The 72,089-nt window shown below is 42.5% G+C and overlaps 3 protein-coding genes across 4 annotated transcripts in view; 2 read left to right on the plus strand and 1 right to left on the minus strand.

The window, feature by feature from the left end:
- The window catches only part of LOC149459501 (potassium voltage-gated channel subfamily V member 2-like), a 28,089-nt gene extending 26,304 nt beyond the window's left edge, over positions 1-1,785 (plus strand). The window contains exon 2 of the mRNA XM_089681024.1: positions 329-1,785. Coding sequence (XP_089537150.1) covers positions 329-592 — 264 coding nt within the window. The 3' untranslated portion in view covers positions 593-1,785. The remainder of the gene's footprint in view (positions 1-328) is intronic.
- Positions 1,786-9,471: 7,686 nt separating this feature from the next.
- Positions 9,472-42,036, minus strand: NDUFA7 (NADH:ubiquinone oxidoreductase subunit A7). 2 transcript variants are annotated; one of them, XM_089681026.1, is made up of 4 exons: positions 41,878-42,036; positions 35,252-35,301; positions 30,092-30,241; positions 9,472-9,637 (listed from the first exon to the last, which is right to left on the minus strand). In XM_089681026.1, the coding sequence occupies exons 1-4, from the start codon at positions 41,926-41,928 to the stop codon at positions 9,580-9,582; spliced, it is 309 nt and encodes a 102-aa protein (XP_089537152.1). In that variant the 5' UTR covers positions 41,929-42,036; the 3' UTR covers positions 9,472-9,579. The 2 variants fall into 2 exon arrangements, with proteins under 2 accessions (XP_089537152.1, XP_089537151.1); XM_089681025.1 differs by having other exon boundaries at positions 9,472-9,642; positions 41,878-42,033.
- Positions 42,037-42,237: 201 nt separating this feature from the next.
- Positions 42,238-57,513, plus strand: RPS28 (ribosomal protein S28). The gene is made up of 4 exons (XM_089681027.1): positions 42,238-42,347; positions 47,954-48,001; positions 54,656-54,786; positions 57,444-57,513. Exons 1-3 carry the CDS (start codon positions 42,309-42,311, stop codon positions 54,776-54,778), a joined length of 210 nt encoding a protein of 69 aa, XP_089537153.1. The 5' UTR covers positions 42,238-42,308; the 3' UTR covers positions 54,779-54,786; positions 57,444-57,513.
- The last annotated feature ends 14,576 nt before the right edge of the window (positions 57,514-72,089 follow it).

The raw sequence follows: 72,089 nt of genomic DNA on the forward strand, positions 1-72,089 counted from the left end.
CGCACTGCTCCACACCAAAAGTAGTACATGCAACTTTTGTACCATGTGATCTGGTGTGGGCAAATGCATTGCGTTTACAATCCGTGTTTGGGGTGTCTTTAACATTGCAATAATACCTGCTGCAGATTGCAAGGGCAGAGGGTTCTGAGTGCTGTATTTGAAACCCGTACGGAACGTGGGGATCCCAGAATTCTAGTGTGAACAGGCCCTCAGACCGTTGATTGAAGAATGTTTAACTTAGCCTTTTTTATAATATTGTTTTTATATTATTGAGATTTATGTGATAGATTATATAATACTATTGATTTAACATTTTTTCTTTTTTTAGGTAAGCATTTCCACAGTAGGATACGGAGATACAGTTCCTGATACAGCTCTGGGACGTATTGTAGCTTTCCTCTGCATATCTTTTGGGATCATTCTAAATGGCATGCCAATATCCATACTCTACAACAGATTTTCTGACTTCTATGCAAAGCTGAAATCACATGAAACTACGAGTGTTTGGAATCCTGGAACAGAAATCAGGCTGAGAGAGAGAATTCTTAAAAAGATTACAACATGCTTTGCCACACAGCAAAGCAACCATTAGGCCCCTTTCAGACCTTGGCATCCTGGTGCACTGCATTAACACACTTTTTTTAAAGTTACGTGAGTGCCCTGACAATGCACCAAAATGTCCAAAACAAGGACATGCATCAATTTTGGCAATGCAGCACATCATAACACACAGTAGTATGTTACCATGTGTTGTGGAATGATACAATGCAAGTGCATTGGGGCTGCATTACCATAGTGTATTGGGGCAATGAATGGCACTGCAACATGCTAACGCATAAAACTTTCATTAAGGTGATGCACACATTAACATGCACATAACCATGACACATCACACAAGAATATGCGTCAACCATAATTCTGATCTCAAAAACATTTATTTACTGGTATAGGTTAACTTGGACCATGCTATATCCCTATTATGATTAAAAGAAACACCCTTCATGTTCATGAATACATGATGAAATGCTAACATTTGTATTTTTTAAAATACTGGATAACATTTTTGTAGGTGCAATCAAGAGGGATGGATGTTGAAGTACAGTGAGAATCAAAGAAGGCCTGCCCTCTTTCTACATGAAGGATATAACTAAATCTGTTATGTTGTTGGGCAGCACAGTGGCTAAATGGTTAGCACTTCTGCCTGGTAATACTAGGGTTGTTGGTTCAAATTCCAACCACAGCACCACCTGCCTGGAGTTTGCATATTCTCCCTATGCCTGCATTGGTTTCCTCCAGGTACTCTAGTTTCCTCCCACACTCCAACAACATGCTGGTAAGTTAATTGGATCCTTTTTTTAAAAAAGTATAATTTTTTTTTCTCACGAGTGGTTTGCATGATATCAAAAATAAAAAAAACTACATATAGTGCATTACCCTTAATCAGAAAAATATTGAGGTATCCTGGATTTTCCCACAATATTTGGAAGATTGAATAATAATTTTTGTGGACACTTTGGACATTTATAGAAAGATTAATAGGGTATTGCATACAGGTTTTGTAGAAAAGGTTTTTTGATGATAATTGCATCCTGTCTAAATTGGCCCTAGTATGTGTATGTATGAATGTAAGTTAGGGGCCTTAGATTGTACACCCCTTGAGGGTTAGGGACTGATGTAAATGAATAATACATATATATATATATGTATGTATGGCACTGCATAAATTGATGGCACTATATAAGTACCTGTAATGTAAAAACAAATAAAGCTGTTGCATTTCCACTATACTTACTTCACACATGCATAAACAGGCCAATGTATGGGCACATTATGTGACTAGAGGCCCATACAATCACGGGAGACTTAAAAACAGTTATATTGTCACATGGTTGTTTAGGTTGATACCATGTTTCCCCGAAAATAAGACACTGTCATATTTTGTTTGGCTCAAAAAAACACACTAGGTCTTATTTTTTTAATGTACAGGTGTGGACAGGGGGTGCAGAGGTGAGCTGTAGGCAGTTGTGGATGAGGGTTACTATGGAGAGGGCCGGCTGATGACAGATGAGAGTTACAGTCAGGTGTTGCAGAGGTGAATTGACAGGTGAGTTTCAGACAGGGGATGCAGAAGTGAGCTGTGGCTGGGGGGTGCAGAGCTGAGCTGTGGGTTGCAGAGCTGAGCTGAGCTGTGGCTGGGGGGTGCAGAGCTGAGCTGTGGCTGGGGGTTGCAGAGCTGAGCTGAGCTGTGGCTGGGGGTTGCAGAGCTGAGCTGAGCTGTGGCTGGGGGGTGCAGAGCTGAGCTGAGCTGTGGCTGGGGGGTGCAGAGCTGAGCTGAGCTGTGGCTGGGGGGTGCAGAGGTGGGTTGCAACTCAGCTGACCTCTGCACCGCCCAGCCGCAGCTCACCTATGCACCGTCTGCAACTCACCTGTCAATTTACCTCTGCAACAGCTGACTGCAGCTCACCTTTGCACACCCCCCCCTGCCCCTCCATTGCCCTTATATGGTTAGCTACCTTTGCAAAACACAGCTGTAAGCAGCCAGCCCCTCTCTATAGTAATTCCCATTTTGGGTCCTATCTTCCCACACAGTGCACCAAGCACACTTACTCACTGCTCCACCTCTTCCCCACTGACCGGTGATCACCCCTGGGGCATCGGCTTCCATGCATTAGGCTGCAGGATGAGATGCCCCGCCCCTAAACACACTGCACCCTCAGATATCTGTTCCTTCCCTGTCCCACAGTGAGTACAGAGGTAGGGAGGTTCTGTAGAAGCAGATGGTGCTGTTACACTTCTGTGTTTATAGGAGACAGTAGATATTGGTGTACACAGGGCCAGTGCCAGAGGTGGTGGAACAGCTGATCACAACTAGATCTTATTTTCAGGGTAGGTCTTATACTTCAGCAATTCCCAAAAATAGTACTAGATCTTATTTTCGGGGTAGATCTTATTTTTGGGGAAACAGGGTATATAAATACAATTATGTTTATAAGCATAAGTTATACATTTTTTTTAATGTTGTTTTTGGTAAACTCAGCTTACGCATTCAAAAAAGTTAACCAAGTTAGTATGCAATGGAGTTGATTTACTAAAACTGGAGAGTGCACATTCTGGTGCAACTGTGCATGGTAGCCAATCAGCTTCAAATATGACAAAAAAATAGAAGCTGATTGGTTTCTATGCAGACCAGCACCAGATTTTTCACGCTCATGTTTTAGTAAATCAACCCCAATGTCAAGCAACAGATAACAAACTGTATATTGAACAGTGCTCTGTTCAGAGTGGAAACTCAACTTTTGTTGGTGACTAGAGGAATGATGCATGAAAGCGTTCTTATAAAGCGTTGAATCATTCTTCCACAGATACTAATCAGCTTCATGTCTTAGATTCAGAATGGTTTGAAATGAATTTAAATTATCAAATGGTAATCATAAAATTAACCACTTGCCCTCCAGAGGATTTACCCCCTTCCTGACCAGACCATATTCTGCGATACGGCGCTGCGTTACTTTAACTGACAATTGGACGGTTATGCAACGCTGCACCCAAATTAAATTTACATCCTTTTTTCCCCACAAATAGAGCTTTCTTTTGTTGGTAGTTGATTGCCTGTGCGTTTTTTTATTTTTAGCGCTACAAACAAAAAAAGACCGACAATTTTGAGAAAAAAACATTTTTTACTTTTTGCTATTAAACATGTCCAGTACAAAAATTTAAAAAAATCAAATTTCGTCATAAATTTAGGCCAAAAGTTATTCTGCTACATGTCTTTGCAAACAAAAATCCTATTACGGGCAAAGTAATTGGTTTGTGTGAAAGTTATAGCGTTTACATATCGTGGTATATATACACTGGAATTTTTTTTTCACTAGTAATAGCAGCGATCAGCAACTTATAGTGGGATTGCAGTGGGCATTCTGACACTGGGGGGGAACTGACTTGGTGTCACTGACATCCCCAGTGACACCAATACAGTGACTAATGCTAATAAAAACCACTGATACTGTATTCTGTTAAAAAAAAAAAAAAAGCACTGACACTGTACTAATGGCACTGGGCAGGAAGGGGTTAACATGTGGGGCAAGCAAAGGGTTAACTGTGTGCTTTCCACTGTAAGCACACTGCTTTGTATGGTTCTGCTATGTAGAGCCATACAAAGCAGCATGCATGAGCTACAAATAATCAGAAATCCTCCTACGCTATGAAATGGAAGTACTATACCTATTCTGCAGCTGCCAGCACTCAAAACTGATACCAAAACAGTGTCAATAAATCATAAACAAACAGTGTAGCGCTCTAAAAGACTGTGTCTAATACTCAATATTAATTAATATAAATATTGTAATATACAATAGTGACAAAGAAAAATTAGTGCCAAACTAGGATATCAAACAGAAATCTATCACCCATTAAAAAATAAGTGTACTATCATTAAAAAATATGACTACTATAAAGCACAACCATAAGAATAGTGTACACACAACTATTATAATTTCAAAAACTCCAAACTTCGTCCAATAAAGGAATTCTTAGCAGTGCTCACACAGTGCCAAAATGAATAAACATTTATAAATGTGTTTTAAACAATGTCCTTTTGTGAAAATGAATCAAATCATGCAGTGTGCAGCAGTGATAATTAAATAAATCCGTGATTGTGCCAAACTCTTCTCCTGTTAACGGCTAGATTGCCTCCTCACCTCCTCCTAGTGACCCCAAGGGGCCAACAGGCTTGCAGGATCACCCTGGATCCTTGATTTGCAATGGCCAGCAGCTTCCTTCCTTCCCTGGATCTCCTTTGTGGGGCTCCTAATGCCCCTGATCAGTCAGGATGGTTCTGAAGAATAATAGCTCACCAATCCAGTGAGCCAAGAAAACCCCTAAGTGCAGTATTTTAGTCAACTTGGTTTATTCAAAGAGTAAAAAGAGTATCACTCACATTACAAGCAGTCTTCCCTCCTCACTGATGTGTGGGTGTACTGCATGTGAATGGGACCTCCTGGGTGTAGCAAAATGGCGTCTCACGCCGGAAATGCGTCACCACTCACCGGAACTACGGACTCGCGAACCTACGTGTTACGTCACCGTCTGCTCGTGACTTCCTCGGGGTATCGCATTACGAGCGCAGTCCCTCCCTTTATACTGGACCTAATGTTTTGGCTTTACTAGCGGCCCGCCCCACATGCATTCAGCGGTGCCCGCGCCATTTTCTTGGAGACATCTCCCATTCAGAACAGCGGCCATTTTTCTGATGTCCTACTTTCATTTAACCTGCCGCATAGTACAATATGTAATGAATAGGGGGATCTCTTAATCCAAATAGACACCGCACCGTTGGAGTCATTGACTATAAAACGGGGAATCCTAAAGCACTGAATAAATTATTAATAGACCTTTATTAGGGAAACTGGATTATACATGCCAATGAATCACTCAATACTATATATTAAAAAACGAAATACTTTTGTTGGGTTTACTTATAAAATAAATAAATAAATAAACTAACTAAATGAATTGACACCCAATCTAAAGACCTGGGGGATAGACCAAGGGAATGACCATAAACTTTATACCGATAAAAATTATGTAAATATAAATATGTGTTCAAAAATAGATATACTAATTATGTATAAAAAAGAAATATATCAAAAAATCCCTACATCATGTAATCTACCCACACATTTACATGATTCAATTTTAAAAATATTAAAATATATACTGTGTATCCACAGCAAATATACATCCAAAATGATTCCCAATCAATAAAATATAAAAAATAAAAACATAATAAGAAAAAACCGTACAAAACCATCTACCCATCTCCTACAAGTACTGGTTAAATTGTTGTTAAAATCTTATGGCCCAAAACATTTTTCTGATCTTTATTAGTAGACCAATAGTTAACACATAACTACTTCAGTTAAAATTTAATAAAACAGTGATACCTCAAATATTTGCTTCTAATAGGCATTAATGGGCCAAGGATTATTCACAGTGTAAAAGGAATAAATAAAACACGTCTCAATAATCACTGATAAAACAATTTAGGTCGAACTCGACATTTAACCCTTTGGGGACTTGCGTATTCATACAATAGATCCACCTGGACTCAGCCTGGCTAAGGGATTTTATTTTGTTAGTCCCCCTCCAGTGTTTCTTAAACTTCTCAATCCCCCAAAATTTCATTTTACTGGGATCCTTATTATGGTATAATGCAAAATGTCTCGAGACACTGTGTTTTGGGAATCCTTTATTAATATTTTGGACATGTTCCCTTAGCCTCTTCCACAGTGGCCTCTTTGTCCTGCCTATGTATTGGAGCCCACATTCACACTCCAAACAATATACGACTCCCTCCGTTTTACAAGATATGAAGTCCTTAATCTGGTACTCCTGGCCAGTAGTAGTAGCGATAAAGCTTTTTTGTCTCTTGTTCAATCGTTTTGTAGCCAAACATGTAAAACAATTTCTACATGGAAAAAAACCTTTTTCATTCAGGAAAGTAATATGATTTTTTGTGGGAGGATCTAGTACATTTTTGACCACCTTTGCCCTAATCGTAGGGGCTCTTCTATAAATAAATCTAGGGGAGTCAGGTATTGATTTCCCTATAACCGGATCCAACTTAAGGATATCCCAATGTTTTTTATAAATAGTTTCTATCTTTTTAAAATGTACATTAAAATCTAAAATAACCGCAGTTTGTGCATCAAACTGCTTATCCCTAACCCTGTCTTCAAGGAAATTATTTCTATCCATATTGCCCACTTCCTTTATTTTCCGTTCTATTTCCTCTGACGGGTAACCTTTTTCAACAAATCTTGAACAAGCCGATTTATTAGGTTCAAAGATTTGCTACACCCAGGAGGTCCTATTCACATGCAGTACACCCACACATCAGTGAGGAGGGAAGACTGCTTGTAATGTGAGTGATACTCTTTTTACTCTTTGAATAAACCAAGTTGACTAAAATACTGCACTTAGAGGTTTTCTTGGCTCACTGGATTGGTGAGCTATTATTCTTCAGAACCATCCTGACTGATCAGGGGCATTAGGAGCCCCACAAAGGAGATCCAGGGAAGGAAGGAAGCTGCTGGCCATTGCAAATCAAGGATCCAGGGTGATCTTGCAAGCCTGTTGGCCCCTTGGGGTCACTAGGAGGAGGTGAGGAGGCAATCTAGCCGTTAACAGGAGAAGAGTTTGGCACAATCACGGATTTATTTAATTATCACTGCTGCACACTGCATGATTTGATTCATTTTCACAAAAGGACATTGTTTAAAACACATTTATAAATGTTTATTCTTTTTGGCACTGTGTGAGCACTGCTAAGAATTCCTTTATTGGACGAAGTTTGGAGTTTTTGAAATTATAATAGTTGTGTGTACACTATTCTTATGGTTGTGCTTTATAGTAGTCATATTTTTAAATGATAGTACACTTATTTTTTAATGGGTGATAGATTTCTGTTTGATATCCTAGTTTGGCACTAATTTTTCTTTGTCACTATTGTATATTACAATATTTATATTGATTAATTAATATTGAGTATTAGACACAGTCTTTTAGAGGGCTACACTGTTTGTTTATGAGTATGCAGGAGCTGACAGGGGAGAGATCTGTGTTGTTTATACACAGGTCTCTCCCTCGTGTGTAATATTCGGCAGTCACTGGGTGCGAGGAATCACCGGCCGGGACCCGGTGATTGACAGCGTGCGCCCCCTTCCCAAGAACTGAAAAATAACGTATACAGTGGATATAAAAAGTCTACACACCCCTGTTAAAATGTCAGGTTTCTGTGATGTAAAAAAATTAGACAAAGATGAATCATTTCAGAACTTTTTCCACCTTTAATATAACCCATAAACTGTACAAATCAGTTGAACAACAAGCTGAAATCTTTTAGGTGGAGGGAAGTAAAAATAATAAACTAAAATAATATGGTTGCATAAGTGTGCACACCTTTACGTTAATACTTCGTTGAAGCACCTTTTGAGTTTATTACAGCACTCAGTCTTTTTGTGTCTATCAGCATGGCACATCTTGACTTGGCAATATTTCCCCACTCTTCCTTGCAAAAACACTCAAAATCTGTCAGATTCCGAGGGCATCTCCTGTGCACAGCCCTCTTCAGGTCACCCCACATATTTTTGATCGGAATCAGGTCTGAGCTCTGGCTGGGCCTTTCCAAAACTTTAATCTTCTTCTGGTGAAGCCATTCCTTTGTTGATTTGGATGTATGCTTTGGGTCGTTGTCATGCTGAAAGATGAAGTTCCTCTTCATCTTCAGATTTCTAGCAGAAGCCTGAAGGTTTTGTTTGACTGATATTTGGAAGTTTTCACAATTCCCTCTACCTTGACTAAGGCCCCAGTTCCAGCTCCAAAGCATAAATGATGCTGCCACTACCATGCTTCACTGTGGGTATGGTGTTCTTTTGATGATGTGCAGTGTTGTTTTGGTTTCATCAGATCATAACACATTTTCCCACATGCTTTTGGGAGATTTCAGATGTGTTTTTGCAAAATTTAGCTGTGCTTGGATGTTTTTCTTCAAAAGAAAGGGCTTTCATCTTGTCACTCTAACCCATAGCCCAGACCTATAAAGAATACTGGAGATTGTTGTCACATGTACCACACAGCCAATACTTGCTAGATATTCCTGTAGCTCCTTTGATGTTGCTGTAGACCTCTTGGCAGCCTCCCAGACCAGTTTTCTTTTAGTCTTTTCATCAATTTTGGACGGAGGTCCAGTTCTTGATAACGTCACTGTTGCACCATATTTTCTCCATGTCTTCATGACTGTATTCACTGTGTTCCATGGTATATCTAATGCCTTGGAAATTCTTTTGTACCCTTCTCCTGACTGATACCTTTTTACAATGAGATCCCTGTGATGCTTTGGAAGCTCTCTGCAGAACATGACTTTTTCTGTAGGATGTGACTAAGAAAATGTCAGGAAAGACCTACTAGAACAGCTGAACTCTATTTGGGGTTAATCAGAGGCACTTTAAACGATGGCAGGTGTGTACTGACTCCTATTTAACATGATTTTGAATGTGATTGCTTAATTCTGAGCACAGCTACATCCCGTTATAAAAGGGTGTGCACACTTATGCAACCACATTATTTTAGTTTTTTATGTTTACTTCCCCCCTAAAAGAATTCAGTTTATTTTTCAATTGAGTTGTACAGTTTATAGGTCACATTAAGGTGGAAAAAATTCTGAAATTATTTATCTTTGTCTCATTTGTTTATAACACAGAAACCTGGCATTTTAACAGGGGTGTGTAGACTTTTTATATCTACTGTATATAGATGATTTTGCGCTCGCGTGCCACTCTGTAGCAGTGTTTCTGCATTTTTTTAAGCCAGTGTGCATGGAGCCTAAATCTGATATTACCGCTTAACACATGCAATGCTATCCCTTATGACTGTTATGCATTATGAAAAATAAAGACAATAAAAAGGAAACACTTTCAGAGGTTTGTTTTTTTTATTGTACAGTGCAACCAATTGCTGATTAATATGAAAAATCTTCCATTAAGTGTTCACAGGTATGGTTGATCAGATGACAATTCCCATTTAGGAGGGCAGACTCCAGGCATCACTGGCTTCTTTGTAACTTTCGAAACTGCTGAATCTGAGCTACAAGAAAATAATATTTAAAATTAAAAACATTTTAAAATTATGTACAAATATGAACACTAAAGAGGAATGAACTTACATTTAAAGAACATTTTAATAGCTTATGTATCTCAGTTCAGAATTTGAGATTTTCAGTATTCCATTCATGTGAAACCAAACCTGATAGGATTTGCTTGATGAGTGCCAATGTTCTACAAGCAAAGCCTCAGTTGCATAATAATGTATTTTTGTTTTTTTTCTCACAGTAAAGATTGTTCTGATGTGGAGATATGGGCACTAAGCACGTAATTTAAGGGCCAGGCGTAATGGGCCAAACATTTTTCCTTATCAAGCCTGTTCAGTTGTAGCAAGAAATACAAGGCAGTAAAACTCACAACAGTAAAAAGGATACAAGGCTGATGAGAGGGATCCATGTCCCTCAATGAACATCAGAAAAAAAAAAGAATTTTGACTTCTTAAAAAAAAATAAAAAATTGCACACTATTGTCCATTGAGGGACATATCTCTTCTTTACCCTATATTATGGGATTTCCAAAACACAGGCACACCCCAACAATATAAAACAAAACTATTGCATCCAAAACTAGCATCTGTCAATGCAAACACAATCACTTTCTGAAAACTCTTGCGGAATCATATCCAGTATGAATCCCAGGTACTCAAGTTCCAGTGATATCTAATCACTTAAGAAGAGATTGTTCACATATTCTACTGAAATTTCCCTTAGCTGTAGAACATGAATGCAAGCACCTTGGAGAATACTCATGGAGCCAAGATCTTTTTCAAGAGGGGATAGACAAAAAAAAGAAAAAAAAAACAAAAAAAACAAAAAAATCGGTATTGGCTTTCCCCAATGGCAAAGGGAAACCAATGATGGTCACGAGGTTCAAAAGAGGGAACCTGGAGTCAGAAAGGGGTGCTTTAAAGTAGAAATAGAAGCAGAACTTTTACACTGCAGCGTCTTGCCCTTAAAGACTTAGGGAAGAGGAGTCCATTTACCCTGACTTAGGAAAGATGAGTCCACTAACCCCCCAGTGCAATTTTTATAATTTTATCTACCATCAAACCTCCATCACACTCAACTGTGTTCTGTTCCAGCACCGAGTCTTCTTGCTGTTGCCAGCTTCTGGGTTCTGGCTGTGGTTGAATCCTTCCAGGCTTTTAAGCAAGCCTCTCCTTTCTCATCACGCACAAACAAGGTCAGACATCACCAAATCTTTGTGGGAGTCATTGCCTTCCAGTTACCCACGGGGGTGGGCACCCTTGTGCCTTTTTCTTTAAAATATTCTTGTCAGCAGAGAAAATTTTTGTATTGCAGATCTGGAATTGTTTATCATTAAACTAGATCTTGAGGAGTGGCGATACCTCTTTAAATGATCACCTCACTGTATCACCATTCATACAGCTCATAAAAACTTCATGATAGATTTCAGCCCCTGGTCATTCCCTTCATTCCGCATCTTATCTGATTGAAGGAAAAAAAAAAAAATCTATCCATCTATATGTCCTTTTTTACTTTCTTTAAGCAGTGGTTTATTTACTTCCTGTTTGGGTCCTTCTTCGGGGTATCCATGTAAGTGCCTGCATGACGTGGACATTTCCTATTGGATAGGCAACATCAGGGTCCTCTCAGGAACAATAGAACACAAGCAATCTCCATCTCCATTCACCACTGGATTTGCAGTTCCCTGTACCCACAAATGGTGGTGCGAGACCTGGAGTAGGTGTGTATATCTAAAATATACAAAAGATGTGCAGCGCTAAAAATAAATAAAATCAAATTAAAATTGAATAAAAAAAAGGTACATATAAGAAACCATCATGATAAATAGATTATAAAAAAATAAATAAATCAGGATTTATTACACAAACACGCATTTTATTATGTGATCCGGTGAGTGCGCATTTCTTCTATATCGGATTGCACAAGCACCGAATTAAGGAGAACGCAGGATTCCCATGAGCACCTATAGTCACTTTATGAACATTTTTTCATAATCTATCATGATGGTTTCTTATATGAACTTTTTTTATTCAATTTTAATTTGATTTTATTTATTTTTAGCGCTGCACATCTTTTGTATATTTTGGTTATTTGAGGTTTACTTGGTTACCTTAGTGCATAGCAGCTGACCTTCTTTATGTGCGCTAAATAGGTCAATCGGGACCTATTTATAGACTTGACTGTCATGTTCTTTTAACTCTCAAGGTTTCAAAGCTCCAGCTAAGCTAAGAGTTCATCATTTCCCCTCACATTCATCCTGACTCTGACTTTCTCATTCAAGTACACTGGGCCCATGACTCCAAACTTTTCAGACATCCTGGTGTTCAGGCACCATCTGAGCTTCTCCAACCTGAGGATAAAGTCTGGCTTTCCCCTAAGAACATTCATTCCAAAGATACCTCCATTAGGTTTGCTCCACAATATATAGGGCCTACAAACAGTCTGCCTCCACATTTAATGTTACCAAATTAATTTAATATTAATATGTTGCTTCTCAAACCTCTGGTTTGGAATCGAATATCTAGCCCCTCATCACTAGCTATTCCCTCAGCCAACTCATCCCAGGAATACAAGGTTCATCAGATCTCACTCACCTAAAAATTCTAGTGGAAAGCTTTAAAATTACTGATTGCCTAAAAAGAACTTCAGTCAGGAGAAAGATCCTGGGTACATCCACCTGATGTGTTGGCACCTTTTCTGGGAAAATGAAATTCCATCTCTCTTTTTCACTGAAACAAGGACCTGTAGAAAGGTGTGTCACCTGTGCTCCGTTCAACTGCTGTGCCTTCTCAGCACACAGCTGCCGACTTCCATCATCACCACAGCCAATCGGGACCAAGTTATCTCCTTAAAGGTCTAGACCTTGCTTGCAACAGGGCCCCTGTGTCTCAAATGTCTGCCTACAGCTTCTTTAGTACCCCTGCCTTCACTGTCTGTACCATGCACTTCATGAGCATCCTGTGCACTCCATCAAAACTGTTGAGCCTCCTGTGTTTCCTGCACTTTATCAAACTCTGAGCCTCCCTGCACTCAAGTTCATTTCAGCATTTTCTAACTTTTCAGATACTATAGTGCCTCTAGTAACGCCCGCACGCTCATGCTTTCTGAGACTTCAAGACCTTTGTATCTCCAGCACCGCCAGTTGCCATCTAACCTTGTGTCTCCCTAACCCCAGAGTACCGTGTGTTGCAAGTAATTCAGCACCCAGTTTCTCCTGGGAACCCAGAGGGCCCAGTAATTCCAGTGACCCTAGAGCATCCTAGGTCTCCGTGACACCTGGGTACCCACTATCATCCTGTGACTCCACAGCACTGTGGATGCCTCCATCACATCATCTCCAAGTAATTTCAGGTAAGTCCTTCTACTTCCTGGTCTGACCCATTCCCAGTGGATACAGGACCCCTGCCTGGCAGGCAGATGCAGCTCAACCTTTTTGGAGGCTTAATGTGGAATTACACTGAATTTGAGCACCACAAACCAAAAATGCTATTTAATTCATTTTTAATATTCAAAGCAAACGTCCCCATCCATCCATGTCTCCATGCTTTATTTTGCTGAGAAATCATTTTGAAAAACAAACACCACCTGGCATTTCTGGCAATGGCCACCTTGAGTAAGGGCAGATGATTCATGAATAATTTACTTCTTGGAATCCATCTGCCCTTAGCTCAGGCATAGGCTGAGCTGAGAATCCTCCCCTCTTGAAGGCTGCCAGAACATATGACATCATTTTGCCTAGGCATGGAAACCAGGAATTAACTGAAGAAAATGTACAAAAAAAAAAAAAAAAGTTTAAAACAAGTAAATATGATATACTTTCCTATCTATTTACTAATGCTAGCAGCAGAAGGATTAAAAATAGTCCATGTTAATTGAGAGAGTGAAGTTCCGCCTTAATCTGAAGTCTGGCAATTTAGATACAGTGCACTACAGATTAAAACAGATGATAAAACTAATGCATAACATAATTATGCAGTAATGCATAATTAATAAATAATAATAGACTCATATAGAAATTTGAGCGCTTGGACCATCTACCCTGTACACTCAATGAGATGGTGAAGAGCATTTTATAATGTTAAATTCCTTCTCAGCAATTTAGCCCAATCAGAGATAATTTGGAAGATAGAATTTTAGAAAAAAGCATTGTATAGAAAAACCTTGGCTGAGTGCTTAGGTTTGCATGATCCTAAGCCAGTCATCTTGCTTGCAACGGGCAAATAAATCCTTCAACTTTAAAATCTTGTGTACCACCTTTCCTGTTTTTTTTAAATCCTGGTGACTGACTATTCCACATCACTGCGCATAGGAATGCACGACTGGCTCTGCAAAGGCGGGCATCTTCAAACCTGAAAGGGTGAGTCTTCAGAGCATAGGCTCACTCTCTGAGGAGCATAGCAGATTTAAGCCATGGAGAACTTATTCCAGCACATTTAAAGAAAAAGGACAGATCATCAAATTTTCAAGAAACTGGATGATTTTAGATATCCGGCCTGTATCTGCCAGCAGCTTTTTATTCTATCAGAGCTTGGAGAAACATCCTACCTCAAGTGCACTAAGCTAAACTGATGAAGGTTGGCTCAGGTAGTATTTTAACCTATTGGGTTGGCTCTCAAAGCTGAATTAAACCTCCTTGGTGGGGGTGACATACACACACACACACACACACACGACACCTACCTCTTATTGTACAGTCCTACACTGTCCCCAGTACCAGGCTCTGGTAAGGGTCAAGCAGTGTGCATGAAAAGAAGACAACCCCCCCAAAAAAACACCAATTGCCAGGGAAGAGGTGTTTTGGCAAAAGACTGCTATTCTCTTCTGCTAAAAAAAAAAAACCTCTACCTCCTAGTGATTTTTTGTTTGGGTATTTTAACTCCACTTTAGGTTTTGGGCCTATTGTCCAATCCTCTTGTAGGAAACAGCAGAACCCATGGTACAGAATAAAATAAATTTTTTATTTGCCTGTAAAATCCTTTTCTCGAAGTACATGGGCACAGGATCTTAGTCTTAGTTGCCTGGATTATATGCTGCCTTCGCATAACTGGACACTGTAAAAAAAAACAGGCTAGCCCCAATATAATCTCTCCAACACCCTCACTTTTGTAGTAACAACATGGAATCGAGGGGAGAGACCTGTAATTTACACCAAGAAAAGAATTTTACAGGTAAGAAAAAAATTCTATTTTCTTAAACGTAAGTACAGAACATTGCATTGTGGGCCTCATTCATTTATTCATTTAGAGGACACATTTTTAAACGCATATACAGTATGTGCATTTAATGATTTTACAACTGCCATTCGCACTCTTCATTTAGGTGCAGTCAGTTTAGATGCATTTAGAGAAAATAAAATTCTGTGTGTTCAGAATCCAATTAGACACTAAGCACTGCTAAATGCATGTAAAATCGACTAAGCTTGCCTAAATGTGGCTAAACCAGCTTTAAATTGAGAACATTTAAATGCAGGAAAAAGTGAATTGGGGGCATAAAAGTTGTTTATAGAATATTCTCTAGGGTCCAGGCATTAGAGAAAGTCTGCCCACCAAATTCCCATGTGTGAAATGTGCAGGTGGTCAGGGCTAGAAAGTGAAGTCCTGCCCAAGCCATAGTCTGGATGACTACTCAGCTGACTTTTGTTGCCTCCCTGATTGTTAATTTAGGCTACTTCCATGGCACTGCCTGACTAAAGCCTGGTTGGGTGACCCTGCTGATGAGAAACCTAGCGAAGAAGGGACAGCCAGGTTGCCCTGAGATCAAAAGCCAAAAACTTACTCCAACTACCAATTCCCCTGTAACAAAAATATATATATAGAACTCTCTCCAGCAGAACAAGCTGACATTTGTCGTGAACACCTACCAGGCAATCAGGAGAAAGGATTTTCCCGATTCCAGCACAAGATCTGAAATTCATCATGCCAGGGTAAGTCTGGTTATTGCTGGTCAGGTGTATTGGATGAGTTTCAACAGCCTTGAATAAGACTGTGCATACACTACTGCCTCAAAAGGAGATGAGAAAGGGTTGGGTAACCCTTGGGCCACAGGGTCCACATGCAGGAATGGAAAGACAACAGCTAGGCTAAAAGAGAGGAACTTGGCTGTTCCAAGATCAGGCACAGATACTCCATGCAATGAGTCAGATCTAGTGCAGATTTCTGAAGATTTAGGATCCAACCAAAGGTCTTCAGGATGTGCCCTCTCCATTGGACATGGTCAGGACCGATTGTTTCTTTTAGCAGGAAATCCTCCAGGTAATCCACAAAGAGAATGTCCTAACAGCAAGCAGAGCTTGGGAGAGGTGCCAATACCTGGGTGAAGACTTGAGGTGCCATGGAGGCATCAAAGGTAGGAGCAACAATTGAAAATGTACTACACTCACAACAAAAACACAGATAGATGAGTAAGTGGACATGCTCGATGTCAACAGAGGCCAGAAGATAACCTGTTGAAAGGAAGTGGTGACTGACCTGGCATGTTCCATGTGTATGTTTTGCATAAGAAGGCACCTTTTGAGCATTTTGATCCAAAACAGAGCAAATGCCTCAATTTTTTCTGGGGGACGGTAAACAGGTTTGATGAGAGACCCTGGAACCCTTTCCTCCTCTGGAAAGGGAACTATGACTCAAGTGTGCAGCTGCTGAGAGCAGTGGGGGGAGAGAAAAGTGGGGTGGAGGCAGAGAGCAAAACTCTTGTGTGTAGCCCCTGGAGTCTCCAGATGTCCGAAATGTCCTGGGACCAGATGACCATGAAGGCAGACAGGCAACCCCTTGACCTACTTTGAAAAGTGGGGGAGTCCCTTCAGAGAGGAGGGCTTTTTTCTGGACCTGCCAGGCAAAAAGGTACAGGTCTTATGGCTCAACTGGGTTCCTGATTTTGACCTTCAGAGAAATAAAAAGGATGGAAAGTTCTTCTTCCATCTTTCTTTGCTAAAATCTGTGGAATATGTGGTTTCCAGATAGGGAACCTATCCAATATCAAACTGAAAAGACACTTGATCTTAGCCCAAAAGTTTGAGACGCAATATAGGAGTTTTTGGGAAAGAGGGTATTTAAAAAGTTACTCAAGAAGCACTGCCCGACAAAGGGCAACCTCGTGAGGCGTTTCTTGCACAAAAGTTACGTAGACCAATACTGGACCCAAAAGGATCCTCCACATATTTTCTGACAAGAGGCTCACTTTGGATATTTGGTAAAGTGTGTCCGCTAATCCGTCTATGCACTAGTAGAGAGCGACGTGTAACAGCTCCCGATAATGGAGGACAAATGGAACTATCAAAATGGATCTGGGATCTCTAGCCATGTTTTTGGACCGGACTGCTAAAATCTGACAAACAGACCCACCAGGAAGAACAAAGCATAAAGGAGAGCTTCTAAACTTTTGTTCAAAGGGTCCTTGAAAACAGGGACAACCTTAAACAGGGGCTGTTAAAGTGTTACTAAACCTAGGACCCTACATTCACTCTATCTGGTCTCCCACAGTACACAGAACATGGAAGTGCAATCATTTCAGTAAATAAAAAGCTAAATACCTTTTCTCATCAGCAGTTAGAGCAGTCTTGTGACTTCTATCAGTGTTCAGCAGAACATTGGTTAAAGCTTGTAGGAGAAATTTTCTTTTTGCTCTAGGAGGATGCACAATCCCTGACCTCTGTCTGGACAGTGCTGATCAGCCCTGTGCTAATCACGTGCACTCTCCCAAGAAAACCCCCCCTCCAAAAAAAACCTCTTTAGCAATACACACTAAACTGAGCATGTGCAGAGTGTCTCCACACGATATGTCTTATCAGGAGATTAGGGATTAAAGGGAGACACTGGAAGAAGGGGAGGATCAGAGCAGTCAGGATCAAACAGCATTTTTAAACAATGCAGAGAATTAACCTCTAAGGTTCCCTAGTGAGTATAATAAGCATGCTTTACTGCATATACAGACTGATTTTACTGTTGTGGGTTTAGGAATACTTTAAGGCAGAATACGGCAGAGTCTAAGACCAGGAATGCCGAATTCTTTAGGAACTCCTCTTAAATTGGGCATTGCTAAGCAAAACGTTGGAGGAAGGTAAGGCCAGAGGGGCCCAGTATATTGATGGATCACTATGTACTGGGCGGCACAGTGGCTAAATGGTTAGCATTTCCGCCTGGCAGTACTAGGGTCGCTGGTTCGAATCTCAACCATGGCACCACCTGCCTGGAGTTTGCATGTTCTCCCTGTGCTTGTGTGGGTTTCCTCCGGGTACTCCAGTTTCCTCCAACACTCCAAAGACATGCTGGTAGGTTAATTGGATACTGTCTAAATTGTCCCTAGTATGTGTATGTATGAATGTGAGTTAGGGAACTTAGATTGTACACCCCTTGAGGGTTAGGAACTGATGTGAATGTACAATATATATATATATATATATATATATATATATATATATATATATATATATATAGCGCTGCATAAATTGAAGACGCTATATAAGTACCTGAAATAAATAAATACGGTTTGCAGGGCAGGAAGTGGAGAAGCTGACTGCAACAAATGGAGAGGGTAAACGGCATACACGTGTGCAGTACAGCCAAAGTAGAAGGAAGTTCCATTCAAATCTTTGTCCTCACATAGGGCATACCACCCAAAAAGTTTTCAGAGACAGGGTCACATCAGTGGTTAGTGCCATGGCTCTTGACCTCTACAGCACACTGTGGTTAACAACGCATTGCGTTACATGCCAAGGTGAGTGCATTTAGAAACAACACAATAGTGACACAAATACACAGACACACACGTTCACCTGGATGGACAGTAGTGTTTATTTAGACTTGCCAACTATGTACTCCAAAAAAAAGAAAGAATTTTATAGCAAGTCAAAAATTCTATGTTTATAGATGTGAAGTGTCTTTGTTTAGCGCAAGGTTTGTCATCTTAAAGTACAAGCACGGTGTGGCTAATTCCTTGGAAGGTTTTATGATTAGATTTTTTTCATACAATAAAATAAACCTTATGTTCAGTCATACTGCTGTGCAGTTTTGGTAGAAATTCAGTAGAATGCTGGAAGTGAGTTCTAGTAAGATCTAAAACTATTGGTCTTTTAGGGAGAACATCGTTTGCCTTAGACTGTAACCACTTTAAATCTACTGATGCCAACTTCAGTCCTGTGGTTCTTCAGGTGTATATGTTAGCTGTTGACCCCCCTTTGTAAATCTATTGGTTTTTTTGGGCCTGTTAACCTTTGTTTGATGTCTTGCCCACCCCTCATTTGTACATCTCTATATACCTGTGACCACTGGACACAGCAGAACACGGATTATTGTACTGGGCAGCTGTGAGCAGACCTGATACTACTGTGTGATCACTGTAGCCAATCAGCGATCACATGGACAGTAGTAAACAATATGTAATTACCTGTCATTATTGTTTATGACTGTGTGATCTCTGTGATCAGTCACAGAGATCACATAGTACAGGACCAGTCACAGCAGCCCTGTACCATGTGATATCTGTGGTCAATCACAGCTAACACAGTATTCGGTTCCAGGAATGCAGCTGGAGAGAGTAAAAAATTATTGCATTTACAGCCATCCTGATTCCCCCCCAGAGTACTACATGTTAACTCTCTGTCACCAGTCAGGGTGCCAAATCACTGCCACCACCAAAGTTATAGTGTCTGTGATCAGTTATGGTGTTCATGATCATTGCAACACCAGTCCCAGTGTCTGTGATCACCACACCAGTCATATTGTCCCTTGTCACGGTGTGCAGGCTGCCTGTCACTCTGCTCCTCTCCCCTATGCAGCTTCCCCCTCCTTCCCCCCCCCTCATCCTGTCACGGCCCTTTGATGCAGGCCATCCAGGATGAGAGGTGTGACTTTCGTCACTCCCCCATCTCCTGTCTCTCCCCATCGGGGGCAGCCGGAGGGAGAGAGGCGGTCCCCCGCTGAGAAGCCCGCACTTCCCCAGCTACTTGGCCAGGAAGAGGGCGGGCAACTCACCGGGGTGCCCAGGCCGCGGCAGTCACTCTGACGCCGCACTGCCCCGACAAGGAAGCGCGGGCACAGGGGTTTTCCCACGCTTGCACTCGTCAAATGAAAAAGGCCGCGCTCTCGAGAGCGAGGCCCGTGTCAAGGGGGCATGCTTTGTTGCCGGGCGAGGAGGCACACCACCCCCCGGTTGCTAGGGCGACCAGGGACGTCTATACCGGCCTTTAGAAGGCCGGTAGAGAGAGTCCTGGGTCGTTCAACCGCTGTGCAGCTGCCAGGAAGGTCTGCGCTCAGGCAAGACCCTTGCAGCACTCTACAAAAGACCCAAAAGACTATTACTGCTGTCCCTGAGCTGGGGTATTATTACTGCTGCTTGCCCTGGTGCTGAGATCGGGAGGATTAGTCTCACTACTGACACTCGGCAGCAGTACCCAACGCTGGGGAGGATTATTACTAATACTAACACTGATGCTAAGGTTGGAAAGATTATTACTACTACTGACACTGATGCTGAGATTGAGAGGATTGTTCCCCACGGAGTACACTGCTGGTACTCCGGACTGGTAGCAGTTGTTAAGACCCTCTGCAGTGTGCTGAGGAGGGTCGCCCCCTGGAATGTCGCCTGCTGTGAACCCAGGATCATCCCTGCCGGAGCCGTGAGTGTGTGCACCCGTTTTATTCCCCCTGGACTGTTCTTGATCTCTGTTCCCCCTCTGATCCCTACTTGGGTTACCAATTGCTAGAGACTCTAACTTTGCCCATTGGGGACGGATTACAATTATTTTGAGCCCTCTCCTTGCTATTCCCCTAGGCTGGGTGCTGCCATGCTACCTGCAGTCCCTAATTGAGTGACTGTCAGTTCTTTAATAAAGCTCTGTGTGTTTATCATCTACACCTGCCCCCTCGACCCTATCCCCTCACAACTCCTACGACCTCCCTCCCCCTCCATCCTACGCTCCCTCACCCACATCTTCAATCTCTCCCTCTCCTCAGGCACTTTCCCCTCCCCTCTGAAACATGCACACATCACCCCCATACTTAAAAAGCCCTCCCTGGACCCCAACGACCCGAACAACCTCAGACCCATCTCCCTGCTCCCATTTACATCTAAACTCCTCGAGCGCCTCGTCTACACCCGCCTATGCTCTCACCTCAACGACAACCACCTCCTCGATCCCCTACAGTCCGGCTTCTGTCCCCTACACTCCACCGAAACCGCCTTACTCAAACTCTCCAACGACCTTCTAACCGCCAAAGTTAATGGCCACTATTCAGTGCTCCTACTCCTTGACCTCTCTGCGGCCTTCGACACAGTCGACCACCCCCTCCTCCTCCAAAAACTACACTACCTCGGACTCAAAGATTCTGCTCTCTCCTGGCTCTCATCCTACCTGTCTCTATATAGGTAACGCTCCTTCAGCGTTACCTATAATGCTACCACCTCCCCCTCACTCCCCCTCTCTGTTGGGGTCCCTCAAGGCTCTGTCCTTGGGCCCCTTCTCTTCTCCATCTACACCTCCTCCCTTGGGCAACTCATACACTCTCACGGCTTCAACTACCACCTCTATGCCGACGACACACAAATCTATCTCTCAACCCCCCACCTCACCCCCTCGGTCTCTGCCCGAATCACACACCTACTGAGCGACATATCAGATTGGATATCGCTCCACTTCCTTAAACTGAACCTCTCCAAAACCGAGTTTCTTGTCTTCCCCCCAGCCCGGACCCCACCCCCCATTGACTTCTCCATCACATCCAACAACGCCAATATCAAACCCGCCCTGCAGGCCAGAGTACTTGTTGTCATTCTGGACTCCAACCTATCCTTCCAGCCCCAAGTCCAATCTTTAACAAACTCATGCAGACTCCACCTCCACAACATCGCCAAAATACGCACATTCCTAACCCCAGAAAACACTAAACAGCTCATCCACTCCCTCATCATATCACAACTCGACTACTGCAACTCCCTCCTCACTGGCCTGCCTCGCCGCTGGCTATCCCCGCTTCAGTCGATCCTGAACACGGCTGCCAGACTCATTCACCTTTCCAACCGCTCCGTTTCCGCCACCCCCCTCTGCCAATCCCTCCACTGGCTTCCGATTTCGCAACGCATCAAATTCAAAATCATAACACTGACGTACAAAGCCGTCCACCATACTGCCCCGAACTACATCACTGACCTAATATCAAAGTACCGTCCAGCACGCACACTCCGCTCCTCACAAGACCTCCTTCTCTCTAGTTCCCTGGTCTCCTCCTCCCATGCCCGCCTCCAGGACTTCTCCAGGGTGTCACCCATCCTCTGGAACTCCCTGCCCCAACCCATCAGATTATCACCTACTCTCCTCTCCTTTAGGCGCATCCTGAAAACCCATCTCTTCAGGGAAGCCTACCCCACCCCCTGCTAACTTGACCGACCTCCTCCACTCTTCCTACCACTCCATCCCCCACAGCTGTCTCCTCCTGTGCCACCATCCCCTCCCTCCTAGATTGTAAGCTTGAAAGAGCAGGGCCCTCAATCCCCTCATGTTTTGCATTGTATTGGTATTGTTCTGTCACATGTTCTGTCCCCCTTTGTAATGTACAGCGCTGAGCGAACTATTGGCGCTTTATAAATACTGTATAATAATAATAATACTCTGTGTGTTCTGTCCTGTCTACCCCCCGCCACATCCCTGATCACTGCCACACCAGTCCAGCATTGCCTCTGCCTGTACCAATTCTGGCCTGTTTATTGATCACATTTTTGCCTTCCTGGACTGATCCTTTGGCTGCTTGCTGATCATGTCTTGTCCTGCACCTGAACTGACCCATCTGCACATCTCACTGACTATGGTCCTGTGAGACACCAGTCCCAGCCATCCCCTGTGAACAACTGCACTACTGAAGCAATAACTGGAACTCTTTTGTTCTTCCTTTCTTCAGCCTTCTGTGGTTCCTGGACAGTGGACATTCCTGGAGGCAGCCACGTGTATAGTGTAGATTACTAGTCCGATCAATCCACAATGTGGAATGAAGATAAACAAAGGCAGACATGTTTGAAATTCAACTTACATCTATAGTTGCGACATCTATGGTTGCCCCACAGACAACAATGGAGAAATATAGACATATAGACTTGAAGGGATGGGAAGTGTCTTTAGGCTAAAAAAAGAAACCAGATTGTTTATGTATCTGTTTATTCCCATATAGAGTGTCTCTTGTCTTCCCTTCAATTTCCTCAAGTGGTGCTCAAGAGCCACCGCTGCAGGAATTAAAAGAAAAACCAAAAAAAAACACACAACCACATTGGAGTTGATTTACTAAAAACAACTAGACCATGTTCTTTGCAAGTGCAGTTGCACTCTTTTTTTTCTTAGTAAATGTCAATGTGGTAAGACTTTACTTTGTAAATAACCAATCAGGTGCAAGCAAAATATATTGTATACAATCAAGTCAATTAAACTCCTGGGATATTGTTCTGGTCAGTTAAGTAGCAAAGGGGGTTGTTAATCAGTTTCAGATGCTTTGGTGCTAATGAAATTAACAACAGGTGCACTAGATGGGCAACAATGAGACAACTCGCAAACCAGGAATGGTTTTACAGGCGGAGGCCACTAACATTTTTTTCCCCTACTCATTTTTTCTGACTACTTTTCACTAGTTTTGCATTTGGCTAGGGTCAGTGTCACTACTGGTAGCATAAGGTGATACCTGGACCCTACAGAGGTTGCACGGGCAGTTAACCTCCTCCAGGATAGCACATCAATACGTGCCATTGCCAGAAGCATGAAGGAGATTCCAGGAGACAGGCAGTTATTCTATGAGAGCTGGACAGGGCCGTAGAAGGTCCTTAACCCATCATCAGGATTGGTATCTGCTCCTTTGTGCAAGCAGGAAAAGGATGAGCAGTGCCAGGGCCCTACAAATGACCTTCAGCAGGCCACTGGTGTGACTGACCAAACAATCAGAAAAAGACTTTATGAGAGTGGTCTGAGGGCCCAACGTCCTCTAGTGGGCCCTGTGCTCACAATCCGGAACCATAGTGCTCGATTGGCATTTGCCACTGAACACCAGAATTGGCAGGTCCGCCACTGGTGCCCTGTAATTTTCACAGATGAATGCAGGTTCACCCTGAGCACATGTGACAGACATGAAATGATCTGAAGAAGCTGTGGAGTAGAGTTGCTGCCTGTAACATCATTCAGCATGACCGTTTTAGTGGTTGGTCAGTGATGGTCTAGGAAGGCATATCCATGGAGGGATGCGCAGACCTCTACAGGCTAGACAATGGCACCCTGACTGCCATTAGGTATCGGGATGAAATCCTTGGGTCCTGGGTTCCTCCTGGTGCAAGATAATGCCCGGCCTCATGTGGCGAGAGTATGCAAGCAATAAGTTCCTGGAGGCTGAAGGAATTCATACCATTGAATGGCCCAAATGCTCGCCTGATGATAAACATTAATTCCAAATTCATAATTCAGCACTTATATTGATGGCAAGCTTGCAAAAAAGATTTGGTTTTTATGATTAATCATAATTAATATTAAAATGTGTGATTGGCCTTGAACAAGTGATAGTGTTAAATTCTTCAGTTATAGCTGAGCTAACTAGCTGGAAGTTGACTATTCTATAGAAGGGCATAGCTGGTTAAAAGGTATTTGGTATAGAATGTCATGGGAGTGAACCAAAATAGAATTAGTATGAAATAATATGTATTCTTTTTAAATTTTTTTTTTGGACATCCCTGTCTTGTACCATTTGACATCTTAAAATACTCTGATCTTCCTCCATTTACCATTATGGTAGCGGTAGGCCCTCTATATAACTCTCCAATCCATCCTCTTATTCTATCTCCCATTCCTAACGCTTCCAGGGTGTCCATCATAAAACCCCAACTTACTCTGTTGAATGCCTTCTCGGCATCTATCGACATCAATATCATTGGGGTTTTTCCTTTCCTGCCCTCTTGTATAAGCAGCAGTGATCTCAGAGAGTTGTCTCTACCCTCTCTTCCTGGAACAAACCCCACCTGATCTCTATGTATCCACTCCGGCATCAGTTCTTTTAATCTATTTGCCAACACCTTTGCAAATATTTTAGTGTCTACATTCAATAGCGCTATTGGTCGATAACTCGCACATTGCGAGGGATCTTTATCTTCCTTCTGAATCAGTACTATATTAGCCTGTAACGATTCTCCCCTCATCTCCATCCCATTCCCCAAGGCATTCATATAACTCTTCGTCTTGGGTATTAAAAGCTCTGTATATTTTTTATAGTATTTAACTGTGTATCCGTCTGGACCCAGACTTTTCCCTCCCGCCATGCTATTTAACGCTATTTTTATTTCCTCTGAAGTTATTTCTTCCTCTAAAGAGTTCAGTTGTATTTCTCTTAATTTCGGTAGACCTGCTTCCTCTAGGTATATCTTTCTTTTCCCCCTATTTACTATTTCCATTTTCTTAAACTTATCCTGGGGTATGATATTATACAGCTCATTATAATACTCTTTAAATATTCTGGCAATATCCTTGGTTGAGTGTAGAAATTCCCCCTTGGGGTTTCTTATTTTCTCAATATAATTTCTATTTTTCTTCTTTCTTAAAGTTCTCATTAAATACTTTCCTGGCCTATCTCCCCATCTATACCTTTCACATGTTATTTTATTAAAGACTCTTCTTTTTTCTTCCTCCATTACATTCTCTAGTTCTTCTTTCTTCTTTATTAACCCCTGCATTATCTCCTTAGATCTTTCCCTTTTATGCACCTGTTCAAGATCATTTATTTCATTTAATAATCTATTTATCTTTTCTTTCCTTTCTTTTTTCTTTTTTGCCCCCATTGCAATGAGCAGACCTCTGATGTAAGCTTTATGAGCTTCCCACACCGTAGCTACCGACACATCCTCTGTCTCGTTCTCTTCAAAAAAACACTCAATTTCCCTCTCAATTCTTCGACTAATCTCTTCATCCATGAGGAGTGCCTCATTCATCCGCCACACATATCCCTCTCTCTCTTCTCTACCCCATCTTAACCTAATTTCTAACGGGGCATGATCCGATAGGGTGCTTTCTCCTATTTTTACTTCCCCCCACCCATTCTATCATTTGGTGTTCTACTAATATGTAATCTAGTCTAGAATAAATCTCATGTACTTGCGAAAAGAAAGTATAATCTCTCTCTTTCATATTCCTAATTCTCCAGATGTCCACCAGTTGACACTCATACATCGTTTTTTTTAACCTTCTCAAGGACTTGCTTTCCTCTCTCCTCACACAGGAAGTGGTATCCATCTTCAGGTCTATACAGAGGTTAAAATCACCCGCCACTAACATACACCCTTTTTTAAAGTCCATCAATCTCTTCAACACTTCTCTCACAAATGTCTCTGGCTTCTTATTTGGACTGTATATATTTGCTATTGTGCACTCAATTCCCTGTAATTTACCTCTCAAAAATAGGAACCTTCCCTCCGGGTCCGTCAATCTCTCCTCGACCTCAAACCTTATATTTTTAGCAAAGCCTATAGCAACTCCTTTTGCTCTTTTAATTGGTGAATCCGCATAAAACCATGTCGGAAAGTATCTGGTTCTCAGTCTAACCTTCGACTCTATCTCTAAGTGTGTTTCTTGCAAGAATATCACTGAGGATTTTCTATGTTGTAGTTCTTTAAATAACCTAAATCTCTTTCCTGGACAATTTAACCCTTTTACATTATAGGTTATATATTGGATTTCTTCCATCTTACTCTTTTCCTTCTGACTCCTTTTCCTCCTTACTTTCCTTTTTCTTATACCTGTAGAGCGTATTTATCCCACTAACCTTTTCTCTCCCCTTATCCCTCCCTCCCTCCCCCCCCCCTCTTCCCACAATCCCTCCCCTCTCCCTCCCCTGCATCCCCTCCCCTCCCCCCTCTTTTTAGGCCTTCACTTTGCCTATTCATCATTTGTGGAACTAATATCCACCTTTGATTTAGTCCTTAGGGCTACACTCCTCCCATGGCTAGCCTCCCCTCCATCCAGATCCCCCCATTAACCCCTTTCTACTTGTACTTCTTAACAAAGAGGGGAAGAATTATAGCAAAGCTAGAGGAGTGAAGGAGGAAACAGGAGGCAAATTAGGGACAAGGAGGGGCAGAGAGAGGAAGAGAAAAAAAAAAAACGAAAAAAAAAACCCTCTCTCCCCTCCACCCCCCTCTCCGCCCTACCTCCCCCCCTCCACCAGTCTCCACTCATCCCCTCTCCTTAATCCAATTCCCCCAGGTTCTTCTTTCCATTCATTAATTTCAATTCTCTGCATTTCCAGTCTATCACAAAAATTTCTCAAGTCCTCTGGGAACCTCAAATGGGCTGTTGTTCCATTTTTCCATCCTATTAAACACTCCGATACCCCCCATCTATATTGCACCTTCTGTTTTCTCATCTGCTCCAGCAAAGGCCTCAGAGCTCTCCTCTTCCAGAGAGTCTCCGGTGACAAGTCCGCATATATTTGAATGTCCATTTCTCTGTATTTTATTACTGGTTTTCCTTTAGTTTTCCTCCATATTCTTTCCCTTTGCTGCAGATCCAAAAGTTTAACCAGTATGTCTCTCGGCCTATCCTTCTCATGGATCCCCTGGATTTTCCCATTTCTGGAGATTCCTTCTATATTAATCCTTTCCATATCAGAGTTTCCCATTATATAGTTCAGTAATTTGCCAACCACCTCTTCCATTAGTTCTCCTTTTAGGCTTTCCGGTACCCCTCTTATCCTTATATTTCTCCTTCTTTCTCTATTCTCTTGGATTTCCGCCTTATACCGCAATTTTTCCTGAACTTTTTCCATATTAATTATCTTGTTATCTAGTTCGGATATGATCTGGGTCTGATTTTTAACTTTCTGCTCCGTTTCCTCCACTCTTAACAACAACTGCCCCAGATCACTCCGAATATTTACCATTTCTTGCTTTATTGTTCTCTCCAGTTCTTTCATCATTTCTGTCATCTCTTTTTTATTTGGGATTTGTAGGTCTTTTTCTGTCTCTGATACTTGTTGATTACTACTGTCCAAATCCATTACTTGTTTGGGGCTACTTTGAATACTTAATTCTGATTCTCCTTTGTCATTTCTGCTCTGGGGCCTTTCCGGGGTCCCGTTTCCCTGGGATGTGTACCTTTTAATTGTACCCTTTTGGGTCCCTTTAGGACCAATTCCTTTTGCACTTTTGTTCTTCATTGCTTCTGAACCTTTTATTTTTCACTCATGAACTAATATTTCACAAAAAAGAACAAAACAAAACAAAAAAAAGTCTATGTGATATAAAACTGGAAATCCCAGCCCTGTCTGTTAACTTTCTGTGTGTTTCTTTGCCAGCACCTTATATTCTTCTCTTCTTTATATATTGTCTGGGGGTCCCCTCTGTTCTCTCACTCTCATACTTTCCTTCAACTTAACGCAATTCCTCCCATATCATCACAGTTTTTTATTTTGAGGACACAGCCGGAGTCACTCACCTTCCCTGCGCCTCCCATGGGATTTATCCAGCTCCTCCGATGGATTGGCTCTCTTGCTCTCAGGGGGACCCTCCAGGAGTTTCCAGGACTTTCTCCCCCTTCCTTGTTTGGAAGGGAGTTTTTCTCCGTTCACCCCCACAGGGCTCCAACAGTGGCTTTCCGTCTCCAGCCAGCCGGCCGGCCGGCTTCCTCTCCTCCCAGGGATGCACTGTGGTCGGTCACATGTCCCGGCCGCGCCTCCCTGTTTCCCGGCAACCACAGTCAGCTTCCCCGCCGCTCTCTGCTGGTCTCCGTTACCCAGCTCTTCCTCCCGCGAGCCGCCACTCGGCCGGAGGAGCCCGCCGGGCCAAGGTAGGTCTCTGGCTTCTAGGGCACGATAGTTTCAGGGGGATTCATGAGTCAACAGGGGATCATCTCCGGCCAGCCAGCCAGCCGACCGGCCGGCTTCCTCTCCTCCCAGGGATGCACTGCGGTCGGTCACATGTCCCGGCCGCGCCTCCCTGTTTCCCGGCAACCACAGTCAGCTTCCCCGCCGCTCTCTGCTGGACTCCGTCACCCAGCTCCCCCTCCCGCGAGCTGCCACTCGGCCGAAGGAGCCCGCTGGGCCAAGGTAGGTCTCTGGCTTCTAGGACACGATACTTTCAGGGGGATTCATGAGTCAACCGGGGATCGGTCGGAAGGGAGCCAGGCGGGAGCTCCTACCGCGAGCTCTCCACCGCCGCCATAGTGGAAATAATATATATTCTAATAGTATCTGTGTGTATTTAATATATGTTTTATAAGTTGGTAATATGTGTTACATAAGTAGATTTTTGGTTATACAAAATTATTGAGATATTATGTTGTAAAGATAGATTCTTAGTTTATACTATCATTTAAACAGAGAAACTGGTCACATGAGCAGGCTGATGCAACATTGTCAGCTTATGAAGCCACTACATATGGGCTTGTCAATCAAAAGACCATATATGTAGTATCCCCTCCCTTCAATTAAATTGCTCTACTAAGCAGTATTGTTTGCCATACAAGGTTCTAAGATCATGAATTATGACATATAAAAAGATATCCTAAGAGATGCCAAGTGCACTTGACACACACACTCATACACACACAAGCATGGCATGAAGATACTATGGTTATTCACAGACTGGAACAGGTGCATACTCTAAAAGCACGTCACTTCCTTCTTGCTAAAAACTCAAGCTGCATTTGAAAAAGACAAGAAGCACATGGGAGAACGGCCATGAAAATAATGGTGACATATCTTTATAACTTCTGTTTTGATATTTCTGTTTTACCTCCACGGAACGGTTATTCATGATATGTTTTACATTGTTATTTTAAGCCATTGTGTGATAAAATAAAATCACTCTATTTTTTACTTCGCTGGCTCTTCAATTATTCCAAAATCGCCTATCGACACTAAAGAACATGGGATATCATGTTTTGGTCCATCTGATGCTGCCAGGTTGCACCTCAGACTGTCCAGGAGCTCAATGATGCCCTGGCCCATATATGGGAGGAAACACCCCTGGACACCATCTGTCGTTTCATAAGGAGAATGCTCCAAGGCTGACAACCTTGACAACAACATGTGGGAGCTATACAAACTACTGAGTACCATTTTGAGTTGTTGCAATGAAATTTCAGCAAATGGACTAGCCTGCTGCATCATTTTTTTCACTTTGATTTTCAGGGTGTCTTTGAATTCAGTCCTCTGTAGGTTGATGATTTTAATTTTTATCAAACAATGGGGCATCCTTACGCTCCTAACACATTACCCAGTCCATATCAGTATAGATATCCAGCATTATAATTTTTCCCATTGAAATCTGATGTGTTTTTAAAATGTTCCTTTAATTTTTTTGAGGTGTGCGTGATCACTTAGCATCACAGCAAAACCTGACAGAGGTTCTAACCCACGCTTCCCCACTCCCTGCAAATGAAAGTTAAACTTAGACTCAGGACATAATCTTTGCTGCAATCTGTGGAACAGGTTAATCACTTACCTGACCGTGGTTCCTCCAGCAGCAAGAACCTTTTGGGAAGACATAACAATTGAAGGAGGCATAGCTTCTCTGCGTCCATCACGTGAACAATAATAGTTGTTGGCAAATTTATGGCTTGGACCCACAGGTAGAGCTGGAGGTGGTGGAGTCCTAAGAATTAAAGATAAAAATTAGTCCTAATTAGCCTTAAAGCCCAACTCAGGGCTCTGACTCCTTGTCACCCACCCATTCCATCTGGAGCCACCCCCATACATTTTAGGTTTTTCTTTCCATACTTACCTTTTTCACAAAGACCAGTCTCGTGGTACGCAGGATCCTCTCCTCTTCGTATTTTTCCAGCAGCGACGACATGATGGTTCTATACATTATTACACACTGAGTGGGGGAGGCTCGTCCATGAAATTTACTTTGATATCCCCAATTTTCTGGTCGAACGACTCTAGGCATCATTCAGCTCTTAAGACTGAGGACATCTGGTAGTGGAAAAGAATTCCTGTGAGAGACAGAGCCATTTCCACTATTGCTATAGAACCAGAAGGGGCATATTTCATTTTTCCAGACTGGCTGATCCTCGACATTGGAGATGTTAAAAAAAACAGAAAAAAAAAAAAAAACACACCTGACTATAGATGAGAAAAAAAAAAAGTTAGGCTTAACCCTTTTCGTGAGCTGGGGTCATAGAGTCTAAGACGTCCAGGTTAATGTTAAAAAGGCGATTTATTTTGTCTTTGAGTATGTAGTAAATAAGTATGCATAAACTAAAAAAAAACTGTTGAAATACAAAATCAGTATCCACTTAAGATTAGGTACCCATACAGCGGTATGATGGTGCAGCACAGTGGCTACATGGCTAGTACTTACATAGTTAGTCTGGCTGTAAAAAGACAAAAGTCCATCCAGTTCAACCATAGAAAAAAAAAAGTTATAATCCTATACCCACAGTTGATCCAGAGGATGGCAAAAAAACCCAGCAAAGAACGATCCAATTTGCACCTGCTGGGAAAAAAATTCCTTTCTGATCCCCCGAGAGGCAATCGGATATTCCCTGGATCAACTTTACCTATAAATGTTAGTATCCAGTTATATTCTGTGTATCCAGAAAGAATCCAGGCCTTTTTTAAAGCAATCCCCTGAGCTGGCCAGAACCAACTCTTGAGGGAGTCTATTCCACATGTTCACAGCTCTCACTGTTAAAACACCTTTCCGTGTTTGGAGATTAAATTTATTTTTCCTCCTTGTCTTCTGTGATGACCTCAGGGTGAATAGCTCTACACCGAGTTCACTATATGAACCACGGATGTATTTATACATGTTGATATCCCCCCTTAATCTCCTCTTCTCAAAACAGAGTAAATTCAGTTCCTCTAATATTTCCTCATAGCTGATCTCCTCCATGCCTCTTATCAGTTTAGTTGCCCTTCTCTGTACTTTCTCAAGTTCCTCAATGTTATTTTTGTGAATTGGTTCCCAAAACTGAACTTAATATTTCAGATGAGGTCTTACTATTGCTTTGTACAGGGACAAATGCTCTCTCTCTCTCTCTCTCTCTCTCTCTCTCTCACTCCCTCTCTCTCTCCCTCCCCCTCTCTCTCTCTCCCTCCCTTTAATACAAGAGGATTTTGCTCGCTTTAGAAACCGCAGCTTGGCATTGCATGCCATTATTAAGCTTGTGATCTACCAGAACCCCCAGATCCTTCTCCACCATTGATTCCCCCAGCTGTACCCCCCTAGTATGTATGATACATGTATATTCTTAGCCGCCAAGTGCATCACCTTACATTTATCAACATTAAACCTCATTTGCCACATTGTTGCCCAATTAAACAGTGCATTGAGGTCAGCTTGTAAATTGAAGACCTCCTGTAAGGACGTTATTCCACTGCACAGCTTGGTGTCATCTGCAAAGACTGAAATGGGATTTTTAATCTTAGACCCGATATCATTTAAAAATGTATTAAAAAGTAAGGGTCCCAACACTGAACTCTGGGGTACACCACTGATGACCCCAGACCATTCAGAGTATGAATCATTAACCACTACTCTTTAAATATGATCTTTTAGCCAGTTTTCTATCCATTTACATACAGATTTTTCCAAGCCTGTAGACTTTACCTTACACATTAGCCGTGTGTGGGGAACTGTGTCAAACGCTTTTGCAAAATCTAAGTATACCCCGTCTACCGCTACCCCTCTGTCCAAGGTTTTGCTCACTCCCTCATAAAAAGAAATCAGATTTGTTTGACAACTTCTGTCTTTCATAAATCCATGCTGTCTGTTGTTTAAAATACTTTTTTACAGCAAGAACTCATCTTATATGGTATATTTTTGGAACATATCAATTGTGAGCCAATGTGGATCATCTGGAGCTGTGTCAATACCATGCCCATTATGGACAAGAGCTCCCCCATGCTCCTTTGTATTGTATACACAGAGCTGAAGAAGGTATTATATAAATTTGCCTTCTCTTTGTCCCCCAGTCACCCACTCTAGATTATGATGTAAAGGGCCTACATGCTCGGACCGGACCTTTTTACTATTAATAGATTTGAAGAATTTTTTGGGGTTGGTCCTGCTCTCTTTTGCAATCTGTCATTCGTTTTCAATTTTTGCGGCCTTTATTTCCTTTTTGCATATTCTGTTATATTCTTTGTAATGTTTAAACGATGATAGCATTCCTTCATTTTTTATATTAAATAAAAGCTCTTTTCTTATTATCTATAGCTTTTTTAACTTTGGCTGTAAGCCACATAGGTTTGATTTTTAGCCTTTTAAACTTGTTGCCCATGAGAATAAATTTTGCAGTGTGTTCACATAGTCTTTTTGAAGAAGTCCCATTTCTGTGTTGTGTTCATCAACTCCCATTTCTGTGTTGTGTTCCGCCTGGCAGTGCTAGGGTCGTTGGTTCGAATGCCAACCACGGCTCCACTTGCCTAGAGTTTGTTCTCCCTGTGCCTGTGTGGGTTTCCTCTGGGTACTCCAGTTTCCTCCCACACTCCAAAGACATGCTGGTAGGTGAATTGGATCCTAAGTTGGCCCTAGTATGTGTATATATGAATGTAAGTTAGGGACTTTAGATTGTACGCCCCTTGAGGGTAAAATTGGCAGCACTATATTAGTACCTGTAATAATAATAATACACAATAATATGTCATAAAGATACGTAAACAAATATTTGAGGATTAAAACATTGTCATGTATTCTAAATAATAATAACCATCACACTCACTATTTAAGAAAAATTTGCATACAATATCTTAAACTGTCTTCACTTTGATTAATAAACAATTGTTGCCTCTTAAAGGTCAAATATGCTTAAAATTTTAAAGAGGTATACATAATGATATCAGCATGCATATAAGTATATAACTGGCATACTGTCTTAATAAAAAGCTACTCTTTTAAAATTATATGCTGACAAAGTTTTATTTTTTAAAGTGCATTTAATGACAGTTAAAGCATTTAAAAGGAGAAGTACAGCCAAAGCTGTTCATTCTGCACTCCTGTGACCTGTTTTCAGCTGACAGTGGGCTGACTTTAAAGTTAGGATCCACCCCAGAGTCTAGAGCGGCACCTGGCTCAGTCCATTAGAGATCTGCTAAGAGCCTGAGCCAACCGCTCCCTACCCCTCCACAGACTAGTGCTCCAATGAGCACAGAAGGGGGGGGAGGGCGTGACAGAGCAGACAGCGGTGACTGACAGTCACCGCTCTCTGCTCACAGCGGTAGTGAGAACTCAGCGATCAGCGGTCATGTGTTCGCTCACACTCAGAGCCGACAGGGGGACAGATGAAGCATTGGATCGATGCTGCATACACCTAGGCAAGTGTAATTTGGGGAAAAAACAAAAAACAAACTTCTCTTTTGAGGCACTACCATCAGGCTGTAGTGGCACCTGAATTCTGAAGGTTTTTTTGTTAATGAAATCAAACTCTTCCTGTAACCATCAATGAGTTTCTTACACCTCTACTGGAATTTTGGACCACTTTTCTTTCATCAACTGCTCCAGCTCTCTCAGATTGGAAGGGTTCCTTTTCCCAACTGCTGTTTTGAGATCTCTTCACAGGTGCTCTATGGAATTGAGATCTGGACTCATTTGCTGACCAGTTCAGTACTCTCCAGAGCTTTGTCTGATACCATTTCTGGGTACTTTTTGACGTGTGCTTTGGATCATTGTCCGTCCTGCGGCAAGACCCATCACCTCTGACGGAGACCCAACTTTCTGACACTGGGCTCTACATTGCACCCCAGAATTCTTTCGTAGTCTTCAGATTTTATAATGGAATGCACACGGTCAAGACATCCAGTGTTTGAATCAGTAAAGCAACCCCAACACATCAGTGAACCTCCACCATGTTTGACTGTAGGGACTGTATTCTTTTCTTTAAAGGCCTCATTGCTTTTTCTGAAACAGTAGATTGATGGGCTTTATGAAAAAGCTGCAATTTTGTTCTGCCGGTCCATAGCGCATTCTCCCGAAAGGATTTTGGCTTCCTCTGGTAAGTTTTAGCTCCAACCTGGCTTTTTATACCACAGAAAGAAAGCTCAATTCGTGGGAAAAAAAGTATGTAAATTTCATTTGGGTGCAGAGTTGCATGACCATGCAATTGTCAGTGAAAGTAACACAGCGCAGTAACATAAAAAATGGCCTGGTCGGGAAGGGGGGGCAAATCCTCAGGAGGGCAAGGGGTTAATACAGTAATCAGAGGTGGTTGTACACATGACATGGCCGCAATGCTTTTCTTTGCAGCAAAAACTATACCCCTGTCGTGTTCAGTGGGCAGTACTACAACCGAATACAACCCATTCATGTGGTTGTGGTGCAGTGATGCTGGCATTCCAGGGTTAAAACATGCAGTGATAAGGAAACATATTGCCTCCCTGCCACCTGTCAACTGCTCTCTAAAAAGTGATCTACCTCACTGCCACTCCTGGGTTTATATGGGGGCCTCCAGCACTGTAATCCATGAGTTGTAGATATTTGGCTTGAACCAGAAGATCCTATTACAGAACTATTTAGTGGGCAAAGCCCACAGCATTTACCCAAAATGTAGATACAGCGTAATACAGCATACAGGAGCGTAAAAGAGTATTTGGATTTTATTCTCAATACAGATAAAAAGGTATTATCTTTCAGCATTTTTTCTTTTAAGTGTTGCATTACCTGGTAGAAATTTCCGTATACCGCAGCTGTAGCTTTTCTTGAAGATAATGCTGCAAATTAAAAGAAATACATTTTAAGCCTAAAGGTAAAATAGATCCTACATGCAAACATTTTTAACAGTATAATCTACATTGTACCCTCAACTGCAAATTGGAAAACACACAAAGAAGTAATTATGTTTCTGGCTATAGAAAGAAGCTGTTGGCAACCTTCAATCTCTTTGTAAGCTGGTTAGAGCAATCTCCAACCTTCAATTCCCTGACACATTCCCACCTGTCTGAAGTCTCATGAAACTTTGTTTATGTAATTATAATAGAAAGTCAACTTTAGGGGTTCACGTACACAAGCACTTATAGACATTTTATATGCTGTAAATTTCCTGGTGCTTTCGCACATCCAGCGTCAAACATATTTCCCGAGCGTGAATTTTTCAAATTTGGAAAATACATTGAACACATGCGCAGGTAAAAGTTGATGCAAAATGACCAAGACCATTTACAGGAGCATGGCTGTGTACACAGGGCAGAGGAGAGCTAAAGCCATGGCCCATGCTATCACAAGGGATGTTGTTGATGATAGCAATAAAGTTAATAAAAAAAAATGACTAATAATAATAATATATATATTACAGTGTTAAAAAAAAAACAAAAAACAACCGTGCCCATCCATCCTCACACGCAAATGTGAATCTGCATATGAGTTCCACATGCATATGTAAACAGCAAATCGCACCTCACATGTGAGGTGAGGTATTAGCAAGAACATCAGAGTGAGAGCAATAATTCTAGCACCAGACCTCCTGTGTAACTATAAACTGGTAAACCGTAAAGGCTTTTAAAGCGTCGCCAATGGAGATTTTTCAGGTATTGTGGTTTGTGACTGTTCCACAGGCATATGTAATTTTAAAGCGTGACACGCTATGTATCTATATACTCAGCGTAACATAATTTGTTTTACACTTAAACAAAAAATTAGGTATTATATAGTGTTTGTGTACACTAAAGTGTATTTTTTCCTGAAAATTTGTATTTGATAAACTGATGTGCAAATATTATGCAACATAAAAAAAATTACAAACAACAACCATTTTATTCTCCAGGACCTCTGCTTAAAAATATATAATGCATGGGGGTTCTAACTAATGTTCCAGCACAAAAAAAATAAAAAAATGCTGATTTTAAATGAGTGTGAGAAAAAGTAGAATCGGCCTGCGGTCCAGGTGGTTAAACTGCCAATTTTAGACAACAGGTATTGTATTTGAGGGTGGTACATGCAAGAAATATTAGAAACTAATACATGCTTAAACTGCTGGTCTAAATACAGTGATCCCAAAAATAAAAAGGTCACGTCCATTCGGTCATCTAGCAGCAAAGGAATTACTGACGTATAAAGAAGAAATTGGAAGGTGCCTAAACAACTGGGGAAAGCAGGGATGCTATCGATGGTTTCCAGGTGCAGTTTCCCTTACTTCCAGCTCAGTATGCTATCCATGACCTGGATAGAAAATGAGGGGGGGGGGGGGGGAATAAATAAATACATCTGCTGTCTGTGTAACCACTGGGAAGATTTCCCCCATCTATCTTTTCCAACTCCCTGAATAGATAAGAAATAGATAAAGTGATGAATGGGAATAAATACTTTAGAAGTTCTAAACACTTTCCCAATATGTTCAAAACTAAAAAAGTAGTTGATTGGAGTTGAGTTTATATATCTGTAGGAGTAAAAGTATACCTATAGTTAAAAATAACTTTTTTTTCTCATTTTGGATACAGTAATGAAGGGTCATAACTCCTGTCAGCTTTTTTGCCATCTGTATCTCATTAGGGAGATCTACCTTCACTTCCTGATCATAGGAAGTGAGAGGAAATCCCAGCAAATGCAGGGAATCTCTTGGACAGGCTGCAAGCCCAGGCTAGATGTTGCACCAGTTCCTCCATTAAAATGCTGGCAGGGATGCACTGCATCTAGACACTCTGGGTGCAAGGGGCCTTATGGTGACCATAATGATCGATTTCGATCGATTTAAGGGGGCCTTATGGTGACCATAATGATCGATTTCTTTCCCAACAGGAATAAGTGATCTATACAGCTGTGCTGAAAAGTTTGCATACTGTGGTAGAAATGGTGAAATTTTGGCTATTGAAAATAAGACTGATCATGCCAAAAAACTTTTTATTTCAGGATTGTAATCATATGAAGCCATTTATTATCAAATTGTTGTTTGGCACCTTTTAAATCATAATAATAACAGAACACACCCAAATGGCCCTGAAAAGTTTACATACCCTAGAATGTTTGGCCTCGGTACAGCCACATCTGTGGCCTTTTAAGTTGCAATTAGTGTATGTGTATACACATACACTAATTGCAACTTAAAAGGCCACAGATGTGGGAAATGAACCTTTACTTGCTATTTTAACCCGTGTGTATCACCTTGTGTGGCTGTACCGAGGCCAAACATTCCAGGGTATGTCAGGGAGCGTGCACAGTCCAAAATGGCAGGCGCCGTTTATAAACAGCAACCCGCCCCTGGACTGCCACTCTCCGGCCGTTTATATACAGCAGCCGGACGGTAAGTGGTTAAGTAGCAAGGAAATTTCACGGATGGACCTACTGCCCAGGTGGCAACCCATCATGGTACCATGCTTGAATTCAACGAGCTCCTAAGAGTGACCCATTCTTTCACAAATGTTTGTAGAAGCAGTCAGCATACCTAGGTCCTTGGTTTTATACACCTGTGGCCATGGAGGCGATTGGAACACCTGAACTCAATGATTTGGAGGAGTGTCCCAATACTTTTGGCAATATAGTGTATGTCAGACCCCTGTGTTATCTTGAATCCTACTACTACAGTAACAAGGCAAAAGATCAGTCCAAGTGGCAGGCAAAAAACATGGTCCATTAACAAGCTGAGGTCAGTTCAGGTGGAAGAAAGAAATGTGGCTGATAAACAATCCAGATGGCAGGCAGAGGCATCATTAGTGTCAGATAATGTGGAAGGCAGAGGCATGGTCAGTCAAGGCACCAGGCAACTGATCAGCATAGATATTAGAAACAGAGAAATGGCAGGCTGTTAGACATATGGACACTATACCTTCAAAAATATTTTGTGACGTGCAATAACGTTGGAAGCAGTCTCTGATGCATAGACCCAGGTGGGAGGGACACTGGGCACAATGAAAACTAGTGTCCCTCCTAACTCCTCCTCTGCTACATACTCAACATTTTTTTATGTCTACGGCCTGTTTCTGTGGGTGATATGTTTTCCTGAAAAGGTCACTTATGAAGTCTACTCACAGAATCAGGAGCGAATGTTTTCTGGTGGAGATCATTGCTGGTAGATTAGGGCAGTGACAATACCCTGTAATCTCAGGACATCCGTAGCACGAAACGCGTCAGAGAGGGCTACAGCATCTGGACATCTAGCCACCGCTGGTGGCCATCTTGAATCATGGCGGTCAGTACTTTTGGTTTTTATCTCTACTTCTGGAAATCAAGTACATTTATGCAGTATCACGCTATGTGATGTCCCTTATTGGGCTCTCTTTATGAGCGCCACCCTTCCGCAGTACCAAAGTTAAGGAGGGACCCCAGAGGTGCATGAGTGTCTGATGAACCAGGGAACCTTGCCATGATGGATGACCAGTGGGGACTAGAGAGCGCAATTTGACCTGAGTGCAGAGGACCTAGATGTACCCGATGAGAGAGGAAACTTCTTTCATGCGTATTTTAAACGCACTTCGGGTGAGTGCGCATTTCATTTATTTCTTGTTCACCTTCGGATCACTTATCCTTACTGGCAAAGGAGACCCGGCAGAATTTGCACATCACATCCTTTTCGTGTTTTGGACACTAGATTGAACATCAAATTTTATTATAGATGAAATAATATGATCTAACACCACTATTTGCATATTCTTAGAAATTGTGTCTATGTTGATATTTCACTACCTTTATTTATAGCGCTGCACCTTTATTATTTTCATGCTGTCTTGGAAGGTTATGTTGGTTGCCTTTTTGGTGTTCTAGCAGCTTGTACCAATTTTTTGTTACAGTAAGCCCTCGCTATACAACCTATACCTGACAATATAATCTATAACTTTGAATTCCACGGACTTGTGATAGGTGACATATGCATTATAAATGGCTAAATGAAAAAAAGTAAAAGGTGACATACGCATTATAAATGGCTAAATGAAAAAAGTAAATTGAAACTTTTTTATACCAGTAGAGAGACCTTCTTATTGATAAATAGGGCTGTAGCATTTGATCGTTGAAATCCCCCCATGAAACGATTATATTCATGGATGCACTCTTGCAAGCTTTTGGATGGAAAAGCATCTTCCGTGAATTTCCACCAAGGTGTCATTGTGGATGGTGGATAGGATGTACACATCTCTCTCATCCCTCCACTTTATGGTCAACACTTCCTTGTTCCTCATACTTGCTGACTCCTCCCTTTGAAGCCTTGTGGTCACCAGAGACTTTGTGGGAAGCCCTTCCTGTTTGTTCGGGTGGCACCGCAGGCCAAGGTTTTCTAGAGGCACAGGTGGCGGAAAAGGGGCAGATTTGTGTAGAAGTTATCCAGGTAGTAATACCCCTTTTTGAATAGTGGAAAAGCCAGGTCCCAGACAATTTTTCCACTTGTACCAATGTAAGATGGGCACTCACATATGCTATGGCTCTTTCACACCGCTTGTAGAGCTTCACTCCATATCTGGCCCTTTTACTGGGAATGTACTGCTTGATTCCCAGCCGGTCAGTAAAGTGGACAAGGGACTTGTCCACACGGATGTTTTTGTCAGGGACATACAATTCAGGAAATCTTTGGGGGATAAAAAAAATTAATGAATGGGTAAATTTTGTAGAGCCGATAATAGCCAGGCTGACCTTGTAGCGGGCACTGTGTATTATCATTGAAATGGAGGAAGCGCAGACTCATGTCATAGCCTGCCCTGGGCATAACAGCTGAATAAAAGGGCATGTGATGAATGGGTGCAGTGGACTAGTAAGCATGTCCTTAATTTTTTCTTTAAAGCCCCATTTTAATTGTAAACACCTCCACTGTGAGATGTTCCCATTCAAATGTATGGGCATAGGATGAATTTGGGTCATTTGCAATGTATTCCTGGGGAAAAAGATTGGTCTGGTCCACAATCAACTGAAAAAAAAATGTCAGTGAAAAATAAATGGAAAAAAAAAACAATCTCTGAAAAATGTTAAGTGGTGGCATGAACACCTGGCTGTGCAGTAAATGGGGGGGAATTGTAACTGATTCTAAGTTGGAAGGCAGACATAATAGGTTCATAGTAGGCTGCACTGATGGATGTTGCGTGGTGTGACAGGTACACTGATATGGCTGCTGTGTGATGTGACAGGTACACTGATCAGGTTGCACTGATGGCTTCGGTGTGATAGTTACACTGATTAGGCTGCACTGATGGCTGCTGTGTGATGTGACAGGTACACTGATTAGGCTGCACTGATGGATTCTGTGTGACAGGTACACTGATTAGGCTGCACTAATGGCTGCTGTGATGTGACAGATACACTGAGTAGGCTGCACTGATGGATGTTGTGTGGTGTGACAGGTACACTGATATGGCTGCTGTGTGATGTGACAGGTACACTAATCAGGTTGCACTGATGGCTTCTGTGTGATAGTTACACTGATTAGGCTGCACTGATGGCTGCTGTGTGATGTGACAGGTACACTGATTAGGCTGCACTGATGACAACAGTATGACAGGTACACTTTACTCCAGGGATAATCAGGGCAGTTAGGTGTTGTACACAATACTGACAAGGTTAAATTAGTAACTCATGGTTCCTGTAATCACCTTTTCCTCACACATGGTCTGTGTAAAAGAAGAATAAGCCTGTAACAGTGATTTACTGGTCTTTGTTTCCACTTGTGATCAGCTGTAATTAGACACAGTGATCACATTGTAATGAGCTGCAGTCATTGGCTCTTTACTCTGATCAGTGATGCACTGTGTCCAAGGGACACAGCTCAGCACCACTCACCACACGCTAAGCCTAGGAATACATCATATGACGTCCTCCCAGACCGGCAAATGACTCCCCGTCCATCATTAGACTACATGAACCAGTAAATTGAGCTGAATTTGGATGCTGATTGGCTACCATGCACAGCTGCATCAGATTTTGCACTTTCCAGTTTTAGTAAATCAACAACCGGAATGCTCTGGATTGAGACAAGTACACACCATCCGGGGATATGCTTTGTTCATATTTCATGTCTGAGGTTCACAACCACTTTAATGCATAGAGTGCATTATGGTAAAAAGAAAAAAAAAGTTTTGACTTTAGAAGCACTTTAAACTTACCAAATGACTATGTAATATGAAAACAAACCTAAACAATTCCTTGCATCAGGAAGGCATTTGCAAATCAGACTAATGGGAGCTGTAAAGGAGATTGTACAATCAGATTGAGCAGTGTATGGTCATCTACTGTATAGCCAGTGGATACGATTATCAGAGTCCTACAAGCCACCTCTATACACTGTCGCACATTTTTCAGCCATAAACATTCGGTCAAGCCCCTTACACTAGTCAGGATGACATCATATTTTGATGAAGTAAAGTTCGGTATAACATTACCCCAGACAACCAGTTCCGCACCCTCTGGATGAATTTTGTAGCAGAAGCCATCTCTCTTGTCAAGGACACCCAGGGCGGAGCATTCAATCACCCTAGTTACAGAGGCCGAGCTAATCCCCTCTTGCCAGTTTACAGCAAAACGACTTCCTCTACTTCCGGTCTCCAGCAAGATGGCAACCAACCTGCGTTATATTAAATACTAGTAAACAGGAGGGTCACGTGCCTTCTTTAGAACATAAAAACCGATAAAACCTTTAACAACAAGTAGCTTTCTTGTCGCCGTAGCAGGCATTTCTATACGTTGACTCACAAAAACCGCTAGCAAGAACAAGCGATGACGCAATCTCGTTCGCCCCGCCCAGTCTCTTCGATAGCTATAAAAGGCAGGAGGGAGAACACGTGACTCTCTTCTCTTGCTCGAATCCGCCATCATGGATACAGGCCGCGTGCAGCCGATCAAGCTTGCTCGGGTAAAACATGGTGTTGTGTTGATGGGTGTAGCTGTGCGAATGTCTCGGCTCCGGTTCGTTGTTTGTGGGGTTGTAGAGTTATTGGGCGGGAGGATGCGGCCTTCCTGCTCTTTGCTTGTGGTTGTGTCTGGGCTTTGGACCTGGACGGAGTGTGTGCATTGCTGGGATCTGAGGGGAGGAGGGAAGCCATGTGGCGGCTCATCAGAGGGACTTGTATAGTGGTGTGCAGAGAGCCCGTGATAGTGGGAGATAGAAGTGGGGGCATTGCTGGACTCTGCTTTGCCGCAGGCGCACACCTAGGCGTTTTGCAGATACGCACTATAGTACATCTAACGTGAATTCCTATGGGGTGCTTTTTCACCTGGTGCGGTTTTTGGAAAAGGGTCAGGGACTTTTTTTTTTTTTTTTTTACGCAAGAAGTCACTTTTTTGGTTGTATAGACTTAAATGGAAACTCTGCAGAAACATTGTAGTGTGTTTTTGATGCGTTTTTAAATCTGCCTAGCAATAAGAAAAAATGCTATGCTGAAACGGATCAAACACAAACTGCACAGGTGTGAACCTACCCTTAACCACTTACCCTCCAGAGGATTTGCCTGCACCCCCACCCTTCCTGACCAGGCCATTTTTTGTGATGACACTGTTACTGACAATTACGTGGTCATGCAACTCTGCACCCAAATGAAATGTATGCACTATAGAGAAAAAATTAAGAATTTTTTTTACTTTTTTCTATAAACTAAAAAAACTAATTGTCAAATTTAGGCCAAAATGTTTTCTGCTACATGTCTTTGCTAAAAAAAATCCCGATGTGTAAATTTGTTTATGTGAAAGTCATAGCGTTTACAAATGGCGGTGTGTATATATACTAGAACTATTTTTTATACTCCTAATGACGGCGATCAGTGACTTGTAGCGGGACTGCGGCAGGCATTTTGACACTGGAGGGGGGGAACTAACTGCCACTGACATCTCCAGTGATGCTAATACACTGCAGCAAAAAAGCACTTGCGCTGTACATGACACTGGGCAGGAAGGCGTTAACATCTAGGGCGATCAAAGGGTTAACTGTGTGCTGTTTTACAAACTGTGCTGTTTTACTGTGTAAGGCTGCTGCTCTGTATTGCTCTATGTAGAGCAATGCAAAGCAGCATGCTGGTGCTGACGGGAGAGATTTGTATTACCTTCAGACCTATCCCCTGTCTGTTTCTCTGCGATTGCTGGCGGGGTTCCCCACTGACAGCTGAATGCAAAAGAATTGCCAGCATTTAAAGTTTTTTTAAAGCGTGGGGTATCTCCTCCCCATCTATACCAAGCCCTTCGGGTCTGGTATGGATTTTGAGGGGAATTCCAAAATGAAGAAAAATGGTGTGGGGGTCCCCCCAAAATTCATACCAGACCCTTATCTGAACATGCAGCCTGGCAGGTCAGGAAATTGGGGGGGGGGGGGGAGCAAGCGCCCCCCTCTCCTGAACCATACCAGGCCACATGCCCTCAACATGGAGGGGTGCTTTGGGGCAGGGGGGCCCCCAAAAGCACCTTGTCCCCATGTTGATGGGGATAAGGGCCTCTTCCCCACAACCCTGACCGGTGGTTGTGGGGGTCTGCAGGCAGGGGGCTTATTGAAATCTGGAAGCCCCCTTTAACAAGGGGTCCCCCAGATCCCAGCCCCCCTAGTCAAATGAATATGGGGTACATGGTACCCCTACACATTCCCAAAAGTGTAGTGTGAAAAAGACAGGCCATGGTCTTTGACAAGTCCTTTATTAACCGCCGCCCACCATATAGTACAATGACGGATGCAAGGCGGTTCTCTCGTTTGGGAGGACATTATATGACGTCGTCCTATTCTAACCGCGCATGCACGGCTCTGGGAGCGCACAGCATGGCAATCGGCGGTGCGCTGTGTCCCTCGGACACAGCGGGTCACCGGAAAGAGCTGAAGATGTCGTCTTGGTCATGTGATCACCTGTGTCCAATCACAGCTGATCGCGTCTAAATAGGAAAATGCCAGTTATCTGCATTTCTCTCCTCACGAGCTGTCATGCTGACAGTGCCACATTTCAGTGCCTACCAGTGCCCATCTGAGCTACCTTTCAGTGTCACCTGTCAGTGCCATAAGTGCTGCATTTCAGTGCCCATCAGTGATGCCTGTCAATGCTCATCAGTGCAGCCTATTAGTGCCCATCACTGCAGCCTCATTAGCGCACATCAGTGAAGGAGACAAATCACTTATTTACAAAATTTTATAACCAATACTAAACTTTTTTTTTCAAAATTTTAAGCGGTTTTTGGTTTAAGAAAAAATAAAAAACCTAGAGGTGATTAAATACCACCAAAATAAAGCTGTCACAAAAAAATGATAAAAATTTCATATGGGTACAGTGTTTCATGACCGCGCAATTGTCATTCAAAGTGTAACAGTGCTGGAAATTGGCCTGGGGTGGAAGGGGGTATAAGTGCCCTGTAGGCTAGTCGTTAAAAGAAACTAAAAATGTCCCTCCCGCAGTAGATTCAACATCAGTCACAATGCCCGCCGCCACCGACCCGAAAGAATTAAAAAAAAAAAAACAAAAAAAAAACTTCTGCTTCTGAGATGGCTTGACAGCTCTTAAATATGTAAGGGGGCAGGGCAACCCACCTTACCTTCCTGACCTGCTGGGCTGCATGCACGATAAGGGTCTGGTATGATCCCCCATGCCATTTTTTTTTTTTTAAGTTTATTTCCCGAGTTAAGAAACAATGTTTCCTTTTAGTTTCTTTAACTCCAGGGAAAGTGACAGCTAATTCTGTGAGCTAAAGCGAAGAAAAAAAAAAGCTGGCAATTGCGTTTAAAAATCGGCACCGACATACACTTCGTATTGCGTAAAAAAAATTTGTAAACCAAGGCATTATTTTCAATTGATTTTCATTTGTAAACTGAAAATTACATTTGTAAACTGAGGTATTACTGTACTCTTCGTGAGTAAAGTGCAGCTGGCAACTGCATTTACCTGGTGATCTGCTGTGTTATTGGACACTGCTTATGTGGTAAGGCTGCTGTGATTGGCCTTTTTAGCAAATCATGTGATCAGCTGTGTTCGTAGGACACAGCGATCGCGGGGGGAGTGCAGCAGGGCATGTTCTGGGAGGATGTCATGATGCCCTCCCAGAACTAGACAACCGCACTGTAGCAGTCATTTGGCTATAGCCTGGTTGTTAAGTGGTTAAAGCACAACTAAAGCCTGAGATGCTTACCTTTGCTTCAGTGGTCTGACCTATGGATCAGAACAATTTTTACATGCGATGGACTTGTTTGGAAATGACTTATCGCTTGAGAAATTGTGAACAGGCAGGCTTTTGCAGAAGAGACATGCTGTCTGCACCCGGAACAAGCTGGGGAGAAAATGCTGGCAAGGCACCTCACAGGGGTTAAACTGTTGGAACGGACATGGGTATAAGGCCTGTGGTAAAATGCGGTGACATGCACTTTACCACACTGGCTAGATGAATGTCACTACTGGGATACAGAAAATAATTCTTTCCTGTGTCCTGTTCACACTGCAACATAGCCCAGAGGTGCTGGGAGTTGCAACAAAATGCAGACATGCAAATTGCAGCATGTCACTGCATAGCAGTACACCTCTGCTCTGCAGTAGCATGAAGTGTCACTTTGTGATTGTCAGTTGACACAAAACTGATGTGGTAAAATGCACATCACATTGTCCCTTCACCATGGCTCACTGCAGTTAAAACGGGTGACTTCCCAAATACTAAACTTCTCCAGTTTAGTGTTTGGGCTGTGTGAATAGACATTTAAATGTTTGACCAGTTAATACTATGCAGCTCTGTGTGGCTATGCTTATATCCAGGAAACTGCTTTCCATGGGTATGACAATCCTGGTTACTTCTGGGTGCTGTTTTTGCCTCTTTGACTCGGGAAATAGCATCCCAGCAGAGTTGACTTGTGCCAGAAATGCATGCTAAGCTGTGCATGTACAGCTCAGTGTGCATTCAAGACTGCGCAGGCAAAGCCAGCCATAGATGGATTAAAATTGGTTTGGTTCAGTAGCAGCTGGCTGACTTTTGATCCATATATGGGGCAGGCTGGTTGTACTGAAGTTGGTCTAACAATTTTAACCACAAACTGACTGCTTGTATGGAAGTCAGCTTGTCTGAAACTCATAGTATAGTAAAAGCGGAGCTCTATCCAAATAGGGAAGTTCTGCTTTACAGTCTGGCTCCCCCCATTAGTGTTACTAAAACCACAACAGTAAATGCAGTAAATCATGCTTGTTGAACCTAAGGGGTTAATCCTTTCCATTGTGTTAAAAAAAAAGCAGTTTGATCCTGACTTTTCTGCTCCTCCTTTTGTTCAAATGGCCATGTCTTATCTCCTGATGAGACAGACTGAACTGTAGCCATTTTGCACATGCTCAGTTTAGTGTTGCTAGAGGTTTTTTATTGGGGAGTACATGCGATCAGCACAGGGCCAATCGGCACTGTCCAGAGGTCAGGGGTTCTGCATCCTCCAGCAGAAAGCACTCCTACAAGCTTTAACAAGTGCTCTGCTTCACACTGATAGAAGTCACAAGAGTGATCTCCAAACTGTGGCCTGAGAGCCAGATGTGGCCCTCTGCCTGCCTTTATCTGGCCCTTGGGGCACTATTCTTCCCACTTTAACACCAACACTGGGGCATAATTCCCCCAACTAACTGCAATGATGGGGTACTATTCCTCCCACTAATATCAAGGATGGGGCACTATTCCATCCACAAACTGTGACTGGGCACTATTCATCCCAGTAATACCAGTGACTGGGCACTATTCATCCCAGTAATACCAGTGATGGGGCACTATTCATCCCAGTAATACCAGTGATGGGGCACTATTCATCCCAGTAATACCAGTGATGGGGCACTATTTCTTCTTCTGACCACAGGCACTATGCAACTGAACACCACACCTGAGGCATTGCTTATGCTCATCAATGCCCGGCCTAGCACATACATTTTCTACCCCACTGGCCACAATCTGGCCCCTCAAAAGACTGAAGGACCATAAACTGGCCCTTTGTTTTTGAAAGTTTGGAGAGACCCCTGGTCTAGGCGATCGCAAACAGAAGTTCTGTCCCTCCCTGTAGTCTTCTAGGACAGGTGACAGTGAGCGGTCACAGCCAGGTGCCCAAACTGAAGATGCTGGCGCCGGGAACACAGTGCAGCTGGTGAAACTGAGGGGGGGGCGGCACACATTGTGTGAACGAGGGACAAGTGAGTGGCTTTTTTTTTTTTTAAGCTAGTTTTTGTAGCTGCTGACTTATTTATTTTTTACATTTTCACTGGATCTTTGCTTTGCGTATCTTGTGGGTACAAGAACTGTAGTGTGTACTGAAAGTAGGTTGACTATTTTTAGCCACAGTACTCTGCCACTCAAATCTGAATATTGGTGCAATTTAGCCTTGCCCATGTGCTCCTGACAAGGTGTCCCGCCCAAGTTCTAACATTGGCAGGAATCTATCTTTTTCTTTTAAACTTTGTATTGCTGTATTGAAAGAGCTTATAATTGACTATCCTACAAATGTTCATCTTGCGTTTTATAGTATCTTGAAATATCTGTATTTTCTTGTAGGTAACTAAAGTTCTTGGGAGAACTGGATCTCAGGGACAATGTACTCAGGTTGGTGTATTTTGTTGGCAATATTTGTAAATTTTAAGCAGCTGAATATGTAAAAGTGATTGTAAACCTAAAATGCCAAACAGGGAAATTACACCTACTTTATATAGTATGTTACATGCTCCCATTCACATAGCATAAAAAATATTCAAATTGCAGTTTACATTTTTATATTCTCTACTATGCAGGAAGATTTCAATTCAAATTGGTTTGAACACTGTTATAACAAAGGGGTTTCTTGCTTTGTATATTAATGACAGACCTGGGACAGGCTCATGCTAAAATTCAAAATACATTGAAGTCACCCATGGCCCTTCTCTTGATAACATTTAAAAGGAAAATATAGACTTGATTCTAAAGGAGTGACCTTTTTTACCTCCATGCATTCCCTGCAGGTAAATGGCAAATATCTAGATAGCAGTAGTGCCCCCTCACCCCCCCTTAAAGCACAACTATACACACCTTGGCTCCAGTGATGTGTCATCTCATCTCGCTTCTGGATATTTATAGTCGGTAGCTTTCATTGGCTGGATGGGGATAACATCACTCCCATGGGAGTTCTGTTGGTTTTGGCATTGCCGATCTTTTTAAAGGGAGCTGCTCATGTGCAGCTCACTGTACAAAGGCGGACAGGCATTTAATTTTAATTCAAAGACAAAGCATGAAAAATTCTGCCTTTTTACCCCTTTTTTAACTACATAAACTTCCACTTTAACTTTAGATCTCGCTTGATCAGTGCTGTCTGTAATTGCTCTCTCCTCTCACAGGCTTTGCTGAGGTAGTGGGAGCCAGTGGCTCCCGCTGCTGTTGGCCCTTTCCCCTGCTCACAGGATTTGACTGAGTCAAATGCATAGAGCCTGCACAAGTGCCCCCATATCAAGCAAACTTGCTCAGGGGAGCACTCGGAGAACAGCAGCATGAATGCTGGTGGGGGACCACATAAAATTTTCTGTGTTGCTCTGTGCAATTCCAGTGCACAGAGCAGGCAAGTATAACATGTATGCTTAAAATATATACCTGCTTTCCGCATGCGTTTACTGGACCATGTTCAAAATGCATTGCCAAAACGCATCTGCAGCGGGTGTCAATGCAATGCTAACCCCAAACGCAGGTCGCCAACTGTGTTCTGTTTGACTGCACCAAATCACATGGTAAAGTACCATGCGATCCATTTGCAGTGCGAATGCAAATTAACTGCATTCGCTACTTTTGGTGCAGTACAATTTCAGCAGATTCAAAATGGGCTGAAAACACACTGTACTCAAATCACATAGGAGCAAGAGGGTGCTCTGTCCGATTCCTAGTTTGAACCAGCCCTAAAAGAAAATGTTCTATGTGAAAGGGTTTTCTGACCATTGATTGCAAAAGTGGCAATATGCTTTAACTTGGTATGAGAGCTGAAATACATTTCACTGTAGGACAATGCTTGGTGATCACAACAGTTGGGTTTTAGTCGGTGCAGGAAAAGACCTCCCTGTTGGGGAGACGGCATCTGAGCTTGGCTCCACAATTCACAGAAAACACTGAATCAAGCCCACCTGTATCTCCAGGTCCTGTAACTGGGATGCTTACAGTTGGAGCATGCCCTTGAAGGAGTCCATTATTCTGACATGGTCCTGGATGGAATGTGGCTTAGTATTGTGTGGTTCTAAAGCCTACACATTTTACCTTAATAAATTTCTGGCATTAGTATACACCCACCCCCATACTTACCTGAGCCTTCATTCATTCAGTGTTGTTCCTGTCTGTAGTGGCTCTCATAGGTTTTGCTGAGGCAGCTAAAGGCTCCTGCTGCTGTTGGTCAAATCCTGTGATTTGTGAGGCTGAGCCATGTTTTCTACAAATGTAGGCTGTGGAGCTTGCAATTGAGCCCACAGGTGTGCCACAACAGGAAGTGGCTTCCTTTTGGTGTTCACACCAAGAAGAAAAGGCCAGGAGCACCAGCAGTGGACTCTAGAAGAGGATTGGAGCTGCTCTGCAATTTTATTTGTTTAAAAAAAAAAATTATAAAGGATTTCTGGGCACTGGTCCTAAGATGTGGCTGGAAATACTTAAGATATGGCATACTATTGCTAATCCTATTAGACTGAAAAAGGGAATCTCCTGGTTCTATAAATTTCTACATTATAATGAACTTTCCATGCTAAGTGGTGTGGGAAAGGGATCTTCAAAGTTCCTTCACACGAGATGAATGGGAGACTGCCATGGGTAGCAATTTGAGCATCACTAACTGTACCAACCACTGGGAATGTTCCCTGAAATTACTGCATCAAAGCTACTTTACCCCATATAAGTTATCTAAAATGTGCCCCAACATTTCTCCATTTTGTTGGAGTAATTGTGGTGGTGAAAGGAATATTCTCTATATTATGTGGAAGTGTCCTCGCCTACAGCTGTTTTGGCAAGAGGTTTTTGCTCTTATTTCAAGGGTGTCGGGCACAACATCCAAACGAACACCGGCTTTAGCCCTACTTAATCACGTTGAACCTTTTCCCGGGTAATTATAGAACCATAATAGGTCATATCCTTATTGCCACTAGACTGGCTATTTCCACTAAATGGAAATCAACCAATATTCCTTCTAGTTTAGAAGTGAATCACCGAGTACAGACACATTATGTATGCGAGAGAGCCTTAGCAGTTACCCATCAATCTATGGGGAAATTTGAAATAAAGTGGTCCCAATGGAACAAGATTTTCGTCAAATAACAGTATTGTTTAGAGTTGAGTGAGAGACGGTCCTAAATATTAAGATGCGAGCTCTGTTATCTTCTCCCTGTGACGGGTGCGGTGTCAGACCCCTGACCTTCTCACCAAACTCGTGACCGAAGGACTAGCCAATCTAACACCGCGATGTCTCGGGCGTAACAATGCCATGCCCAGTTGCACCCTGCACACCGATTTTCCAGCTAATTGGACCACAATAGACGTACCTGCAGCCTGGGAGCGTTTGCTACTGGGTCAGGTTAATTCCGCAATTAACCCTTCACACTGCCACCTCTCCCCAGGGAAAGGGGAAACTCAGCGATACACTAGGATTGGTTACTCGTCGGTATACCGCTGTCTCCACAGGTTATACAGAGGGTTAAACACTCATAGTAGCGCTCTTTAGCAGCAGGGATTTGTAAGTCACATTAAAGGGCTATAGAAACAGTTCAACACTTTCCGAGTAAGATTTATTACTAAAAGGTCAAAAGGGTGCAGTGTATGTGTTGATGAGACGGGGATCAGAAGTTTAAAGGGTTAAAGTGCTTGCAGGCAGGGGGCTTAGCATCATACACTGATTGCATTCCTGAAGGAGGGGGAAATGAGGGGATAACATGAAGATTTCTTCAGAGTGAGAACCGTGCCTGGCTCTTGTGTCCAAGACTGCTACACCTCCCCCCCCCTTCAAGTGATAGCATAGGAGTTTAAAAGAAATACCAAAATACAGACGTTTTGAGCAAAATGGAGAACCGCACCTCTCCCTGTGTGCATGATTGTGACACTCCCCCTTAGGGTTGCTTTGCTTCATACTTTTTCCTCTTACCTCCTGGTACCTTTGTTTGGTTCTTCTTTTCCTTATTTGTTATACAAATATCCTTAAGAGGTTTGGTGCAGATGGGCCTGTACATCCGTGTTTACTATGATTTAATGTTCAGTGAAGTAATATGCAAGTACAGTATGTTATGTGTAACCATTTGGATTGGACGTGTAACCTCCATCTATTGCAATTTATAGTTGATGCATATTTTGTTCATGGCCAGTGGCCATCTTATATCTGCTATAGCAACATTAAGGCTGTATTTGGGATGTGGTGTTGAGCAAGGAATGTGTGTACCCAACTTCTAACCTGAACCTTGTATTTTTGTACTTTTTTTTTTTTTCCTACAAATTTCTAATAAGATTATAAAAAATTATATATTCATACCTCTTTAATGAACAGCAGTGCAGTGGGGGTACACCTTAGACTCGAAAGACTAAGGTCTACCCTTAGACTCAAAGGTAGGTGGAATGTCTGGTATTGTGTATCACATTTATACCCATATTGTTGGGTACCATTGGATGGCCTTTTTGTGTGTTTTTGGCTAAGCTGATTCGCGCATGTGCAGTGCGGATTGAAGCTCAGGTTTCACAGCTCATTGATATACAGTAGTTCAGTGGTTCAGGACAAGTTCAGGTCAGGATTTTATCCTGTTCGCAATGTGCGGTTTAGAAAGTTCCCATAGAAGTCACTAGCCTGTAATCTGCACCTGAACCAGACTGCACTGCTCAGAAATCGGACAAGACTTTTTCAATCCGCACTTCTAGTGCATTGGACATTTGAACAGGCACCATAGGAAGCAATGTGATTTTTGCATGTCATGTGGATTGGATGAATTTCAAATCGCATCCAATCAGCATTTACACTGCTCAAAAGATGAAAACACTTTAATCAGAGTATAACTTCAAGTCAAACTCCTGGGATATTTAATCTGGTCAGTCTAGTAGAGGGGGTTGTTAATCAGTTTCAGCTGCTTTTGTTAATGGTTTTAATGAAATTACAGGTGCACTAGATGGGTAAAAATGAGATGACCCCCAAAACAGGAATGAATTTACAGGTGGAGGCCATTGAATGACGTTTTTTTTTTTTTTTTTTTTTACGCTTTTCTGACAGTTTTTCACTAGTTTTGCATTTGGCTAGAGTCAGTCACTACTGGTAGCATAAGGCAATACCTGGATCCTACAGAGGTTGCCCAGGCAGGATGGCACATCAATACGTGCCGTTGCCAGGTTTGCTGTGTCTCCCAGCCCTCAAGCATGGAGGAGATTCCAGGAGACAGGCAGTTACTCTAGGAGAGCTGGACAGGGCCGCAGAAGGTCCTTAACGCATCAGCAGGGCTGGTATCTGCTCCTTTGTGCAGAGAGGAACAGGTTGAGCACTGCCGGAGCCCTACAAAATTACCTCCAGCAGGGCACTGGTCTGACTGACCAAGCAATCAAACATACTTCATGAGGGTGGCCTGAGGGCCTGACATCCTCTAGTGGGCCCTGTGCCCACTGCCCCACACCAAAAAGTTGAATTGACATTTGCCATTGAACTCAAGAACTGGCAGGTCTGCCACTGGGGCCCTGTGCTTTTCACAGGTCAGCAGGTTCATCCTGAGCACATGTGACAGACGTGAAAAGGTTGGGAGAAGCCGTGGAGAACATTGTTCTGCTTGTGACATCATTCAGCATGACTGTTTTTAGATGGTGGGTCAGTGATGGTCTGGGGAGGCAAATCCATGGAGGGATGCACAGATCCCTACAGGCTAGACAATGGCACCCTGACTGCCATTAGGTATCGGACCCATTGTTGGACTCTATGCTGGTGCAGCGAGTCCTGGGTCCCTCTTGGCACACAATGCCTGGCCTCATGTGAGGGTATGCAGGCAGCTCCTGGAGAATGAAGAAACTGATACCATTGAATGGCCCCCACACTCACCTGATCTAAATCCAATAGAACCTCTGATGTCCATCTGACTCCACCAGGTTGCACCTCACTGTTTGGGAGCTTAGTTATGCCCTGGTCCAGATCTGGGAGGAAATACCCCAGGACCCCATTCGTTGTCTCATTAGGGGCATGCCCTGATGTCAGTCATGCATACAAGCACATGGGGGGCCATACAAACTGAGTACTATTTTGAGTTGCTGCAATGAAACTTCAGCAAAATGGACTAGCCTGCTGCATCGTTTTTTCACTTTGAAAATTGACCTACAGAGGACTGAATTCAGACACCTTGAAAATCAAACTATGGGGCATCCTTGCATTCCTAACACATTACCCAGTCCATATTAGTAGTATAGATATCCAGCATATTTTTCCCTATTGAGGTCTGATGTGTTTTTCAAAGTGTTCCTTTAAATGTTTTTGAGCACTGTATGTGAATTGGCACTTGGGTCACTTGTTTCACATGTTGGCAGGCCTCATACAAATGGCAGGACTTGAATGTGTTCTGTATGCCATTGGTAAATGGCAGAGGCTCCAGCACTAGCCCTTCTCAATCTGCAAAGTGCAAGCAGATCTGAAGTAAGCAGGAGTTCATTTAGCTCCTATACTTGTCCATAAGTACTGGGCTATATGCATTTAACCTCAATTACACCAACTTGCAGCAAAAAGGTGAAGTCATTGAACCAGTGTATTCAGAAGTCAACCACACTTTTGTTGTTTGGTATTTTTGTCAATAAGAGCACAGAGGTAACCACAGGACACCCCAATCTTCAGGTTAATGTTTGCCTTATCTTGTGTCTTCGATGTATGTTCTCCCAAATGGTACCTTTATGGTTTTTGTATGCTTTAACCATGAAACGTTTTAAACCATTGGATTCTGAAACTTTAAAACCATTTACTTGAAGACTATACTTTTAGTGGTGGTGATTCTTTTGCCAAATACGCTAAGAGCAAGATTTATCCATCACAGAACCTTTTTAGTTCTTGCCTACTTACCCAAAATCTAGTCCCATGGGATCTGTACTCCTAAATTTTAAGCATTTGTGCTTCAGCAAAGGTAATTGAGGAAAACCTGTGATTAACTGTTTAGAACTAGGTCTACATAAAACAAAGCTGCTCTAACGTATATGCTTTGTAAAGACAGTCACTTAAAAGTAATTTTTTAAATTTGTGTACTGGTATATTCATAACTTCTACTCTTGTAGGTTCGTGTTGAGTTCATGGATGATACCAACCGCTCCATCATAAGAAACGTAAAGGGCCCTGTTCGTGAGGGAGATGTACTGACGCTGTTGGAATCTGAACGTGAAGCTAGAAGATTACGCTAACATGCCTTGTATGTAACCTTCAAATACATTTTAAAACGTAACTAAGTTTTAGTGAAGTTTAGTTTGCTTGCCAAGCTGATCCAAACGGGAGATTTACTTGACTAACCAATGCAGTGGTCTCAGTTGATTAAACAGTGTACGGTCTCATCAGGATGAGAACTTCGGTCCTGCTTCCGGAACAAATTCAGTACTCAGCCGTTCACAGGAAGCTTTGCATTCTATGAATAGGAGTCTGGTTGTGATGTCCTCTATTCTCCTCTGCTCAGCCAATCCTCTCCTGAAACTCCTGGGGTATATGACAGTCATAGAAACCAGAACATTACTGAAGAAATGTACAAATGCGTAAATTACACTTTCCTATTTACGAATGCTGGCAGCAGGAGGATTCAAAATGTATTCATTTTAATGAAGAGTGAAGTTCCACTTTAAAGCGGTAGTAAATCGCATCCGAAAAATAAAATCCCATGCAAGGTAAAGACATAATGTATTAGTATGTGATGCATACTAGCACATTATGTAAAACTTGCTTTAAAATGAAGCCCTCCAGTGGTCTGTCACCACAGTAGAGGCTTCCATCTTCACCTGGTCTTCATTCCAGGTTTGCAAGCTCTAAACATCTGGCTGAGCTGCGATGTCACTCCCACGCATGTGCACGGGAGTCTCCAGACACTGCACAATGCTCTGAAGGCATGGCACATGCATTGGTTCCAAGTCTCCTATACTGCATGTTTAGGGAAGATTCATTTTACCTACAGGTAAGCTTATAATAAAGTGGCTTTACTACCACTTTAAACACAAAACAGAAGGAACTCTGCTTTAAAGTCAGCAGCTACCAAAACTGTAGTTGCTGACTATTAATACTCATCTGTCCCAGGCTCCAGCAACATGCTCTTTCCCTCTTCTCTGCCTGATGCTGGCATCTCAGCTGTGGGCACCAGGCTGACAGCTTGTGGCTTCACAGCCAGGTGCCCACTGCATGTTAATCGCGCTTTGCATTCTGATTGGGCCGGCAGTCTTTGGGTAGCGCTGTGTGTTCCCAGGAGACTGCGGGAGGGAAGAGGGGGTGGGGGCTGAACTTGCGGCCAACTGAGCCAGAAGTGGGAGCAGGTACCGGTCAAAACCAGGTATCCACTCCCCCGCAAAAGGTGCCAAATATGGCAGTGGAGAGGGGAGGAGGCAAACATGCAGAGCTTCCAGTTTTGGGTGGAACTCTGCTTTAAGCTCTTAAACTCCTTTCCTGTGAAGGAGCAAAACATATTTTCTTTAAAATGGTTTAATGCATGCTTTCTTGGAATTTAATACCAGGACCTCACTACACAAGTATGAGTGACTGACATAACAATGTTAGACCATGAAAAACAAAATGCAATATTGCAGCTCATTAGCTCTTGAATGTAGTGGTTGCTGTAATTGCTGCTTTTAAACACAGTACTCTTCTAAACATGAGTCTACTTTAATTTCTGTATAGTGGGTAGAAACATTTGCATTTTGTGGCATGGTAGAGCAGTAGGCACATGTCAGTGATGACATTTTGGGTGGACAGACTTAAAAAAAAAAAAAAAAAAAAAAAAAAAAAAAAAACCTTAAATACCTTTCACCCCTTCCTGTCCAGGCCAATTTTCAGCAGTGGCACACTGATTACTCGGTCATGCAACACTGTACAAAATATTTTTTTTTTTTTTTTTGAGGCTGAGCTTTCTTACCACTGGATTTCTTTTTGCTAAACACATTTTGAGCTCTTCATTTATGCCAATGTATTTTGCGCTGCATTTCTTTGGTAAAAATAACCCAAATCAGTATAGTAGTTAGTCTGTGGGAAAGTTGGTCTACAAACTATGGCAGAGTAACAGTACATCAGAACTGAAATTTTCAAATATATGCCAATCTCATTTCTTGAGGCCATAAAATGCTAAGTGCAAATTACCCTTTTTAGAAAGTAGACAGTCTGATATTTAGTGTGAGCAGCATAGTGTGTTTTGAAGTGATAGTTTTTACATACTGCCACCAGAACAGTACAGTGTCATGACTCTCATTTTACATACTGTCACCAGTGTCCTTGATCACCATACCAGTTCAGATTTTTAAGCTTTATTTTCTTTCACAACTGACTAGAGCAGTACTGATAACCATAGTATAATACACTACTTGCTTATAATCCCTGTTAAAAGCAAATGCTTATGAATGGCATCCATCCATTCATTGTGAAGGCTGTGATTGACCACAACTATCACATGGTATAGATGCAATGTGATAGCTGTGATTGGCCACAGTTATCACATGGTACATATTTAATTTGATCACTGACCAATTGCAGGTTTGCAGAATGAATACCTCATTCAGACATTAATTGTGTGCAACTGACATGTGATTGCTGTGATTAGTCAGATCACATGGTACCAGGGCTAGCCTGGTACATTGATCTATCATAAATAGCAGGTGACAGATCATCCTGCAGTATGGCCCTCCTTGGGGGGTGTGGCTGTTTTGCTGTCATTTGACAGGCTGTACAGGAAGCAATTATATAGTGAAAATTGTATTACTGTCTCAATACTGAAACAAAATACTGAAACAAAATAGCAGTGTCAAGCCTGGTATTAGATGTGCTTTTGAATGTGTTTAGATGGCTTTATGTGCAGACTGACATTCTAATTATATTGTCTTTCAGATAAACGTGCATCAATGGACCTTGCAGCAGCTTTGTATTTTGGTTGAAAATAAAACATAAATGTACTGCTTTTGTGTGTGTGTGTGTGTGTTTTTTTTTTTTTTTTTTTTTTTTTTTTCCCTCAGTTGGTGATGTGTTAAAGATAATGTGTTCTGTTAAAAAGGTTTACAAAGCAAACTCAGTGTACTTGCCCTAATCCTTAGTGAGAATCCTGGCTGCTCTCCTTCCTGATCTCTGCATCTGTTAACTGGCCCACACTCCCCTCTAATACACAGCAGGTGATTGACAGCCTCAGATGTTGTTGTTTACTAATGAGGTTGTAGAGGGTATTTTTTCATCTGCTCAGGTGTTGATTTACATTCTGCTCTGCTATGCATTTAGATGTAAACTGCCTCTTAGAAGCCAATAGATGCTATCTGATTTCTAAGCATTGAAAGACTCTGGAGGAGAGCTGCAGGAGGTATAGCTTTTGTGGGCAGATTTACATCCTCACTCTTTTCACCTGTTAAGCAGGTAAGTAAGGGTTTATTACCACCTTAATATTAAACACTCAAGCTTTCTTTTCTTTATGGCAAAAAGCAAATGCATTTCACCTAACTAACTTTCAGCTGCATTTCTCAGTGAGTTAAAGCAGTGTTTCTCCACCTATTTTTAGTCAAGGCACCCTCTAAAATTATGGACAGCTCTGAGGCACCCTTTTGCATTATGGACAGTCTTGAGGCACCCCATTCTAACATAAGAAATATTCTAATTTTATATAACGCAACAATGTCCACATATGCTTTATTCTGCCACAGCAAATACACTTTTGCACACTGGTACTGACTAGCATTCCAAAGTTTCTCTTCTCCCTCACTTTCTCTTCCTCACTAGGGTAATGTGACCCCCAGTGCTGATGGAGAGGGGCAGGGGTGGGTTGAACATGGATGATGTACAGGCAACCAGCATCTCTCAACTGATGCCATTGGTTGTCCGCATGCTGGTGGCTAGAAGGTTGTAGTGGTGCACAATGAAAACCATGGTTTTGTGCAACAGACGGGCTTGTTCCACCAGCTGGCTTGTATAAAGGTTTTGGGCAATTTTTAGACATTTTGCCAAGGCACCCAGGTTGAGAGGCTGTTAATGTATACTTGAAACATAACTAGACCCAAAAACAAACTTAATGGCTTAACAGGTGTGGTTGCTTAGTTTTTCAGCTGGTGATCAATCTGTAAAATACCACCTGTCTTGGGGTGGCTACATCTACTACTCCACTTTATGGAGGAGTAATGTAGCCACCGTTGGACAGCAGCATTATTGCCTTGCTCATTAAATGTAAAGTCCATCTAATAAGTTAGTTAAACTTGGGCTACTTTCACACTGATGCATATGGGTTTTGTGGTGCTCTTAACCACTTCCTGTCCGGCTGTTGTATATAAACGGCCGGACGGTGGCACTGCAGGGTCGGGTGGCCGTCTATAAACTGCCTCCCCGCACCCTGCTTGTGCGCGCTCCCTGGGAGCGCGCAGCACCGCGATCCGGTGCCTGCTGTGTCCTCTGGACACGTGAAACACCGATCATCGGACGGGACCTCTGTACGAGGTCCCGATCATGTGATCACTGATTGGCCAATCAGTGGTCACATGCAAAGTAGTAAGCAAGATGTCACTTGTGACATTCCTTACTACGTGTGAAATCTGTGAATGATCAGAGGTCACATGGTACAAGGCTATTCACAAAAGCCTTGTACCATGTGACAAGCTGTGACCAATCACAGCTCACGCAGTACTTATCAATGAGTGCAAGAATGCACACAGAGAGAGAAATGATTGCTTTTACACCCATATAGGATGTAAAAGCAATCGGTGTAAAAAAAAAAAAAAAAAATCTTCATCACCCCCCCACAAGTAGTACAGTGTCACCATGGTGACACTGTACTGCTAGGGTGACAGTATGTAAAAATAATATTAAAATGTTTAAAAAATTATAATTTTTGCTTATAAACTAATTTGGATTTTTTTTTTTTTACTAAAAAGAACAGAATAAATTTTGGCTAAGATTTGTGATGAAATGTCCAAAAATTTTGAAAAATGTTTTTTATAAAATTTTGCAAATAAATAATTAATTTACATAGCAAAAAAATACAAATCCCAGTGGTGAATAAATACCACCAAAACAAAGCTTTATCTGTCTCAAAAAAAATGGTGAAAAATTAATTTGGGTACAGTGTTGCATGACCGCGCAATTGTCGTTCAAAGTGTGATAGCGCTAAAAGCTGAAAATTGCCCTGGTCAGGAAGGGGGTAAAAGTGTCCGGTCTGGAAGTGGTTAAAGGACATGTGACTCAAAAACCACACTAAGTGCAACACATCTGGGTTTTTTTTTTACTGCACCAAACCTGCACCAGAAAATGCAGCAAGCAGGACTGAAAAACACCATATGTGCAATGGATTAGTTTGAAGAGTTCCATAGGACTATATGGTCACTTTTTTTTTTTTTTTTTTTTTTTTTTTTAACAAGCAAATAAAAAGCAAATCAGTATGAAAGCAGCTCCTATGGCATGATCTCTTGATTTTTAGCAGTAGATAGTATTCTGTGCCCCATCAAAAATTAGCAGATAACAGTTGGATTGCCAGCTGTTCTGCATACACTAAGCAGTAGACACCCCCCCCCCCCCCTTATTTGGCTTAAGATGTTGAGTCTTCAGCCTGAATGCTGCTGCCTGAATGATTAAAAGGAAGCAGAACCTACGTAATGGCATTTTGCTGTCTAATCATATTCCCAAAGCCATTTATGGTTTTCAGATCTAACAAAGTTTAGAGATTTTAAACTGAAGGTGATTGTTTTATGATAGTATCTTGCATTAAAAAAAAACTTCCTGCACAGCCCTTGATGTTGAGCTCCTCCCATGGGACAGGAAACACATTACCCCATACAGAATAAAAGTTGGTCCCCCTGCCTCCAGTATTTGTTTCCTCTGGATGGGGGTAACATGTTTCCTGGAGCCTTGTAGGTGCCTATGGGTTGTTCCTAAAGAAGTCTTAAGAGTTATCTTAAAATGCACCTCCTTTTTCTCCCCCCTCCTCTTGTAATACCCCCATTTTCAATCTGGACAGAGGGATGGTTTGTGCTTGTTCTAGGGGAGTGTCTGACTGGTATGGGTCACTGCCATTTTCTGCTTGCCTCCCTGCTGGGATGCATTACCATGTGACTTGTGTCCTGCCTGGCTGGGCTTTGGAAGCCCAGGCTATGGCAGTCAGGGTTGAGGCTCATGCCTCGCATGGCCTGGTAGAGGAATATCAGCTGGTGTTCCTGGGTGGTGGGACCTTTTGTGTTCTAGCTTGGTCCAAGGATGCAGAGGCTTCACTTCTGGGAGTAGATGATATTTCTAGCCACTGGGAATGCTGGTTCTGATTCCCTTAAAAGCACCAAGTAAGCATGAAGGGCTTGTTTGATTGTTCCCAGCAGAGACTGTAGCAGTGTTCAACACACATCCACCACCTCCTGTGATCAGGTGCTCAGGTCAGAGAGATTTAATCCAATACAATGGTAATGTGCATCCAATACTGATCAAAGGTTGTGTAGCTCTAACACGAAGCTGGGGAAGCTTGATATAGACTAGAAAAGAGTGTGCCAACCTTACTAATCAGTTCATGTATTTTGGAAATCTCATGTAGATTTCTTCTTAAAACTGTTAGCTCAAAATCTGCAATAATTTATCAGAGATGGTATACACTTATTAGAACTACTGCATACCTATTAATGGGAACCTACATATCTTTGGCTGTCCCTTGATGTCTCCTTTATACATCTATACCCCACCATGTTGGCATACAGGCCATAAAAAAAATATGTATCAGGATGCAACCAGTAACCCTAGACAGGCCACATTTGTTCTCAATACTACATTATTTTGCCTTACTTATTTTCAATTTGATAAAGATTTCTCCTTGCAGCTACAAGGCACAGTGATGGGAGCTAATTTTGCCCCTTCAGACGCCAATCTCACTATGGGCCATTGGGTACATGTTTATATCTGGCATAACAACCCATACCTATTCCACATTGTGTATTACGGTTGCTGCATTGTAATTATAATTATTTGGGAATGTTACTGATATTCAGGATTTTGTATCCTACTGTAATATCAATTATATGGGCCTGGCATTTACCCATGTAGTTGACAAAAACCACCTAGCCTTTCTTGATATTTATCATGGCAACAATCAGATCCATGCCAGGAACTACACCAAACCCACAGTCGGAAATGTTTTTTACACTATAAGAGTTGCTACCACCAACATTGGCTTAGAAACATTCCTAACAGCCAATTTTATCAATTGCGCCATAACTGCACCCAGCAATCTGACTACATTTCACAAGGTACTATATTTAAAAATAAATTTATCGAGCAGGGCTACCCCTTGGATTTTTGTAGAAGAAGCCCACACACTCTATACCACTGGCCCTATAACATCAGAACATCCTACTAACAATATGTCATCACAGATTAGATTTGTCACTGTTACATAGCCATCATAAGCAAATGGAATATACTATATGCAAACACTGGCCAATCTTGCACCAAGACCCTTACTTCAAATCACTTTTACCATAACAACCAAATTTTTCATACAGGAAAGCTCCCAACTTAAAAGGGAAAATAGCACCCAGCAAACTTAAAACTAAGAGAGAACACCGTTCCTCTCACCCTTTCCCCTATTGTTGGTTTGTATCAGTGCAAAAAACCCTTAGGTAAGACATGCCAGTTTATTCGTCATGGACAAAAGGAGTTCACTGTTAAAGGGATATATCAGATTAAAGAATTTTACACATGCTCTTCTGAATACGTGGTCTATTGTCTAATTTGTCCTTGTGGTCTGAACTATGTGGGTAGAACCACACATACTCTTCGTAAACATTTTGGTGAGCACCTTCACCTTATAGAGGATGGAAAAGTTCAGCATAGTGTACCCAGACATTTCCTTGAATGCCACAATAAATCCATTGACGGTCTTAGGGTGTGGATGATTGAAGGAATGCCACGGGACCTCCCTCTGGCAGAGCGGTTTTTGCGTCTCTGTCAGAGGGAAACTTTGTGGGTCTACACCTTAGATGTGTTATTCCTTTGTGGCCTAAATGAAGAACTTGAAATAAGCTCTTATTTTATAGACATTCTCTTCTTTCTAAATGGTGGTTATAAATACTAACACAATATCCTTATACAGCTGTTTGTACTTTTTCCAACTAATTTAGGCATATCCCTTCCTTATCCCTCTCTCACTTAGCTACGATCCCTTTTAGTATATCACTAAGGGATAATAAGATGCATAAAATTCTCATACGATTATAGCAAGCCCATTTATTAAAATGTGTTTTTCAAACTTTGTTTTTATTTTTGCTTTTATATTCATTTCTATAAATTTTTATTTTTGGTACAATCTACCTTTTTCATTACCTTATTCATTGTTATTTTCAACTCCATTGTTCCATTCTATTTATTTTTAGATTTAATTGTAATTTTCTGTTTCCCTTCTATCGAATATGCCATTTTTTAGATATGTTATTCTATGTATACATATACACTCGTACAGTTGCAAGAAAAAGTATGTGAACCCCTTGGGATTACGTGGAGTTTTGCATGAATTGGGCATAAAATGTGCTCTGAACATCATCTAAGTCACAACAATAGAAGAACACAGTCTGCTGAACATAATACTACACAAACATTAGATGTTGCCATGGTTTAATTGCACATAACATGTAAACATTCACAGTGCAGGGAGGAAAAATTATGTGAGGCCCTAGCTTAATGACTTCTCTCAGAGCTAATTGGAGCCAGGAGTGAGCCAACCTTGGCTCCAATCAGTGTGATGATATTGAATGCGTTGCTGACAGCTGTCCTGCCCTTACCAAACACACGCCTGTTTTGGGTTTACTGGTTTCAAGAAGCACTGTCTGATGTGAACCATGCCTCGCAGAAAAGAGCTCTCAGAAGACCTACGATCAAGAATTGTTGACTTGCATGAAGCTGGAAAGGGTTACAAAAGTATTTCCAAAAGCCTTGATGTTCATGTGTCCATGGTAAGACAGACTGTCTACAAATGGAGAAAGTTTAGCACTGTTGCTACTCTCCCTAGGCGTTGTCCTGTAAAAATGACTGCAAGAGCACAGCGCAGAATGCTGCATGAGGTAAAGAAGAATCCCAGAGTGTCAGCTAAAGACCTACAGAAATCTCTGGCACATGCTAACATTAAACAAGAATGGAGTACATGGGAGGACACCACAGAGGAATCCATTGCTGTCCAAAAAGAATATTGCAGCACATTTGAAGTTTGAAAAAGAGCACCTGGATGTTCCACAGCACTACTGGCAAAATATACTGTGGACAGATTTGGTGGCGAGTCAGTGATTGGTGTGGGGAGGCATATACATGGAAGGACGCACAGACCTCTACAGGCTAGACAATGGCATGCTGACTGCCATTAGAGATGAAATCCTTGGATCCATTGTCAGACCCTACGCTGGTGCAGTGGGTTCTGGGTTCCTCTGGTGCAGGACAATGCCTGCCCTCATGGTGAGCGTATGAAAGCAGCTCCTGGAGAATGAAAAAATTGATACCATTGAATGACCCCCACACGCTCCAGATCTCAATCCAATAGAACCTCTGGGATATCATGTTTCAGTCCATCCAACGTTGCCAGGTTGCACCTCAGGCTGTCCAGGAGCTCAGTGATTCCCTGGTCCACATTTGGGAGGAAATACCCCAGGACATCATTCATCATCTCATTAGGAGCATGACCCAATGTTGCTACAGTACAATGCTTTGACATCTATAGTAAGCCAGTTGTTCTGCTCCATCCATTTTATCTCGTCTATGGGCTAAAAGATGGCCAGTGTCCCTCAGATATCCGGGTGGCTAGGGGTCGGAGATGTTGATCAACCCATTCACTGAGGCTTTCCAATAAAGATCCTATTCCTGCCACTATGGAACGTCTCTGGAAGGGGTAAGCTGTTTATGTATTTTAGGGAGATAATGGAAGATGGGAATAATTAGATTATCAACCATAAAAAAATCCATAATTTTTTGATCTATAACTCCCATTTCTTTACCTGTGTCCAGTAGATGTCACATCTTTTGTTTAAAAATATGTTTACAGTTTTCTTTATGCAGATAAGGCATTGTATATTTTAAAAGATGGATGTAATTTTTCCAGTAGGGAAGCTCCCACTTTAGGCACTTTACGATCACCTAGTTTTTGTTCAAGAACCCCTGGTTGAAATGGTGAATGGTTAAGAACTAAGGGTTCTTACCTGTGTGGCACAAATACATACAGACAATGTAAAAGACATTTAAAAAAAAAAAAAAATCACTGCAGTTACTTCCCTTTCCACTGGGAAAATATATCCTTTGAAAGGTTATATTAACTGCAATTCTAGAATGGTTGTTTATATTGTAGAGTGTAGTGTCTGTCGTCTTCAATATGTTGGGTGTACCATTCGTCCATTACGAGTTAGAATATCTGAACACTATAATGACACTAACAACCTACATGCTAAAATAATTTCTAATGTCTCTAAACATTTTAGGGAGATGCATGGTGGGAACCTTTTGATTCCTTTTCTTTCCTTGGCTTGGACCATGTAAGAAAACCTGTAAGAGGAGGTTATGTACACTGCAGTCTTAAGCGTGAAGTGTGGTGGATCCATACACTCAATAGTAGAGTTCCCTTTCTAATTTAAAAAGAAAAGATTAACATCCATTATATTATTTAAGCTGAATGAATGCTGACTTTACCATTCCATTCTATATTTGTAATACATGCAGCCATGGTGAGAGCAGTGTTGCCATTGGGCATTTCATGATAGTTGGTGGTTTTCTTATACCGGGATGCATATGTGCTGTTTTCTCTTTGAAGTTTCATTGATTCACCCTCGTCTGCAATTACTTTGACTAAATGATGAATTTAATTATGTACTGCCCCCATTTATTGTGGGTTGTTACGTTTATAAGCCTGTATTGTAGTTTTCTTATGTAAGCTTTGAGAAAGGCTGTGGCCAAAATGCGTCATGGGGGTTTGGCTTGCACTTTTCTGCATGAGTGTGTTTTATGGTTGAGTGTGAAGCAGCAGGTTAACTAAAGAAGGATAACTCAAGCAGCAGGGTGATAACAAAGAACTCTACTGCAGGCTGCATGTACCTTTTTAATATACCACCTCTACTATGCTTTTTCACATTACTGTCCTGTGTTCCCAAAATTTCATTTCTTTACCCCCTTTGCTCCAACCCAACGTCTATACATCTCACCCTCACTGCTACCATCTCCCTACTACTGCTCTCATCACCTCCTGCTGATACTTTACTCACCTTTTGTCCCAAACACCAGGACAGGAAGGCATGTGCACACGTATACAGCCCGCTCCCATCTTACTTCCTCACCCTTCTCCTAACTTCTGGGGATACCTCCCCAAACCCTGGCCCTCCACTATCTCACCCCCACACCAGGCACCCTCTTTCCTCTAGGAATAGCCGCAATCCACTCAATTTAATCTCTATCCCCATGCGCCTAAACACTACCCTCCCTGTTTCATGTGCACTCTGGATTGCTCGCTCTGTTTATAATAAGCTCACCTTTTGTGCCTTGATCCCTGCAGTTGCTGTGCATATCCTGAGCTCCTCCACAGATAACACTCTGCATAACAGGTGTACAAAGTAATACTTTGTCTGTTCACACATGGCAATACCTGTATGTGGCTTCTCATATTTGCTTTACTATTGTGCCATTATTCCAACCCCAGACCAGCATTCCCAGAGAAGGTAGAGGAGTTGCCTATAGATGACTACCATAGCCAGCATGGCCTGTTGGAGTATAGGACATCCCTTTAATATGTGTTTATGGTCTTCAGTTTCTCAAAAAAAAAGGTCTCTATTTCAACAATTCCCTTGGATGACTTGTGTACATTGCGGAATATTATTGTAATTCTGATGCAGATTCCTACCTTTTGTTGCATTTCTTAAAACATTTTCATCATTTCCTGTTCCCTGGCAGGGCAAGGTTTGGTTCATTAACCACCTGCTGACTTCAGGGCTATGGTTGGAAGCTTCGGCCTTGCCTCGCTCAACCAGTGGTTCCCTTTAGGGTTTGTTACTAAGCAAGCTATTTTATACTTCATTACCGTATTTTTTGCACCTAGATTTTAGAGGTGGAAAACCAGAAAAAAAATATTCTGAACCAATGGCCTGCAGGCATGGTACAGGAGAGGACCAGAGGCTGCAGACACAGCACAGGGGAGGACCAGAGGCTGCGGACACAGCACAGGGGAGGACCAGAGGCTGCGGACACAGCACAGGGGAGGACCAGAGGCTGCGGACACAGCACAGGGGAGGACCAGAGGCTGCGGACACAGCACAGGGGAGGACCAGAGGCTGCGGACACAGCACAAGGGAGGACCAGAGGCTGCGGACACAGCACAAGGGAGGACCAGAGGCTGCAGACCTTTGGGAAGGGGGGGCACAGGTATCAGAATTTGACAGGTACCCATTCCCACTTCTGCTGAGTTGTGCTACCCCCCTCCTTCCCCGTAGTCTTGTGGGACACGTGACAGGTCCCACAAGACTACGGGGCCATTCACAAAGCTTCTCGCGCATACGCAGTGGCCACCCAGCTGTGAAGCCGCAAGCTGTCACAGCCAGGTGCCCACACTGAAGATGCCAGCACAAGGGAGAGAAGACAGCTGGTGAAAGAAGGACACTGCTGGATCGAAGAACAGGTAGGACCGAGTTCTTCTGCACAGTAGAGCCGAGCGGCCGGCCCGGTATTCTAACACAACGGCGGTGGGAATACCAGGCCAGTCGCTTCATATTTGCTCCATAAGACACACAGACATTTCCCCCCGTTTTTTTTAGGGGAAAAAGGTGCGTCTTATGAAGTGAAAAATATGGTAAGTTGTTTTTGTTTTTTTAGCTGCTTTAAGCAGCAGGCAAAATCCTGTGAAGGGATTATCTAGTCTGGCAATGAGCAGTCTCAGAGCTTTCCCAAGCAAGACAACCCTCTTCAGACTTCAAAAACGGAGACAGATAAACATGAATGTAACATGTTTCACTCGCTCCTTCTAACAAGGAGCAGTCTCATAGCCTTCACAGGCAAAACTGTCTCTTCAGACTCTCCAAAGAGGAAAGTACAAATGGACATGATATGAATCTTGCTTTGTTCAAGCAACCACAACTGAGGCTGATGACACCCAACATGTCACATTCATTAGGTGGCCAGGGTTACAGTGAAGGAAATAGGTGTTTGATCACCTGCTGATTTTGAATGTTTGCCCACTCACAAAGAAATGATCATTCTAACAATCGAATGGTAGGTGTATTTTAACACAGAGACAGAATAGCAACAAAAAAATTCAAAAGAAATGCATGTCTAACAAATTATACACTGATTTGCATGTTCATGAGGGAAATAAGTATTTGATCCCCATCACACAACATGACTTAGTACTTGGTGGCAAATCCCTTGTTGGCAATCACAGAGGTCAGACATTTCCTGTAGTTGGCCATTAGGTTTGCACACATATCAGGATGACATGGCTCCCCAAATCAACACATACTGTGGAAACTTCACACTGGACTTCAAGCATCTTGCAGTGTGTGCCTCTCCATTCTTCCTCCATACTCTGGGTCCTTGGTTTCCAAAGGAGATGCAAAAGTTGCTCTCATCAGAAAAGAGGACTTTGGACGACTCGGCAACAGACCAGATCTGTTTTTCTTTAGCCCAGGTAAGACGCTTCTGACGTTTTTTATTCAGGAGCAGCTTGACAAGAGGAATACGACATTTGAAGCCCATGTCCAGGATCCGTCTGTGTGTGGTAGCTCTTGATGCACTGACTCCAGCCTCAGTCCACTTCTTGTGAAAGTCGCCAACACTTTTGAATGGGCTTTTCCTGACAATCCTTTCCAGGCTGCGGTGATCCCTGCTGCTTGTGCATCTTTTTCTTCCACACGTTACCCTTCCACATAACTTTCTATTAATGTGCTTTGATACAGCACTTTGGGAACATCCAACTTCTTTTGCAATTACCTTTTGAGGCTTTCCCTCCTTATGGAGGGTGTCAATGATGGTTTTCTGCACAACTGTCAGGTCAGCAGTCTTTCCCATGATTGTGATTCCTACTGAACCAGGGACCATTTAAAGGCTCAGGAACCCTCTGCAGGTGTTATGGCTTAATTAGCTGATTAGAGTGGGACACTTTGAGCCTAGAATATTGCACCTTTTCACAATATTCTAATTTTCTGAGATTGTGGATTTGGGGTTTTCATGAGCTGTAAGCCATAATCATCACAATTATGACAAATCACAGCTTAAACTATCTTGCTTTGCATGTAATGAGTCTATATCATATATTAGTTTCACCTTTTAAGTTGCATTACTGAAATAAATAAACTTTTGCATGATATTCTAATTTTTCGAATTTCATCTATAAGCAGCCAGGGATAGAGATAACACCCAACAGGATGTCCCATTCAATAAACACATTGTCAATACATTAAAGGGATGGTTTCCACTTACCTTTTGTATTTCAATGGTTTTTATTATATTAATAACAATTAACACAGGAGCAACAAATCACACCCAAGCAGGGGCTATCAATTGCACATAGAGGAACTAGAAATTAGAGAAATCAGTGCTTTAACACCAACAGGGCAGAAAATACACCCACAGAGGGGCTATCAATGGCACTTAAATAACAAAACATAAATATAACACTGATAATAACTCAGACTAAAGGCAGATATCCACTGCCACACCAAAAGCAAACAGAAAAAAAGGGGGGGGAAAGGAAGGAGAAGTACAAAAGAAAAAAGATAACCAAACCAAGAGCAGGGATCCAAGAACGCCAAAGCCGAAAACATCACATCCCCAGGCTAGTCGGGGGGAGCATGGGAAAGGTATATTGCAACCACGGCTCCCATATTTTCAAGAATTTACATTGGGAGTCGTTGCAGATACTCGACATCTGCTCATTGAGCATCATAGTGGTCATACAGTCCCGCACCCCCTGAAGAGGGACAAATGGGCGCTTCCATGCCTGAGCAATTGTTCTAGAGGCCGACAAAAACAAATAGGAAGCCAACTTCTGCTGATGAACCAAGAGGCCCGGTATGGGACAATGAAGCAAAGCATACCAAGCATCCTGTCGTATAGAGAGATGGAACAAGGTGAAAAGGAGGCCGAACACACGAGACCAAAAACGAAGCAGCCTCGGGCATGACCACCAGATATGCAATACATCACCACGATGGCCACAACCCCGAAAGCATCGACCACTGCAGGCAGGGTTTGCCTGTGCCAAACGAGCCAGAACCCAATACCAACGAAACAATACTTTGTAGGCCGCCTCCAGCGTGGTTGTATTAAAAGAGAATTTAGCTACAAGCTACCAGGCCCTATTCCAGTCCTCCAGATCCACGACTGCCCCCAGGTCGTGCTCCCACTGAACGACATGAAAGAGAAGTATGCGACGAGCGTCTATTCAAGGCTGCATAAAGAAGGGAGATAAGGCCTGGGGCGCCCGACCGCTGTTAGCAAAGCAGTTCAAAGGCAGATTTCTGATACGGGAAAACAGAAGTGCCCCACAATGAGAGCAGCCAATGCCGCAACTGAAGGTAATGAAAAAATTCCTCCAGAGGGACATCCCGTGACTCCCGAAGAGAATTCCAGGTAGGGAAGGACCGAGAGGTCCAAAGTGTGGTACCTGTGAAAAACCATTGGCCACCCACCAAGAAAACACCCTTGGTTGATCTAAACCCGGTGGGAAGAGGGGGTTGTTAGTAATTGGGAGCAAAGGCAAGAAAGGTCACATTAGGCCACTGGAGTAACGTACCGAGTCCCACACTTGTAATCCATAGAGCAAAATCGGACTCAGTGCCGTGGGGCGCAGGGCTAGGGGAAGGCATAGAAGCATCGAAATCGCAATAGGGGCACAATTAGGTCATTCCAGCAGGACCCAGAGAGGTATGTCTGAGGAAGCATGCAACATAGATAGTAGGGCGATCTGGCGCGCCTGATAATATTTAGTTACGTTGGGAACCCCAAGGCCACCCTGGAGTCCATGAACAAAAAGCATAGTTCTGGAAACTCTGGGGTGTTTATCGGCCCAGATAAAGCACATAATCTTCGCCTGAATCAACCGAAGGAAATGAGGAGGAACCCGCACTGTAATGGTGTGAAAACAGTATAACAATTTCGGCAAGATGGTCATTTTCACTGAATTAATCCATCCTATCCATGACAGGTGCGGAAATTGCCAAGAATGCATAAGAGAGGGCACAGAACAAAGCAATGGATAATAATTTGCAGCAAACAGTGAGTCATAGGTGGGGGTCCAGCGAATTCCTAGGTATTCAAGAGAAGAAGAAGCCCATTTATAATGGAAGTGGGACTGTAGTCGCGAAACCAAATCTGAGGCCAAAGTAATATTAAGTGCGACAGTCTTATCCAAATTGATACAGAGACCCGAAATGAAAGATAAGCGCTCAAGAACCTGTTGCAAATTTTGAAGCATCGTCAGGGGATTAGTGAGTCAAGAGGGCATCGTCTGCAAAAAGGTTCAACTTGAACTCCTGTCCCGCGTATGGAACCCCCGATACATTACAATCAGTCTGGAGCGCTATAGCCAACGGCTCAAGTGCCAGGACAAAGAGTGCTGGGGACAGGGCATCCCTGTCTCGTACCTCGCCAAATAGGAAAGGGATCTGAGAAATACACAGTGTATTTAACAGAAGCCTAAGGGGAAAAATACAAGGCTTGAATCCAAGAAAGAAAGAAAGAGTCCCTATAACCCCAGCAGGACAGCACAAACCGCAGATATTCCCTGAATAGAGAATCAAAGGCTTTATAGATGTCTAAGAACAGTAAGAATCCTGGTATTTTCCGCTGTTGTAGAAAATGTATAAGATGGACCACCTTACGAACGTTATCAAGCGCCTGCCTCCCAGGGACGAAACCCACTTGGCCCCTGTGGATCAGGCTACGCAAGCTAAGAATCTTGCCCAATATCTTCAGGTCTTCATTAAGAAGAGAAATGGGCTGAAAGGCTTGCGGATCCTGCACATTATCGGTCGTCTTAGGAATCGTTGAGATATGAGCTATAAGCGCGTCCGGAGAGGGCAAGGAGCCCTTTCGTAACTCATTAAAATAGTCAGCCAAGAAGGGTGCTAACAGGGTTGCAAATTTCTTATAATAGAGGCGGAAAAGCCCTCTGGACCTGGGGCCACGGTTGACCATAGAGATTTAATAGCTTGGAGCACTTCTGGTATGGTGACACTGGCGTTTGAGGGCCTTCTGCCCTGCCTCAGATAGTCCAGGAAGTTGGAGGTCTTGAAAGAATGCCTCTGCCTGAGCCACAGGGAAGGGATCCGGTTAAGCATAAAGGCGCAAAAAAAAGTCTGCAAAACGGGAGACAATCTGCTGGGGATTAGAAGTACAGCTACCCACGGGAAGTCGCAATCTGATCGGTTTATGGGGTTTCCCTACAGAATTGAGTTTCCTGGCCAGCATCAGACCAGGCTTATTAGCACAGGAATAAAATTTGTGTTTTGTCCAAACAGGGCCCGTTCCGCCTCTTAAGAGGCGAGTAGGTCCAACTCTGCCGCCAGGGTGTCTCGAGCA

This window comes from Staurois parvus, unplaced genomic scaffold (genome assembly GCF_062004578.1).
Source record: "Staurois parvus isolate SC_StPar_1 unplaced genomic scaffold, SC_StPar_1.0 ptg000256l, whole genome shotgun sequence".
NCBI classification, from domain to species: Eukaryota; Metazoa; Chordata; class Amphibia; order Anura; family Ranidae; genus Staurois; species Staurois parvus.

Coding starts and splice junctions, on each gene's coding strand:
- NDUFA7 (XM_089681025.1), bottom strand. CDS start 41,928: ATGGCTTCTGCTACAAAATTCATCCAGAGGGTGCGGAACTGGTTGTCT. Junction 35,302..41,877: donor TGCGGAACTGGTTGTCTGGG/GTAATGTTATAC, acceptor TTTAATTTGCAG/CATTATCTTCAAGAAAAGCT. Junction 9,643..30,091: donor GCTGGAGGAACCACGGTCAG/GTAAGTGATTAA, acceptor ATTTTCTTGTAG/CTCAGATTCAGCAGTTTCGA.
- RPS28 (XM_089681027.1), top strand. CDS start 42,309: ATGGATACAGGCCGCGTGCAGCCGATCAAGCTTGCTCGG. Junction 42,348..47,953: donor AGCCGATCAAGCTTGCTCGG/GTAAAACATGGT, acceptor ATTTTCTTGTAG/GTAACTAAAGTTCTTGGGAG. Junction 48,002..54,655: donor CTCAGGGACAATGTACTCAG/GTTGGTGTATTT, acceptor CTACTCTTGTAG/GTTCGTGTTGAGTTCATGGA.